The sequence below is a fragment of the Passer montanus genome, unplaced genomic scaffold (assembly GCF_014805655.1).
Source record: "Passer montanus isolate IOZ18808 unplaced genomic scaffold, ASM1480565v1 scaffold57, whole genome shotgun sequence".
Lineage (NCBI taxonomy): Eukaryota > Metazoa > Chordata > Aves > Passeriformes > Passeridae > Passer > Passer montanus.
Genome location: NW_024370705.1, coordinates 2,106,503 through 2,173,915, shown reverse-complemented (window position 1 = coordinate 2,173,915; position 67,413 = coordinate 2,106,503). Strand labels below are relative to the sequence as shown.

General features: G+C 45.8%; 7 protein-coding genes across 13 annotated transcripts in view; all 7 read right to left on the bottom strand.

Annotated features, from left to right (window-relative positions):
• Nucleotides 1-5,246, bottom strand: part of LOC120510324 (glutathione S-transferase theta-1-like) — a 6,941-nt gene extending 1,695 nt beyond the window's left edge. Inside the window, exons 1-3 of the mRNA XM_039726052.1 lie at nt 4,905-5,246; nt 985-1,072; nt 217-367 (exon numbers count right to left, since the gene is read on the bottom strand). Coding sequence (XP_039581986.1) covers nt 217-367; nt 985-1,072; nt 4,905-5,016 — 351 coding nt within the window. The 5' untranslated portion in view covers nt 5,017-5,246. The remainder of the gene's footprint in view (nt 1-216; nt 368-984; nt 1,073-4,904) is intronic.
• A 678-nt stretch (nt 5,247-5,924) lies between these two features.
• Nucleotides 5,925-16,424, bottom strand: DDX51 (DEAD-box helicase 51). 4 transcript variants are annotated; one of them, XM_039726050.1, is made up of 17 exons: nt 16,387-16,424; nt 16,052-16,201; nt 14,269-14,486; nt 13,661-13,902; nt 13,414-13,564; nt 12,649-12,794; nt 12,245-12,316; nt 11,969-12,075; nt 11,319-11,427; nt 10,807-10,952; nt 9,955-10,147; nt 9,231-9,346; nt 9,033-9,149; nt 8,010-8,111; nt 7,686-7,749; nt 7,343-7,477; nt 6,505-6,543 (listed from the first exon to the last, which is right to left on the bottom strand). In XM_039726050.1, the coding sequence occupies exons 1-17, from the start codon at nt 16,407-16,409 to the stop codon at nt 6,517-6,519; spliced, it is 2,118 nt and encodes a 705-aa protein (XP_039581984.1). In that variant the 5' UTR covers nt 16,410-16,424; the 3' UTR covers nt 6,505-6,516. The 4 variants fall into 4 exon arrangements, with proteins under 4 accessions (XP_039581981.1, XP_039581984.1, XP_039581982.1 ...); XM_039726047.1 differs by lacking the exons at nt 6,505-6,543; nt 13,414-13,564; nt 13,661-13,902; nt 14,269-14,486 and adding exons at nt 5,925-6,437; nt 14,997-15,147; nt 15,244-15,485 and having other exon boundaries at nt 15,852-16,201; XM_039726048.1 differs by lacking the exons at nt 13,414-13,564; nt 13,661-13,902; nt 14,269-14,486 and adding exons at nt 14,997-15,147; nt 15,244-15,485 and having other exon boundaries at nt 15,852-16,201.
• Nucleotides 16,425-17,813: 1,389 nt separating this feature from the next.
• LOC120510356 (macrophage migration inhibitory factor) lies at nt 17,814-20,138 on the bottom strand. Its single transcript, XM_039726137.1, has 3 exons — nt 19,906-20,138; nt 18,861-19,033; nt 17,814-18,081 (listed from the first exon to the last, which is right to left on the bottom strand). The coding sequence occupies exons 1-3, from the start codon at nt 20,011-20,013 to the stop codon at nt 18,015-18,017; spliced, it is 348 nt and encodes a 115-aa protein (XP_039582071.1). The 5' UTR covers nt 20,014-20,138; the 3' UTR covers nt 17,814-18,014.
• Nucleotides 20,139-22,422: 2,284 nt separating this feature from the next.
• Nucleotides 22,423-27,683, bottom strand: LOC120510230 (macrophage migration inhibitory factor-like). The gene is made up of 4 exons (XM_039725824.1): nt 27,642-27,683; nt 25,502-25,609; nt 22,933-23,105; nt 22,423-22,489 (listed from the first exon to the last, which is right to left on the bottom strand). The coding sequence occupies exons 1-4, from the start codon at nt 27,681-27,683 to the stop codon at nt 22,423-22,425; spliced, it is 390 nt and encodes a 129-aa protein (XP_039581758.1).
• Nucleotides 27,684-27,865: 182 nt separating this feature from the next.
• On the bottom strand, nt 27,866-35,689 carry LOC120510275 (solute carrier family 2, facilitated glucose transporter member 11-like). Of its 4 annotated transcripts, none has more exons than XM_039725931.1 (12): nt 35,567-35,689; nt 34,589-34,687; nt 33,897-34,057; nt 32,222-32,346; nt 31,835-31,964; nt 31,110-31,258; nt 30,379-30,566; nt 30,128-30,238; nt 29,515-29,616; nt 29,281-29,356; nt 28,493-28,620; nt 27,866-28,166 (listed from the first exon to the last, which is right to left on the bottom strand). In XM_039725931.1, the coding sequence occupies exons 1-12, from the start codon at nt 35,588-35,590 to the stop codon at nt 27,960-27,962; spliced, it is 1,500 nt and encodes a 499-aa protein (XP_039581865.1). In that variant the 5' UTR covers nt 35,591-35,689; the 3' UTR covers nt 27,866-27,959. The 4 variants fall into 4 exon arrangements, 3 of the variants coding, with proteins under 3 accessions (XP_039581865.1, XP_039581868.1, XP_039581866.1); XR_005629446.1 differs by lacking the exon at nt 27,866-28,166 and adding an exon at nt 28,715-28,920 and having other exon boundaries at nt 28,528-28,620; XM_039725934.1 differs by lacking the exons at nt 34,589-34,687; nt 35,567-35,689 and adding an exon at nt 33,084-33,216 and having other exon boundaries at nt 33,897-34,036.
• A 3,002-nt stretch (nt 35,690-38,691) lies between these two features.
• Nucleotides 38,692-50,017, bottom strand: LOC120510274 (solute carrier family 2, facilitated glucose transporter member 11-like). Its single transcript, XM_039725930.1, has 13 exons — nt 50,000-50,017; nt 49,269-49,392; nt 48,576-48,674; nt 47,476-47,636; nt 46,803-46,927; nt 45,261-45,390; nt 44,975-45,123; nt 44,173-44,360; nt 43,043-43,153; nt 42,867-42,968; nt 41,738-41,813; nt 40,619-40,746; nt 38,692-39,931 (listed from the first exon to the last, which is right to left on the bottom strand). The coding sequence occupies exons 2-13, from the start codon at nt 49,290-49,292 to the stop codon at nt 39,725-39,727; spliced, it is 1,500 nt and encodes a 499-aa protein (XP_039581864.1). The 5' UTR covers nt 49,293-49,392; nt 50,000-50,017; the 3' UTR covers nt 38,692-39,724.
• A 5,359-nt stretch (nt 50,018-55,376) lies between these two features.
• LOC120510229 overlaps nt 55,377-67,413 on the bottom strand; it is a 19,350-nt gene continuing 7,313 nt past the window's right edge. The window contains exons 11-23 of the mRNA XM_039725823.1: nt 67,273-67,413; nt 64,326-64,382; nt 63,296-63,394; nt 62,182-62,342; nt 60,751-60,893; nt 60,288-60,417; nt 59,545-59,693; nt 58,993-59,180; nt 57,904-58,014; nt 57,286-57,387; nt 56,926-57,001; nt 56,023-56,150; nt 55,377-55,685 (exon numbers count right to left, since the gene is read on the bottom strand). The exon at nt 67,273-67,413 is cut by the window's right edge and continues 51 nt beyond it. Coding sequence (XP_039581757.1) covers nt 55,479-55,685; nt 56,023-56,150; nt 56,926-57,001; nt 57,286-57,387; nt 57,904-58,014; nt 58,993-59,180; nt 59,545-59,693; nt 60,288-60,417; nt 60,751-60,893; nt 62,182-62,342; nt 63,296-63,394; nt 64,326-64,382; nt 67,273-67,413 — 1,692 coding nt within the window. The 3' untranslated portion in view covers nt 55,377-55,478. The remainder of the gene's footprint in view (nt 55,686-56,022; nt 56,151-56,925; nt 57,002-57,285; nt 57,388-57,903; nt 58,015-58,992; nt 59,181-59,544; nt 59,694-60,287; nt 60,418-60,750; nt 60,894-62,181; nt 62,343-63,295; nt 63,395-64,325; nt 64,383-67,272) is intronic.

Below are 67,413 nucleotides of genomic sequence, written 5' to 3'. Positions count from 1 at the left end.
GTGTCTGGGGGAGCTGCTCCCCCAGCATGTGCCTGCTCTGGACCTTTGCAGCAGCAGGGACCCAGACTACTCCAGTGAGGCTCACTTCAGCAGCCAAGTCAGTTTTGTTGCTATCTCTCACTTGGCTTGTACATTTGCTGAGAAAGGCCCTGCAGACAGGCAGGCCATTTCACCTACAGTTCTTAGCACCTCATTTTTCATATATAATGGTTTTACCTTGCTTAAGAAGAGCTTGCTCCCCTTTGCACGGATGTTGACATGCTGCCAGGACAGGTACTCATCAACCCTTGCCCTTTTCTGCAGGTCGGAGGGGTACCAGTGATCAGGAGTCTTGAACTTCTGCACCAGGTACAGGAGGATTGCAATGCTGCCCAGAGAGCAAGACAGACTGGTGAGCTGATCATCTGAGATTCAAGCACCTCATCCTTTGTTTTCTCCCAAAATTTTTCACTGCTGGACAAGCAGCCACACAAACCCGGGGAGTCAGGTAGAAGGCAGGGCACAGCACAGACAAGAGAGAGTTTGTGCTGCTGCTGCCTGTGGACCACAATCTAATACAAGTAATTGCCCAGCAGGACAGGAGTGGTCTGCTGGTACAGTTTTGAGCAAACAGAAGCTGCAGAATGAGCTTATACCAAATCTGAGCTTCACGCTGCCTGCCCACCCAGCAGTGGTTGCTTTGTGTCACATTTCCTGCACTGGCCCACAGCCCCCAGCTGCAGGCAGAGACAGGACACCTGGACAGCTATTTAAGCTCAGAAACACTGCCCACAAAGCAGCAAAGCAGCTCCAAGCACAGCTTTTTCTACTATTAATGCTGTTCAAGTTGCTTACGTAAGAACTTCTCTTGAAACACAGGTTTGTTATGTGCAAGTGGAACACAGAACAGGAGGGAGACAAGAACCTGCCTGGACTGGAGTGCCAGCAGTTCAACACTGGGACAAACAACTCTGCAGCAGGGGGTTGAGCTTATTTGAGCCTCACCTCTCTGCTAAGGTGAAAGAACCATCCTTCAGAGCAGGCACCTTCATCAGCACATTCACCTTCCGGAACTCCTCTGTCTTGTGCTCCCCTGAGGAGGAAAATGAGGAGTTTTACTTGGCAGGGGTACTCAGGACCTGCTTGTAAACACCTGAGGAGTTTTTGGGGACTGTCTAGCTTGAAGTTCTTGGTTTTGAGTGTACAGATCAAGTCTTGTATCAAGTTTATAAGCAATGAATAAGTGCTGCAGGGTGAGCAGGGGCCAGCCCTGTGGTATCAGCTGATTATTGCCTGCATACCAGACCCACCTATGGACCAAGGGCAGGATGGTTGGGAGTCCTTTCATACCAACAGCACTTGACAGCTGGGGGCTCTATCCACCCCACACTTGTGCCTGGAGCTACCTGTCCTGTACAAACCCAGGGGAGCACCAAGCACCTTGGAGGAAAGGGATCTCACTAACCCTTTCCCCCAAGGAAGGGAGGACACTGAGAAAGCAGACACCTTTTTCTGGAAGATAATGTAATTTATATTCAACTACACTTTCTAAAGTCCACAGATGAACATAAATTCCTGTGATTCCATGTAGAACCATGGGTACTTCTTTACAGATCTTTCAATTAGCTCCTGTGCATCTTGCAATCTTTTGTAAGAGCAAATATGGATGTGAGGTTACTTTTAAGCTACCTTGTAGGTCCTCCCCGTAGAACCATGGGTACTTCTTTACAGATCTTTCAATTAGCTCCTGTGCATCCTGCAATCTTTTCTAAGAGCAAATATGATTTTAGGTCGCTTTTAAGCTACCTTGTAGGTCCTCCCGAAAAGGTAGGCAGAGTGAACCTGACAGGAGAAGGTGCTGTGTTCATCTAAGGTCTCAGTGTACTCCATTCTGCCTGAAAGCAGTCCCAGAAGCCTTGTTCTATGTGACTGGTTTGTGACAGCCTTTTCCACCCGCTCAGTTCAGCCACATGTGGCTGCCTGGAAGCCTCTCTAATGTGTAAATAACCTTGAGCCCCATCCTGCTGTGTGAGCCATCTGAGAACCTGTGTGCCAGAGGAGATGCTCTGGGAACAAAATTAGCTTTTCTGTACTTGGCAAACTTGATTTGTGACTATTCCCCTGTCATTGGCTCACAGCCCACCTCCCCTACCCCTCTCAGAAAGATGAAGTGTGCAGACTCCAGGTCTTCAGCTGTCCTTTGAATGCCAGGTGATCCCCACCCATTCTCACTTCTACCCCTTTCATTGACACCTGCCACACTGGGGGCTGAGAGCTTTTCTGGGACATCCCATTTAAGCCACCAGCTCAGTTGTGAGTCTGTTCCCTCACCTTGTCCTTACAAACTGTGCAGTGTCAGGTGCCAGTGCAGTGAGCCTCCCCCACTGTGGCAGCACCTGCAGAGCTTCCCCATGGCATGGGAGCTGCACCCAAATCACCCATCTTAAATTCACAGGCCAAAAGCAGATTCCCAAGGGGCACAGAGCATTGGGAATCTGTGATTTAATTCCCTTTCCTTCCTCTCTCTCCTCCTATCCTTGCATTTCAGTTGTTCCTTTTTCTTTGGTGCTCTCATTCCTTGACAGTCTCCTCTCCTTTGCTCCAGTGTCTCACCACAACAATTAATTTATTGGGAAAGAAGGGGAAGGACACAAGATGGGCCAGCCCCCAGCTACAAACAGTTGCAAAAATTTTTGCTATGAGACAAGTGGGAGTAAAGCCACAGCAAGGTACAACCAACCCACAGCTCAGGTGCAGGGGAACACCCAAAGACTCAAGCACAACACGTCTGAGGTTTCTTTCAAGTTGGAGTCTCTTTTGTTCCTTCCTCAATTTCAGCTCCAGGAGCCTTCTCATCTTTCATTGTTTTTAAACATTACTTACTGAGGCCTTTTTATGCCCAATGCATTACCTTAATTTCAAATCCATCAGATATCTGAAGAGCTTGAAGGATAGGCTTTACCAGCTTCAATTACAAAGAAAGAAGATACAGATCTTTGGATCTCCTTTGGTGAAAAGACACCTTTGGACGGGCTCCTAACAGTTATCAGTTGGTTTTAACCCAACTAAACCCCCTCCCTTCATTTCTCACTGCTCACATTACTGCCAGCTGCACTGTCTCGCTCCACAGCCTTCTCAAGCTGGTCCTCGACCCCCAAAATAACCAGACTACAAACTACCCGAGCCAGTGGAGCCCCCAGAGGGGAGCCCTACCCCTGCCCTGCCCTGCCTTCACACGGGGACAGCTCAGCAAGCTGGTGCATGACGAGCCTCCCAAGGGGAGTAACCCCTGCCAAGAGGAGAAAGGCTGCTCTCAGCTTCCCAGAGCACACATTTTTCTGAGTTGAATTCCTGAACAAGACCCACACACCTCGGCTGTCCTCGCCCCTACACCAATGTCCCACCTCTGCAGCTTTTTGTTTCCCATCTAAACGGGGAATGCCCCAGATCTGGCACATCCTGAGCGCTTCTCAGAAAAGCCTCTCTGTTTTTCAGAGACCCATTTTCTGCTGGGTGGGGCCGATTTCGAAGCTATCACATGCCTTGGCAGAGTCCTGCTTGCTGCAGAGGAGCACAGGCACTGAAATCAGTACTGCAACTACAGGATTGCACTGCAGAATTAGGTATTGGTTTTGGGTGGGCACCAGGGACCCTCTGCAGCAGGAGGGCCACGCCACCCTCCCTCAGCACCTCACACTGATGGGAACGGTGAGCAACCCCGCGCTTCCACCCGCGGGCTGGAATCCAGCAGCCCCCGGGGGTGGAGAAAGAGCTGGGGAGCAGCGGGACACGCGCAGAGCTGGGGCTGGGACCCTGGGACACCTGCAGAGCTGGGATTGGGACCCTGGGACACCCACAGAACCGGGACTGGGACCCTGGGACACCCCAAGGACCAGGGCTGGGACCCTGGGACACCCACAAAGCTGGGACTGGGACCCTGGGACACCCCAAAGCCTGGGCTGGGACCCTGGGACACCCGCAGAGCCTGGGCTGGGACTCTGGGACACCCCAAGACCCGGGGCTGGGATCCTGGGACACCTGTAGAGCTGGGGCTGGGACTCTGGGACACCCCAAGGACCAGGGCTGGGACCCTGGGACACCCCAAGGTCCAGGGCTGGAACCCTGGGACACCCCAAGGTCCAGGGCTGGAACCCTGGGACACCCCAAGGTCCAGGGCTGGAACCCTGGGACACCCCAAGGACCAGGACTGGGACCCTGGGACACCCCAAGGACCAGGGCTGGGACCCCTGGGACACTCACAAAGCCGGGGCTGGGACCCTGGGACACCCCAAAGCCTGGGCTGGGACTCTGGGACACCTGTAGAGCTGGGGCTGGGACACCCCAAAGCCCGAGCTGGAACCCTGGGACACCCCAAAGCCTGGGCTGGGACCCTGGGACACCCGCAGAGCCTGGGCTGGGACTCTGGGACACCCCAAGACCCGGGGCTGGGATCCTGGGACACCTGTAGAGCTGGGGCTGGGACTCTGGGACACCCCAAGGACCAGGGCTGGGACCCTGGGACACCCCAAGGTCCAGGGCTGGAACCCTGGGACACCCCAAGGTCCAGGGCTGGAACCCTGGGACACCCCAAGGACCAGGACTGGGACCCTGGGACACCCCAAGGACCAGGGCTGGGACCCCTGGGACACTCACAAAGCCGGGGCTGGGACCCTGGGACACCCCAAGGACCAGGACTGGAACCCTGGGACACCCCAAAGCCAGGGCTGGGACCCTGGGTCACCCCAAGGACCAGGGCTGGGACTCTGGGACACCTGTAGAGCTGGGGCTGGGACACCCCAAAGCCAGGGCTGGGACCCTGGGACACCCCAAAGCCAGGGCTGGGACTCTGGGACACCCCAAGGCTCGGGGCTGGGACACCCCGGCACACCCCGGGTCACCCGGCTGCCACCCCCGGCCCCGCTCACCCTTGGCCAGCTGCAGCCGCTTGAACTCGAAGGGGATGTTGTTGCTGCGGGCGAAGATGTAGAGCGCCCGGCAGGGCTGCGAGAGCAGGTCCAGGTACAGCTCCAGCCCCATCCTGCCGCTGTCGCTGCCGCTGTCGCTGCCGGCCCGGCCGGGGCTGATAAAGCCGCCCCGGTCCCGCCGACACCGGGCCCGCCCCGGCCGGGGCGGGGCGGCAGAGCCGGCTCCGGTGCCCGGCGAGCCTCACCCCGGGCACGGCACCCGGGGCAAAGTCTCGCTGGGCTCTGCCACCTCACCCCGGCCGCACACGGGCTTGTGCCGGTGACTGCCCGCAGCGACACAGAAACCACAGCCCGGCTGGGGGATGTGAGGCAGGTCCTGCTTGTGCCCCTGGGAGCTCTCAGCTCTTGCACAAGATTTTCCATTCCTGTGACTCTCCAGCTGCCCAGACACCCGTGCTGTGGAAAAACAGCTGCAGAGCGAGCACTCACAGCAGGAGAACACACACTGCTTCACTGCTGTGGAACAACCTCGTGCTCCTGTCTTCAACCACCATTCCCAAACCCCCTTTCTTCAAGATTCCCAGCTTTCAATAATTTACTGCTAATGCTGGTGTACATTTATTTAGCTTTGCAAAACAATAAGCAGAGCTGGAGCCATTCCTGCTGAAGGAAAAGCAACCCTGGGAGAGTAGTTGCAGGCCACAGCTACCTGGCAGCTCTAAGCCTTCTGCCAGGCCAGCTAAAAATACCATGGCATGTGTCAAATACAGACTTAGGGCTTGCAGTGACACCAGCTGGCTCCAGGACATTCATATTAGACATCAGACATTTCAGTCTGCATTAACATCAATCTACACTTAATAATACCTGCTGTTACCTTTGGTACAGAACATTGGAGGGAAACAACATAGGCAAGAAAAGGACAAGGTACAGGACTGTAAGAGTGAAAAGTCCTTTAAGCAATATCTCCATCCCTCATAAAATACTGTGAGTTGGAAGGGACCCAGAAAGATCATAAAATCCAATTCCTGAGCCCAGAAATCTTTATTCAACAGAGTTTTAAAAATATATACAATATTTATTTAATATTTACTTAGAAGTTGGAGTCACTGCGCATAGAGCAGCTCTTCAAACACATTTCTGCTCAGGCACTGCACAGGTGTTTATGCATCTGCAGACAGACAGAACCATTGTCCCAGGGCAGCAGGGAGGGCCCAGCCCTCACCACTGGAGAGCAGCAGCTCCATCAGGCCACACTCAAGAGCAATTCTACACGTGCCAGCAGGATACAATGCAAAGTCCTCTTCAAGACAACCTGTATCTCAACATTTATCTTTTTTTTTTTTAAAACCAGTAACTGAACCCTGTTCACAGCGTCCTTGAAAGAGGAATAAGGCCTGCAATAGCTGACAGCAGATATGATAAGGCTGAGGAACCAAGCACTGAGGGCCCATGACTCAATGTTGCTGTGCTCCAGCCACATCAGCCATCTCAGCTTCCACTCGCTCAGGCTCGCTTCTGGGCTCGCTCGTTCTGTTCAAAATCAAAGTTGAGAAGGTGATTGGAGATGCCCCCTGATGTCCCACAGCAGGGACTTCATGCTTCCACTCGCTCAGGCTCGCTTCTGGGCTCGCTCGTTCTGTTCAAAATCAAAGTTGAGAAGGTGATTGGAGATGCCCCTGTCCCAGAGTCACACAGCAGGGACTTCAGGGAGGAACAGGACAATTTAATAAACCTTTCTGTCCCAGCTCTCAAACATTCCTAGTCTACAACTCAAAATGATCATTTTTTCAGGGCCAGGTATTTATGAGTTCTCAGGTTAAAGAGCAGAACACTTGCCCAAATCATGCAGCACAAAGTCTATTAAGGATTCCTAGTCCACCCATCTGGCAAGGTAAATGCTACCCTGCTTTTGTCTCAAAGTTCTCAACTTCACACTGGTGTAAAAAAGGGCCTGCACATAGCTGTGCATTAGTCTTATACTCTGTAATGACAAAAGGTTTAATCCTGCATTTTGCTTGCAGTCCTCTGGGTAGCTGTCAAAATCCCAGCTACAGAGGTAAAGAGAAGGTCAGAATAGAAAAACCCACCAAAAATCAGATTTGTTTTGGTTGAAAAAGGCCATTAAGACCATTGAATCCAAGCATTTACCTGACACTGCCAAACCCATCACTAAATCACATCCCCAAGTGCCACATCTGCACATCTTTTAAACCCCTCCAAGAATGCTGCCTAACTTTGACAGAAAACCTTTCTCCCCTCCCCACCCTTTCTGAGTATTCCATAACAATGCACCCACCAATGCTGAATTGGTACTATTTTAGGTGAAGGAAAGGATCCTGGACTCTAACACTTGTGCTAAGCACAAATTGCATTAAAAAAAATCAAACTATCAAACTGCAACTTGCACAGTTTATTTTCTTCCCCATTTCAATTACCTTGACTGTTTTCTCAAGCTTAGAGAGAGCTTCCTCATACTGCTGCACCATTGGCTTCAATGAGTTGCCCTTCACTGGGTGTTTCTTTATATCCTGGATGCCAGCATCCCTCAGCATCCTCAGGAACCGCCTCTCCTGCAAAAACAGCCACTGGAGATGAGACACCCCCCTGCCCATCAGCTACAAAACCAGCACATTTGGGAACATGCTGCTTAGTCAGGAAACAACTGAAGTTTCCAAGCACAAAGCTCAGCTGACTGCAAAAGGTGGGAAGCTGTATGAACTGGATGATCCTTATGCCCCTGCATGCATCCTTATCAAATGAATCCCACAACAGACATACCTGAATTCTAAGGACCAAGCTGAAAGCAACACCTGCTTCTCCTGCACGAGCTGTTCTTCCAACCCTGAAAACAGAGAAAGTAGCTTCAAGTCAGTTTAGCCCCATAGTCACTGCCATTATCAGCTCCAAGATTCTGATGCTGAGATTCTCCACTTTTAAGAAAGTCTGATTCCAAGCAATGCTAGGCTTAATTTTTGCTAGAAAGCTGTTTGCATATTAAAGTAAAAAGAAAAGCTAAAAGCCCTTTTAAGTGCATGTCACCTTTGCTAAATTCTTCAAAACAAACCAAGCTCAGACATCCTCCTCTTGCTGCTGTTGTCTTACCGGTGAATGTAGGTCCTGATGAACTGAGGTGCATCATAGTTTATCACATAATTCACTCCTTTAACATCAATCCCTCGGGCTGTGGCATCTGTGCTGATTAACCTGTTTGTAAATGGATACATACTCATTTTCAGGTGACATCTCAGGCACTACACACACAACTAAACCACCAGTGAACACAGCACAACTCCTGCTATCTCTGTTCAAAGTGGACAGTCAGCCTCTGCCTCTAAGGCTGGCAGCAGCACTGCAAGTCTCTCCTTACTGCCACTGGCCTTGTCAGCTGCCCACACACCTCCAAGCACCACTACAGGCTTGTCACCCTCTGCTGAGCATGAAAAGTTACTGGGTGTTTCCAGGTTCTCCAAGCATGTCAGACACCTCCCAGCTCACACTAATCTTCTAAGGAATCTGAACATTCCATACAAGCACAGAGCACACAAATAGCGAGGTGAGAAATTCCAGTAGTCAAGCATGAATTTATATGCCAGGTTTGGATAAAGAGAACACCCAGAAAATAAGTTTTTACCTTTTCCTCAGAGATATAATCTCTGATATATCTCATATAGCTACCAAAACCACAATGCAAATCACACACATGGGCAGAAGTAGACCTGTATGCCAGTCTGAGCAGGGATTGCTTTGGTAGCAAGCTGTAACACTAAATACAGCTTCAGTACCAACATCCATTTCCACCCTACAAGTACAGATACTCAGCACAAACATTAAACTCCAAATTTACAAACCTGTGTGTTTTGGGCAACTCTATGAACACGCATTTGTATTTATTGCTTGTTATAAAACAACGTGTAGAAATCAGACTGGAGCTAGATTAGAACAGGCTGAGTTACATGAAGGATAAACAATTCAAAGCCACAAGCCCAAGTCTCACATCCCTCCTGCAACAGACTCCTGCATGTTTTACAAGACCCCAAGTAACTGTGTCCCTTGCTCTGTTTAGCTTTTCACACTGCAAACAGCCTGTGCTGGAAAACATACAGGAAACTAGTTTAAGATGCTCACAGTTGTATTTTTCCTTGATCAAACTCCTTCATGGTTCTCCTTCTCTCATTTGGAGTTAACCGAGAAGAAAACTCTGCCACTGTGACTCCACCAAAGGCTTGAACCAGCAGGAACAACCTGCAGGTGGACAAGAGAGAAACTGTCACTCCTTTATCTCTGGAAGATCCCCTGACAGAGAGTGATCTCATTCATGCCTACCTGTGAGAGGCTTCCCTGGAGTTGGTGAAGCACAACACGCGGGTGAATTTCATTTTCAGCATGAAATACAAGAGGAGCAAGGGCTTGGAATTCAGGTCACAAGGCACGTAACATTGCTGCAGTCAACAGGGAAGGAGTTCAGAGAGAGGAATCACTTCTTGCCAAGACTACCTCCCCTGAAACCCACTGCCTGTCCATGACCCACACTGGCCTGGATGTTTTATAGCTGACTAATAGCAGCAAAACCAGAGCCCATCCCATCCCCTTCAGAATAAACAGGCTGGCAGGATACAACACAAGTGGAGACAGGAGACCTGCATTGTTCTAATGCTCTCACACCTCCACAGCAAGTAACAGCATGCACTGCCTTCCTGCCTACAGGCTGGCCTGTGTACACGTGTCTTGAAATGACTGTCAGACATGTGGACAATTGATAGGTGCTACTATATTACTATGACTTCCTAGTTCCACTCCCCATTGCAGCTAAACTTAATTCCACATGAAGACAGATTAATTTAAAAAATAATCAAGTCTTAATCAAATGAACATTAAGTAATGAGAAAACAAATGTCCAAAGGCACAGCTCTCTGGGTCATACATACTCCCAAAGGCACTTTTGCAAGGAAACACAGGGAAGACACACTTGTTTTAGGGTAAAACCACAGTTAGTTCAGAATTAAACAAATCTTCATGTGTAACTTATTCAAAAGAATTCACATCATACCGAGAGCCCCTCTGGGAGTGTGTATTTATTATTAGTATTTTGTTCAGCTTCTGCTCCATCTCTGTTTTTCTCAGAATACACAGATGTGAAGAGACGAGGCTGGAATAAATCCAGCTGCTGCAATTTCTCTGGGTCCTGGGTCAGAGTGGCTGAAAACAGCAGTTTCTGTAAGGGTATCTGAGGAGAGCAGGAACTGAAAGAAACAGCACACAGAAACTGGGCTTTGAGGATGGGGCAAAGGAGTTTCGCCCCTAGTGCCTTCACATGATGTAAGGGAAGCAATCAATGCTTTCTGATGCTCTTTTCCTGCCCTGGGCCTTTCCTGTAGGTTCCTCTCCACCCTTGTTTTATGGTGGAGTTCACAGACAGAACTGATGAGCATTCTCAGTCAAGTCCACAACCCCTGCACAGTCCCTGCAGCCTGGTTACCCCTGTTCTCATTTCAGTCATGTCCTCCCTTGGCCGTTCATCTCAGTTTCTGACACATCTCTGCCACTGCTGTACAAAAACAGCAGCTGCAGATAGTTAATTGCAGGAGCTCTCCTCCAAATCCATTACTCAGCTTTGCCAGAAGGCATTACTATAGTTACTGTGCAAATGGATCACAGATTTGCAATATTTGTGCTTTCTTTTGATGCTCCTTTAGTCTACATAAGGAAAGCCTGGAGAACACAATACTTAGTCTGAAGGACATGCTCTGGCATCAGCTGTTCACTGCCTTTTTTTGGTAGACATTTCTCAGAGGAATGAAGCTTTGGGACTCTGTGTGGCAGTGTACAGTGGAGCAGGGCAGTGACATCCAAGTGCTGGTGTGCACACTATCAGTTCAAAGAAATGCACTCTGCAACTTACCTGGCTGCTGTTAAAGGCCCTGGTTTGGTCCTCTGAAAAAGTGTGCTGGAGCCAGAGTAATTTTCTCCTTGGAATGCAGCTTTGACAATTTGGTTCAGACAGTTCTGGTGCATGTCATCAATCATACGGTCAGCTTCATCCACGATCTGGATTCACAAGGATGAAAACCACCACTTGTTAAATACTGGGAGCTTTTATTTCCCTTTGTATCTGTAACCAGTGAGCCAGAAGGTAAGATAATGGAAGCTTCTAGTCAACAGAATTGCTTTCCTTGCCCATCGTTACTCCAAGTTTGCAAGAGCCTAAGAGAGAAGGGGAAGTGGGTGGATGCTTGGGTGTCACGAGTTGGAATCAAACATCTCATCTTGTGACTGCTCCCTCCACAATCTGGAGTGCAGACAGGCCCACACAACAGCTCCAACAGAGAGGTATTTATGTTGCACACAAGGAGCAAGCAGGAATTAGTGCTGCAGCAGACACTGCACTCAGATGGCAGAGCTGTGGTGACTCACCAGGAAGCGAAGCTGAGCCAGGCTGAAGCCTGGGGTCTGGCTGATGTGATCCGTGAGCCTCCCTGGCGTGGCCACCACAATGTCAGCCAGGCTGCAGTAGCCTGTCACTCTGAAAGGACAAGCAGCCCATCAGCAAGTCGCTCTCTTCACAATAAAGCCTGTACCAGAGACCTTAAGAAGCAGACCTTAAGGTGTTCCTACCACTCAATTAACTGAGGAGTAACAAAATTCACATATGGACTTGACACTGGAGAGCAGGCAGGGGCAGTGGGGGACACAAAACACCAGTCTCCACTCTGCTGCCTTATTTTAAACAGAAAGTGTCACTCTTCATTGCTCTTCAAAAAAGTTTAATTGCAGAAAATCCCCACACAGTCATATGTACCCATGGGCACAAGGTAAACATTTGCATTCTGAGCATTTGCTGGTGAAGAACCCCAAAAATCCAGTGAAACATTACAATCACAAAACAGGAGTAGTAACAAGCACTGTGACAAAGACAGAACCACCAGAGTCCAGCATATAAACCCATTATCCAAAACCATGATAGCATGATGCTGTGCTGCAATAAACCATATCTTGACCCGACCTTAATGACATTAATTAGCATGCAATCTCTATAAACTTTGTCAAAATACCTTTTCACCTACTTTTTCTGGACAAGCATCTCCTGTTCCTTTGCAAAAGATTTCTGGCCAGTAATCAAAACGACCTTCAGCCCTGTCCCGTCAGTGTAGATGTTGAACACTTTACTCACCTGCAAGGAGATGAAGAGGCTTTGTCAGCTGCAGGAAGTGCTTTCCATTAGAGGAACAGCACCCAACCCTCTGGCAGGTCTTCAGCCTGCTCCACAGAACAGCCAAAGCACAGGCTGCAGCAGCCTGTCCCTCAGCCCAGCTCTGCCCAGCCAGGGAGGAGCCACATACCTGTTGTGCCAGCTCTTTGGTGGGCAGAACAACCAGGGCTCGTACGTGGCAAACCACTCGATCCAACAGAACCTGCCAACACAGAGGCCCAGTGAGTCCCTGGCAGAACAGGGGCAGCAGGGTTCTTGGGCCTAACCCAATGAGAGAAGATGGGCTTGACACATTCTCAGTTTTATGTTTCCATTTTTCTCACTCCACCCTCCCAACTCCTCAAGCTGTGCCTGCTGTCTGAGAAAAGGAGTGGGAAGCTGACAAGAAGCTCCCTCAGACAGCTCTGAGCTGAAAATCTGCTGCCTTATGCCCACAAATTCCTTGGCTTTTCGACCTGCTTTGAAGTTCAGGTTCTGCCTGAACAAAACACCACCAGCATTTCCCCAGAGATATTTTCCTGAGGGTGAACTCACCTGTACAATGGGGATGACAAAGGCCAGGGTCTTGCCACTGCCCGTGGGTGCCGAGACACAGATGTCCCTGGGGCGGTACCCGCCGCGGCCCCGCAGGAACCCCCCGGCTGCACTGCCCAGAATGGCAGGGATCACCTCTGCCTGCACTGGCAAAACCAGAAATAAACACCAGCTGTATGCCTCACCGACTCACCAAGAGCGGAAAATGTCAGAGAAAAGCATTACTGAAATGAGAACATGGGTGCTGGCTGCCCAGCACAGCCCTGACAGGCCTCAGGCACAGCCTAAGGTCACCCCCTGTCCCTGTCCTTGCAGCCACCTGCCCTTTCTTCTTATTAAGCATTTATTGTATCTGTTTGCAAAACTGGCAAATTAACAGAAAACAAACAAACTTCTTTTTTTGTTTGGATATTTTTCTGGTGCTGTAATGAGCTCCCACAAAGCTCTGATCAGCAGCAGAGACGGTGGAAAGTACAAAGATAAAGCACAAGCTTCCACAAGGACAAAAAGTGTGAGGACACGAGTAAGACTTCCCTCTTTGGGCAGCTCTGAGCCACCACCCCAAGCTGTATTTATGAGTAGGTAACAGACTTTTCCTCAGCCCAGACAAAGCTTTGAGAAAGAAGGGTTAAATCTCCTACCACCACTTCCATGCACTACACTTTGTCCTGCCTTTTACTTCACTGCCTGCACAGAGCACACAGCACCAGGCTGTGGGAGCTCTCTGAGTCCCTTTAGAAAGAAACAGAATCAAAGTCAAGGCACCTGGGAAAAAGGAGTCAATGCCATTGGTGTGCAGCTTCCTCAGCAGCAGGGGGTGGATGCCTGGCACATCTGTGGCTGCACTCAGGTTGTCCCTGATGCTCTTCTGCACCCGCCGGGGCTCTGCCAGCCACTGGGGCAGGAAGGGCTGCACCTGAGGGCAACGACAATGGGGCAGCACCACATGTGAAACAGACTTTAGGAAGCATTCTTTTGCTGTCCATCACCAAGATTCAGTCAGCCTGGTTACCTTCTGCACTGGCTTTGCTTCGTAGTCCCCGAGAATCATCATGCTGGAGGGTGCAGCCCCTGCCCCCTCCCCTGGGGCTGCCAAGGGCAGCTCCTCCTCTGCAGCTTTATTGCCTTCAGCTTTTCCACTGCTCTCTTTCTTCCCCGCTTCATCTCCTTGTGTTTCCTCGTCTGTCTTCCTCCTTTTATTGGGCTTCTTTTTAAAGTTGTTTCTGCTGTCCTGTTTGATGTCTTCTTCAGAATCTGGAATTTGGGTAGCAGCAATACAGAGCTAGGTCAGAGCACACCACAGGAAAGGGAGCTGGCAATATTGCCACACAGCACTTAAGCAACAACTTGCAAGCTCTTTTTTCCTACAGCCAATGCAGAAGTCAAACATTTCTTTGCTGGTACACACACAAGACTGAGGTGATGTGATGTGCTTCCCTCCTGCCCTCACACTAAACTGACCCTCAGAGTTCACAGTATGGGGCCTTCCCTTGAAAAACAAGGAGATGGAAAGAAAATCAGGTAAATTGGGCAAGGTACTCAGAGGAACTCACGCTCACTTTTCTGTGGGAGCTGCCAACCACGATGAACTGAAACCCTGCAGCCTCACTTTATCCTCACCTGCTTCAGTGCTCTCTCGCTGCACTTTCGATTTTCTCCTATGTGCCTTCTTCTTCTTTGTGGGGCTGCTGCCATCTGCTGCCTCCTCAGTACCAGCCCTTTCCTCCGAAGAGCTGCGGGGCTGTTTTGTCTTTACCTTCTTCTGTCTCTGCGCGCTGGGCTGCTCCTCGCTCTCCCTGCTCCCCTTCCGTTCCCCGGGCTCCCCCCCGGGGCCCTCCCTTCCCGGGGCCGGCGCCTCTCGCTGCTTCTTCTGCTGCCGGGCCCTCGCCTGCCGCTGCAGCCGCTCCAGCAGGACCCGCGCCCGGCCCTGCGCCTCCTCCTCCGCCTCCTGCCCGTCCTGCTCGCCGTACCTGGAACAGCCACACAAACCTCCTCAGGCCGCGCCGCCCGCCCGCGCCCACCGGCGGACACGCACCCCGGCCCGAGGCAGCCCCGGGGCAGGGGCAGGGTCCGGGTACAGCAGGAGAGCGGAGCGGGGAGGGGAGGAAAGCGGGGAGCGAGGAGGAGAGCGGGAGCGGGGCCATGCCCGCCGTACCTGCGGATGCAGAACAGACTTTTCCTCAGCCCAGACAAAGCTTTGAGAAAGAAGGGTTAAATCTCCTACCACCACTTCCATGCACTACACTTTGTCCTGCCTTTTACTTCACTGCCTGCACAGAGCACACAGCACCAGGCTGTGGGAGCTCTCTGAGTCCCTTTAGAAAGAAACAGAATCAAAGTCAAGGCACCTGGGAAAAAGGAGTCAATGCCATTGGTGTGCAGCTTCCTCAGCAGCAGGGGGTGGATGCCTGGCACATCTGTGGCTGCACTCAGGTTGTCCCTGATGCTCTTCTGCACCCGCCGGGGCTCTGCCAGCCACTGGGGCAGGAAGGGCTGCACCTGAGGGCAACGACAATGGGGCAGCACCACATGTGAAACAGACTTTAGGAAGCATTCTTTTGCTGTCCATCACCAAGATTCAGTCAGCCTGGTTACCTTCTGCACTGGCTTTGCTTCGTAGTCCCCGAGAATCATCATGCTGGAGGGTGCAGCCCCTGCCCCCTCCCCTGGGGCTGCCAAGGGCAGCTCCTCCTCTGCAGCTTTATTGCCTTCAGCTTTTCCACTGCTCTCTTTCTTCCCCGCTTCATCTCCTTGTGTTTCCTCGTCTGTCTTCCTCCTTTTATTGGGCTTCTTTTTAAAGTTGTTTCTGCTGTCCTGTTTGATGTCTTCTTCAGAATCTGGAATTTGGGTAGCAGCAATACAGAGCTAGGTCAGAGCACACCACAGGAAAGGGAGCTGGCAATATTGCCACACAGCACTTAAGCAACAACTTGCAAGCTCTTTTTTCCTACAGCCAATGCAGAAGTCAAACATTTCTTTGCTGGTACACACACAAGACTGAGGTGATGTGATGTGCTTCCCTCCTGCCCTCACACTAAACTGACCCTCAGAGTTCACAGTATGGGGCCTTCCCTTGAAAAACAAGGAGATGGAAAGAAAATCAGGTAAATTGGGCAAGGTACTCAGAGGAACTCACGCTCACTTTTCTGTGGGAGCTGCCAACCACGATGAACTGAAACCCTGCAGCCTCACTTTATCCTCACCTGCTTCAGTGCTCTCTCGCTGCACTTTCGATTTTCTCCTATGTGCCTTCTTCTTCTTTGTGGGGCTGCTGCCATCTGCTGCCTCCTCAGTACCAGCCCTTTCCTCCGAAGAGCTGCGGGGCTGTTTTGTCTTTACCTTCTTCTGTCTCTGCGCGCTGGGCTGCTCCTCGCTCTCCCTGCTCCCCTTCCGTTCCCCGGGCTCCCCCCCGGGGCCCTCCCTTCCCGGGGCCGGCGCCTCTCGCTGCTTCTTCTGCTGCCGGGCCCTCGCCTGCCGCTGCAGCCGCTCCAGCAGGACCCGCGCCCGGCCCTGCGCCTCCTCCTCCGCCTCCTGCCCGTCCTGCTCGCCGTACCTGGAACAGCCACACAAACCTCCTCAGGCCGCGCCGCCCGCCCGCGCCCACCGGCGGACACGCACCCCGGCCCGAGGCAGCCCCGGGGCAGGGGCAGGGTCCGGGTACAGCAGGAGAGCGGAGCGGGGAGGGGAGGAAAGCGGGGAGCGAGGAGGAGAGCGGGAGCGGGGCCATGCCCGCCGTACCTGCGGATGCAGAACAGCGCCATGACCACGCCGCGCCGCACGGCGCACACGGATGACGTCAGCGCGCCCCGCGAGGGAAGCCTCCAGCAGGCGCGGGGCGGGAGCGCCCCCTGCCGGCCGGAGGTGGAATTGGGGGGGCGCTGCTCCGCGCGTGCGCGCAGCGGGGCATGAGGGGAGGGCGGGAAAGCGCTGAGGGGGGGACGGGAGCCCCGGGGCGGGACAGGGCACGGCGCCTGTGAGGGACAGAACACAGCCCCTGTGAGGGACGGGGCACGGCGCCTGTGAGGGACGGGCTGGGACAGGGCACAGCCCCTGTGAGGGACAGAACACAGCCCCTGTGAGGGACGGGGCACGGCGCCTGTGAGGGACAGGGCACGGCCCCTGTGAGGGACGGGGCACGGCGCCTGTGAGGGACAGGGCACGGCCCCTGTGAGGGACGGGGCACGGCATCTGTGAGGGACAGAACACAGCCCCTGTGAGGCACGCTGTGAGGGACGGGGCACGGCGGGGGCACGGCATCTGTGAGGGACGGGGCACGGCCCCTGTGAGGGACGGGCTGGGACAGCTCAGCACCTGTGAGGGACAGGGCACAGCACCAGGGAGAAATGGGCTGGAAAAGGGCACAGCACAGCAAGGGATGGGCTGGCAGAGCACAGCATCAGCCTGGGACAGATCATAGCACCAGCGTGTCCTGCACTGAGGCTGTGCCCTTTTCCAGGGCTGGAAAAGGGCACAGCCTCAGTGCAGGACACAGCTCAGCACCTGAGGGACAGGCTGGCAGAGCACAGCATCCATGTGGGACGGGGCACAGCAGCAGCCAGGCACAGGCTGAGCACACTGAAGCTCCCCACAGTGCTGCCGGCCCCTGCAGAGCTCCTGGGCACTGAGGGCCATCCCTGCTGCCTGGAGCGGGCAGCGTAGCAATGTGGGTAACAGCATTTCCCCTCAGCCAGCAAAAGCACTCCTTCAGTGCTCGTCTGGCCACTCACAGGTGGCACAGCCTCAGAGGAAAGCTGCCCTGAAGCAGCAGGTACAGGGCTGGTCCAAGGACTGCAGCAATGGCAGATACAACCCAAAACATACCTTTTTTTTTTCTTTTTTTTTTTGATAAGGTCTTTTTTCCTAAAGCCAAGTGCAGAAGTCAAACATTTCTTTGTTGGTATAGACACAAGACTGAGGCGATGTGAAGTGCTTCCAGCCTGCCCAGAGCAACAAGCTACCCTGAACACACCTAAAGCAAGGTAGAAATCACCGGAGCACTGTGAGAAACCAGCTCCAGGCACCACCACCATAGTGTGAAATACTGTGTCTAAGAAACACGGGCAAACCCAAAACATTCCTTTTGTTTGCTTTAGGATCAGAGTGGCACAGACACGTTAGCAATTGCCCAACTCCATCTGCAACTGCCAAAGCCTACACCACACAGCTTACTTCTAAATCTTTATTTGTTTTCTACACAGAGAAAACAGAGGAATGTTGAAGCAGCAATATTTAAACACACTAGCAAGGAGCCATCAATCTGTGAGAGTGCACAAAGTGCAACACGGGGCCATTTGTGCTGTGGTCTCTGCTACGGGGCAGGGTGAGGGCAGGTCCAGGAACAGCCTCTTCGTTCAGACGGGAGAGCTCTACGCAAAGGTGGAGCCGTTCCAGCCCACGTTGGCAGCGTTCATGTCGAAGTAGTTGATGTAGACCCTGCAGAAGAGGTACAGGAGGAAATAACGACATCATTAACTCATTTATATAAGTTGGGACAACACAATAGGGGACAGTGCTTCCCATTCTTCTGCTTATAAAAACATCAAGCTTCATCTTTACCAAAAATCTGGTGGAGCCTCCGAACAGCCTCAATATTTCTCAGTCCTCAAATTTGTACTTTTATTCTTCTGCAGTCAGGGACTGTCCAGACACCAGACAGATTTAGTTTAGCAAATTTCCGGAGATCAGCCCCTTTTGTTTCTGAGCCTGGCAGTCCCTCACACAGACTGGCAGCCTCGGGAGTTAAGCATGCCCTCAGGCCTGGCTCTGCGTGTCCCTTCAATCCTGATGGCACCAGGCTCTTCCCATCCTTCACAGCTGCACACAGACACTGCTGAGCTCTGCAGGGGGGCTGCTCACAGCCTGCTGCCTTCTGTCTCTCAGCTCCAGCCTCTTACTGCTCCTTGCTCGTGCTTTCAGCCTTGCTTCCCCAGAGGGCAAGACACCACACCTCAGAGGCAAAAGACACACTGGGCAACTTGTCAGTGCTGAGGTGTTTTTCCCTACTCTCAGAGCAGAAAGCAATTGAACAATGAACTCTCCAGGGAGGCAGGCACCGAATTCTTACGTGGATGGACGTGAAAATGCTGCAAGCAATCACTTGGTATTTTCCAGAACACATGGACTTATTCCTGGCATTTTAAATTTTTAAGTAGACTTTTCAAAGCAGTTTCAGAAAGCCAGATCAATACAGTTAAACTGTGTCCCAGCCTTACCTGTCCGCAGATACGTGCAAGTGCTTCGAGATCAGATCACACAGCATCTTGGTGTAAGTCTTGTTCTGCTGCCCTCCTATTTTGCCAATGCTGTAGAGGCTGCAGAGCGCACAGGGGTCAGTGGAGCCCCCGAAGGACATCATCTGGTCAGGTATGATGTGCACAGCTATGTACTGCGGGAGGGAGGGAAACGCTCCGTTACAGGCAGTCTGAACTGCCCTCTCCTGACCAAAATCTGCTTTAGGTACCAACTGCAAACAGAGCAGCTGAACTGGGGCCAGGCAGCTCTTCAGTGCTCCCCAGGCCCGGGGGAGGCTCAGGCCCGGCAGCCCCCACCGGGGGCACGGCCCTGGGGGCTGCGGGGAGCCTCGGCCCGGTTCACAGCTTTAGGAACGCGGTTATGTGTGCACAAAGCCGCCGGCGAGGCGGGCACTCCAGCCCGCCACAGCCGCGCCACCGCGCGGGGCGGAGCGAGATAAAGCCCCGAGAACTGTGCCTGCGTGCCGGGGCGCACATCCCCAAATCTCGGACCTGCCCGAGAGCCGGGCAGCGATTCGGTCTTATCGGGCTCCGGCTCCTGGTGCTGCGGTCTGGCCCAGGAGGGGCCGTGTGAGCTGCCCGGAGCGCTCGGTCTATCCGAGCCTCTGCCCGGGCGCGTCCGTGCACTGCGCAGCTCCGCTGCCCAGCCGCGACCGCCGGCACAGGCGCAGCACATCCCCGGCTACGTGAGCGCCGCGCTCCTGCAGGCCCGGCTGCTGCTCCAGGCAGGGGCCGGCCATCGGGAGGCTCGGCGCCGCGGGGTGGAACGGGCACCGGCTCCTTCCTCCGGAGCAGCGGGGCCGCCGCCGCGCTGTGCCGCAGCTGCTCCTCGGCGGCCGCGGCCCGCCCGCTCGCGGGCCCGAGGGAGCGGCGATGCCCCCTGGAGCCCGGGGGAGCGGCGATGCCCCCTGGAGCCCGGGGGAGCGGCGATGCCCCCGGGCCGCTCGGCCGCCGCCCCTCCCGCCGGGCCCGCCGCGCACGTGCTCGCCCCGCTCCCCGCCCTCACCTGCGCGGGCTTGCCAGTGGCCTTGGCCAGCTGCTGGGTGAGGTCGCCCAGCAGGCTGTCGGGCACGGCGTCCTTGCAGACATTGGTGTAGATGGCGAACATGGGCATGGTGGCGGCGGTGGGGGCGGCGGGGCCGGCGACAGAAGCCTAAGCGAACGGCGGGACCGGCACAGTGCAGCGCGGAGGCGTCAGCGGCGCTTTTAGCGCTCGGGGCCGCCCCGCACGCAAAGCGGCCCCGCCCGGCAGGGAGGGGAGGGAGCGGGGCGGGGACACACGCTCACGCCGGCTCCACGGTCTGCGCCCCTCTGCCGTGTGCCGACCCCTCCCGCGGCCGGCTCTCGACCGGGGGTCTGCCCCGCTCCGCCGTTATTGCTTGGCTTTGTTACTGCCACTGAACATTTTTGGAGGGCTTGTTGCAGGCTGCTTCCTGGAGCGGGGTTCTGGAGCGCTCCTTCCGGGCGCTCTGGGCAGCTCCTGCATAACCTGACACCAGGGCATGTGATGGTACCGCTGCGGCACTCCCACTGGTTTCTGCGGGATCAGGGCCAGAGAGGGATGTAGGCCCCAGCCCGGCAGTTGCAAAAAGGGGTACTTGCCCCGACTCCGCGAATTTTTTTCTTTTGCAAAATAAAGTAACATTTGTAGCGGTTTTGCTTTAACTGTGTGTAACGGCTTTAGCTCGGTGTAAGCAGAAACGTCTGCCTTGCTGCCATATAAATTATTCTCTAATGTATTTCAGTCAAATTAAAAATTGCTTATTGCTCCTCAGCCTCCCCATTTTCACATCATATTTTTCTACTGGAAAGAGGCAGAAGTGAATTTTGGTTTGTTTAGGCATGAACTGGTGTGTGCCTGTCGGAGGTGAGAGGCGGCAGAGCCGAGCCGAACGCTGCTCTGTGTGATGCCATGCACGTAGGCTGCCAGGGCACGGCTCCCCGCCCTGCCTCTTGCCTGCCCCGACGGCGGCAGCGCTGCTCTGCTCACCAAATGACTCACAGGAAGGCTAAAGAGGATCAGGCCCGGAGCCCTCTCCGCCCAGACACTGCACACACAGCGATCGTGCGCTGTGCTGCTAGAAAGCTTGCCCACATGTACATATTACACGTGTGGGCACTCATAGCCCGGAATGAGGAGTGAGGGGTGGTGTCACACGGGAGTGCAGTGGAGTGACACCGGTTATAATGCTGAGAACTGGAGCACTTCATGTTCTAGTGATTAGCAGTGCTTAAGAGCAGCCACTAAAAACTGATTAAGTTTCCTCCCTTTGATATCCTCAGCTTCCTGCCAATGCATAGTTCCACTTATTCCTCTCGCCTAGGTTTGTTTCGTGGAGATGGGGTGGGGATTCTACCTGTGTGGGGAGAAAAGCTTGAGAGCAACATCACCACTGGTGTGCTTGCCCTGTGGCCTGCCAAGCCCACAGGTTATGCTGTCACTCAATGGAGAGATATGTGCAATTACATTCTCTTTTACCTCCCTGACTAAGAAAGAAGCTTTCACCAAAGCAGCTTCCATTTGTTATCCCAACAAAGCATTTTTGTTTGAGGTGCAGGTCTGTATTTAAAGTCTGTGGCTGCAAAGCAAAGCTGTGGTAGGGACACAACGGGATGTTAACAATAGAGTTCAGAACAGGGCTGTGAGAAGGTTTGCTCTTCCAGAAAAAACTCACAATACACTTAACTATAGAATTTCAGGAAACATCTCTACTCAATCTTTTATTTTATTTTGGAAGCAAATTATCTTATCTGACCAAGGGCTTAACTAATAAATATTTGTATGCAAATCTTCCTTTCATAATTAATTCACCACTTCAGTCCCTAGGAATTGCTGTGGCTTGCTGTGCTTCTGCCTCTTTCTGAGCTGTGCTCTAATCTTCGCTGTCACTACAAATTGTTCAGTGGATGAAAAGGGGAGGGCACAGCAGCGAACAGTGGTTTTTTCCACTCACTCCCTCTGCCTGTGCTGAGGCCTGGGAGACTCACAGCACAAGTTTTTCTGTTACTCAGCTAGATATCCCTGTAGTGTTAGGCCTAAAGAGGACCTGGACTACATCTATTTCTTTTAAATAAGAGCTAATCATGTCTTTGCTCCTTTTGAAAGCAGGTCCATGTGCAACATTTGCACATCTACTAACTTAAATATATCTTGAAACCAGGTCAAGATACATTTATCCCTTCTTGAAATTTGGCTCTTGAGCATGGACAGGGCAAAGGCAAAAGGAGCATTCATCTTCATATATGACTAAACCTTTTTTTGAAAGAAAAGCTTTTCTTGAGAGTATTTTGAGAAGGCACCCTCCATCTCAACTTCAGGTCTTCCCAGCATAACAAGAAGGTCTCAGACATAAGATTTCTTCTGCATTTTTATTTAAGCAGCAGACAAGATAAACAGCAGTGAGTAGCAGCAACTGAGATACCAATGCCTTTTGTATTTGGCAGATGCCAGAAGGTGACTGGAACTGCAGCTCTCAAACCACGGTGAGGGCTCAGGAATAAGCGGTGATCACCCCAGGGCACCTCAAGGGAAGGTGCTGTTGTTCCAGCCCACATTGCCAGGACTGATGTCAAAGAAGCTGACGTAGATTCTGGAAGGGAAGACAGGCACTGCTAACAGTGAGAGCAGAGTGCTGCAGGCTGGTCAGGGTGCTCCTGCACCAGGGCACACTGCAGATCTCCCCTGGGGCTTCATCCTTCCCAGGCCTCACACTCCCTTCCTCCTGCCCCTTTTAATGCCCCATCTACTTGTGTTCTGGAGTTCCTAGTGATCAAGTTCTGTCTGTACCAGGTCTTTTGCACGTGATATCTGTGGGTACATACAGTGCCTGACCCTACATCATTTTAACCAAAGAATTCTGCAGCTTCAGCTCCTGCAATGGCTCTTTTCTTTTTAGCTGGGGAGTTGCTCATTTGATGGCATTTGATGTCTTCAATCAGCACATTAATAGAGAGCACCAAAGGACCAGCCTGGGATGAATAGTTTTAACAGGCTGTGGAAAGCCATGTCAGACAAGTTGCTGTATGAGCTCACCTGTCAGATGGTGTTTTCAGTTGTTTGCTCATCAGGTCACAAAGCAATTTGGAGTAGACCTTGTTCTCCTGCTCCCCTAACTTTCCAATGCTGTAGAGAAAGCACATAGCACAAGGGTCTGTGGAGCCACCAAAGGACATCACCTGACCAGGGGAGATCTGTATTGCTAAATACTGTTGGAAGAAGAAAATGAATGTTATTATCTTTGCGGTATTAAGTAAAGTTTTGAAACTCCAGGAAGGCATTTATGTACATAAACTGCAGTGAAAATAAGTGCGTGTTTTTGATATGCAAGGCTTTCATTTGTTGACATCTTACTGTCTAGGTTTGCATTCTACTCCAAGATCCTCACTGCTGTGTCAAAGGTCAGTACAAAGACTCCATAGTTTTCAGGCTTCTTAGTCCAGGTGCTCCAGGAGCTCAGTGACCTGGAGTATCTGCAGCACCTCCTCCGAGCCACCAGGCTCCCCCTGCCTGTGTGGGAAGGTCAGGGGCGAGGGGGAGTGCAATGGTCCTGCTGCTGCATTTCGTTCCAGAGAGATTTTGCACCTCACTGGCTCCTGCTGCAGTCTTCCCTGCTGAGGTAAATGTGAACTGACACAGCAGAGGCCTAAATCAACCTCCACCTCATTAAACAAATACAGCCTAATCCTGCTTTTGTTCTGGATATCAGGAAAAACAGAAGAAAGTATCTATGTTAATATTAATGACCAGCCCTCGATTTTCCCTGCTGCTAATACACAGTGTCAGATCCACACACAGGGGATCTGGGGATCAGTTCCTCTGGCATTCTTCTGCCTTCTGTGCTGTTCTTACCCACGTTCATTAGCAGCGCATCGTTGGAACTCGGCAGCAATTCCCCCTCTTGGTAAAACAAGCCAGCCTGAGTACCAGGAGTTGTCTGGGTAATTAGTCTTGGCCATCATTTACAGTTTGTTTGGGTGTGAGGTGCATCAGACCACAGCAGTACAGGATAAGCCAAGGAGATCCTGCTGAGGTACCACTTGCTTGGCTCTGTTCTCCCCTGTCTGGACACCATGTGCTCTTGACTTTATGCCAAATGTAGGTACATCCATGCCTTTAACTCCTACCCAGGAAGAAGGTTATCACTATTAAAAGAAAAATCAAGTTGAGGCATTAATCAGCATTATTTTCTTCTTAGAGCAGTTTGAAAATATTTGGAACCGTTCTTCAATTAGGAAAAAACCCTATTTGATTAAAAATCCTTATTTTTCCCAATTGCACGGTTTCCTGTGAGAGGAAAGCTTTGCATTCCAGCCCACCCTAATCCTTTCCTTCTTTCTGTGTTATAACTAAGAGAGTCTCCCTTTCCTATTGCCTCCTTTGTCACGAAGAGCTTGTATGTCCTCTTCAGAAAAATCTCTTTGTTATTCCCTGTATATTTGTAAGTCCCATTACATAGCCCTTCCACACAGCTGCACAAACCTGTTCCAGCTGCATGCCAGCCCTGGCCTCTAGCTTTATATTCAGAAGCTGTTATGCAAGACACACCCCTTGCCTCCCCAACAGCAAGTACTTGTTTGCTAGACTGAGAAAAATCGTCTTTTTTAAAGAGGGATAAAACACATCAGTTTTATGTAATATTTTAATGTGTTCAGGTGTCCCAGTGCTTAGAGAAAGGGCTCTGAGGGCTCCCCGGCAAGCCTTTCTGTAGACACCAAAACTTCATTCTTTCCACAGTTTCAAAGCATCACTCCCAAAGCAAAGTAAACATTTTCTGAAAATGGGCAGTGAATATGCACAAAGGGTGCTTAAACAAGCGGCTACAGATCCATAGCCAATTCACTGAAGTTACTGCTGCTACAGCATCTGGGGTACAGCTCATCTTATTAAGTTTACAGCTCTGTAGAGAAGTTTTCTTTTGGTTTTTCATATTCTACAACCTTCAGGAAGAAACTGATACAGTGACTAGTGACCAGTCAGTATTAAGAAAATAACAGCCGTATAAATCCTTATAAGACCCTCAATACCAGTATTTCAGGACTTCACCTCAGTAGCATGCTGCCATATGCTTTGGCAGGTAAAACCCCTCCAGTTTGGTAGTGAAACCAGCAGGCAGCTTTTACTCTGGTATTGTGACTACAAATAGCAGGATGCCACACAGATATTTTTGCCAGATGTCCAAGCAAGCTGAATAAATAATTTTTGTACTTCAGCTGTAACCACTAGGCTACGGGCAGTTTGGTGGCACTTATTCAACAGGACTCAGCAAGGAAGTGGAGGCTGAGGTTTGCTTTTCACTCAGCCAGGTTCTTGAGAGGCATTCACAGGTACCTGTGGACACATCCCACATACATCCAGTGTCTTCACCTACAGACAACTACATGCAATATCATCCTACACAAAGCTAGCTTGAATAATCCAGAGTTTTGAGACCCCAACAAAACTAAATTACAGTGAACAAGTACTTGATATTCTCCCAGAGAGAAGACTGCAAATACTGGTGAGTCCTTAGCTATATTAGTTTATCAAGGCTATCACTCAGAAACAGCTCCTTGCATAGGCATAGCTGGCTAAGGAAGGAAAAAATTTCAGCAAATGGACTTACCTGTGCTGGTTTGCCCAATGCTTTTGATAATTGTTGGGTGAGCTCCCCTACAAAAGATTCTGGAACGTTATCCTTGCTTATATTTGTGTTAACAATGAATTTAGGTGTCTTTGGATCACAAGTAGTTTTTTTTTTCAGCTCACCTTGTTCTCAGCTTTATTTCTAGCTCACCCACCAGCTGGCCCAGCCCACTGTGCCAGTAAGCACCTCAGGAGCCTCTAAACAGTCAGTGGTACCTTCAGCAGGTGCCTTGGGAGGGGTGGGAGTGTCTCAGGAGAGGTGAGGCTGAATGTGCCATCTGCAGGCTGCTAACACAGACACAGTGCACTGGCCTGGGAGGGAACCCAGCCTCTGCACTCTGGAGACCAAAGCACCCAAAATGACCCCTCGTGTTTGGATACAGCCCAGTCATTAAACCAGTGGAAAAGCAAGTGTTTCAGAGACTAGTGTAGGTGGTAATGCACCTCTTCATGCAAGCCTAGTAATTGTTCTTTAAAAACTGGATGAACCGTTCAATTGTGAGGTCTGAAACTCCCTCTGTGGAATGGACCATAACAAAAACCCCAGTGACACAAAAACCCCAGTGTTGTGCAGACCTTTCCTGAGCCATGACTAAGTCACCACAAAGCTGCCTTAAAATCAGTCCTGATTTTCCACTGTGGTGATGGATTCTACATGCTCAGAGAAGGCTTGTTTTCAACTCGCTCCTTTGTTGTGCAAATAGTTCCATAACAGTCATAACTCCTGAGAGATAGGAAATCCACAGGCTTTCTGACATGAGCTGCTTTTATCCAGACTGGAGGGAGCGTGTGGCAAGGCTGGGATCAGTTCTCCCTGCTGCCTAGAACAGCCTGACATGAGAGAAGTGATTTAGAGGCATCATATGGAATTTGGTAGGGCGTGTTCACAGTGAGATGTGTGGGGAGAGCAGTTGAAAATGCTGATGGGGATAAAATAAATGGTTTGACCATTTCTCCATGTTAAAACTGATGGGTGTCTTTGTGTCCAGTAGTTTCTGAGTTAAGAGCTTTTCTACTTCATTTTCTCCAGGCTTTCTATAGCTTGCATTAAATACTTGTAATGGTGTAATTTAAGGAGACACTTTTTAATTGTGAAAACTTCTGTATGAACGTGCTGGAGCTGATTGTGTTCAAGGTCAGGTTGACTGGCCCTGAGCAACCTGACCTAGATGGTGGCATCCCTGCCCATGGCAGGGGGTGGAACTAGATTAAGGTCCCTTCCAACCCAATCCATTCTATGATTGTGTGGAGTATGTTGATTTTAAGTTAGTTCCTTCACTGTAGCACCCTTGCTGTAAAAAGTCAGCAAATAAAAAGTCAGGAGATGAAATTACTGTGTCAGTGTTCATTTACAGCCCACGTTTGTGGATTGTGCTTCCTGGATGCATTCTGAAAATAATGAAAACCCTAAAAAAACCCAGAAATAAGATCCGGTTTACAAAAAGCCTTTTCAGGGTATGTTTCCTAAGCCAAAGTGTTAAAAACAAACACAAGTGACACCTCCATCTGTAAGGAGAGGAGCTGTAGTTTGTAATATTGATTCATATTTTCTTCAGTGGTGAGAGGAAAGCAGGTGGCATGATCCAAACTGTTTAGTTACAAGCCATCCTATACTTGTTACTGGTCACTTGGAAAAACTTAGACTATTTCCAATGAACTTCACAACCTATTTTTACTGCTGGGTACAATAATCAGCCGTTATTCCCAGCTTGCTTACATAGCAAGAAAAACATTTCCAAAACAAACTCTTTCTTCTGTGAAAACATCTGATGTAATTCCCAGAAGTTGATGCACCAGGTTGGAAATCAGTTCCTTAGACAGCAGAGATGCTCTCCAGAGCCTGCTTTATTTTACAGCAGCCATTTTCCTCCTTCTGCATGCAAGAATATCTCAGTTTAGCAGGTCCTTCTCCCGCCTAGAGTTACCAGGGTGTTTTCCACTGAGATTTCAATTACATCTCCAGGACTGTTGTGCAGCAAACTGCACTTTCAATGCCTTTCTCTGCTGTCATGCTGAAACCTGTTTTCTGAATTTGAGGTGTTAATTTTTAGTCTGTATCATCTTGGCCCACCCTAAACCATGTATTTAGCTTTTCCTCTGCATTCCTGTCAGCCAAATACTTCAGACTTCTGTGTTTCCCCAGCCGCATGACTGTTGGTCATTGAGCCTTCTTAATCATTCTTTACCTTGGTTCATCTGAAAATATTTCACTTGTTCTTTTGTATTTCTGATATTCTTCTCTGAGCTGTTTGCCAGCAGGTTCCTGCTTATGAGGTACTTAGTGTTACTCTAGAATAATGACTTTCATATCTATCTTAAAAAAGAAAAAACAAATGAGACGGAAGAGCTTGCAGTCTGTTTTTAATGTTTCCTTTTTAGTTCTATTGCAACATTGTTTCCTGTCTTTTCTAAGAGATGCAAATTTCTTCTCTGAACATTCAGAGCTTGGTGCAAGACAACTGTTCCTTAGGAAAGTTATTTTCAGTGACAGAGGCTTCTTTTTTCCCAAAGTTCAGCTTATTGAATTCTGCTTTTATTTCCATGATTGATTTTCCCTTGGTCTCAGGAAGATACAGGTAGATGAAAATTGCTGATAAAACAAGGATTCCCAAAAAGATAAGGAAGCAGAGGGGTCCAAGGTTATCCTGCAGGCAGAAATGCAAGGAAAATAAGAAACTCATTTCTATTTCCCTGCCCTTTAGTGCAAGCCTGTGTCTTAGAAGTTCAGATTCAAAGGTGTGCTCAATACACAGTCCAGGACAGGTACCAAACCAAGAGTTCCCACAGGCCATGTTTGACCTGAGTCCAATTGCTGCTCCTTGACAAGGCTGGGGAATTTCTGAGCAGGTTTGGTGTTTGGTCAGAGTGCTGAGCTCTGCATGTCATTGCAATTTATTGCTACTATTTTGCCCCTTGTCAGCATTCAGAAATAGATTAGCCTGGAAAGAGGGATCCTCTGAGAGTCACTTACAACAATTACTGGAAAAATCATCCCAAGTACAAAGAGTCCCATCCAGTTGATGCAGCCAACAATCAGAAAGGCTGATGGTCTGTATGACTGGCTGAAGATCTCAACCATCACAGATATGGTGGCTCCAGCTGAAAAAGCAAAGCCAAACACATACCAGGTTTATTTCTGCTGAAGCTCCTCCAGTGGCAGTGGCAGAGGGGACAGACAGGCAGAATAGGTCACCTGTTGGTAGGTGGCCTCTGCTATGAGGGTGAAAGGCTTTGATTCCAGAAATGGAATCCAGCAGTTAATTCAGGTTCCTCTTGTGTGCACTGGAATAATTTTTCTGGTATCGGTGGATCTGTGCAGTGCCATATTGCACTGGTAGTTGTCACTGGTGCAGGGTTTATAAAACCAGCCTCCCTTTTGGCTCCTGTGGACACTTCCACCTGGAGCATATTGGTAGGCAAAAACTTAATTTGTTAAGTTATTGACGATGATTACTGTAATGTACCTGGCAATGCCTAGAATGCTGTTTTTAGCTGATTAATTTAGAAATTGTTTTGAATTTTCTGTCTCATGCCCTCTGGAGAAGATGATACTGTTTAAAATTATTTAGATCATGTGATCAGCAATAAAATTTGAGGTGTCTGCATCCTTTTCCTGTCTTCCACTTGTATGTGTCTGCCCTTCCCTCCTTAATTTCCAGAACTTTTTAGCAGGGCACTAGCCTGTTCTTCCTCTGCCAGTGGTGTTGCCAACCAATTCAACACCAAATTTCCTCCCAGCATAACCAGTGATGTACTCACAGGGTCCAATTCCAAAGAAGACAACGAACAGGAAGATCAAGATAACACTGAAGTAATGCATCCAGAAAAAGCGATGCTAAAAGTGACAAACCAGTGACAGCAAACCATTAGACACAGGACAGAAGAGCAGAGCTCTGTGCTTCCTGCCACTGGCTGAAGGTTTTATACATCTCCTGCGAGTCAGGAGCAGAAAGGGGGGCTGGGGAAGTGGCCAGGAGGCTGCTGCCTCTTTACCTGCAGTGACAGGGTCGTGGTGAGCAGCGCCAGCACAGAGCTCATCAGCAAGTATCCAGCCCAGAGCAGCACCTTCCGCCCAAAGCGGTCTATCAGGGTGCTCTGCAAGGCACAAAACACAGCTCACAAACCCCAGGCCTCACAGGAAATCACTCCTCCTCTCTCCATGTGTTCCGTGCAGAAGATTTGTCTAAATAGTTGGCATAAATCAGTGTCATTTGACAGTCTCTTAGTTCCTAATGAATTTGATTAGTTTTTTCAAAATGAATTCATTATTAATTAAGCTGTGTTTATTAGTCAATCCTAAGTTGTTTTTAGACTGTTCCCTCTTTTGCATGCTGGCATGTGTCAAATTGTCCACACATACGTACACACATCTAATCTAGAACATCAGAAGATTGTTATTTTGCAGAAAAAAGTGAGTCTAAAGACACACACTCATGCAAATAATTTGGGGGAAAAACTTCTTTGTATCCTGCCTGTGGTTTTGCAGAAGCAGGAAGATGTGGCTTAGGTTATGCAAAATTTCCCTGGGCCCACTTATAAGAAAGGAAAGGCACAATTGTTGACCACATTAAATTTTTCCTTCAAACTCAAATCTGAAAAGACTTACACACAGTATGGAGGACAAGCACTCACACAACCCAACTCCCAGGGACACGTATGGGATAAGGTATTCTTCAAACTTGGCTGTGTGGAATACTTCAAAAGAATAGAAGTATATCTGAAAAATGCAAAGAGGAAATGAACCTGTGAAAAAAGGTGTTGCATTTGAGATACAATTCTAACCTGGTTTGATAACATTGACTTTGAGAGGTCTGTAATGCTGCCTCTCTTGTCCTGGAGATGAAGAGAGCACTCAACTGCATTTATCCCACAGAGCTGCAGCGTGGTCATGACAATCACCAAAATGTAGAGCTGCCAGCGCAAGGATCGCTCTTTTATTACTTCAAGGACACGCAAGGTTTTCGTGCTCGCCATTGCACCCTTCTCCTTCATAATGTCATCAATTTCTGCTTGGTGGTCTCCTTCCCCCCAGAGCTTCCTGATGGCTGTAGGGGAGAAGGAGGGAAGTGGATTATCCTACCAGGATAGCTCCTTCAGGGGTGGTTGTATTAAACCCTTTAGGCTGCCTGTCCACTGGAGAAGGTGCTGGTGCTGCTTCTGCCACCTGGTTGCTGCAGGGGCAGTGAGCAATTTGAAGGATTTTGTGTGTCTGGTTCTCAGTATAGAACTGCTTTCTAATGGGGAGTTTACTTAATTGAGAACATAGCAAACATTTGAGTACTTTTTATTTAGCAATACAAAAAAGGACAGCTGCCTGGACCATCTCCTTTAAAGAAATAAAGCAGTGCCCACCAAGGTGGGAAAGGTTAGGTGTGCTGATATACACCTGTGTTTCTTGTCTTCATGGGCTGAGAGAGGCCCAGGTTAACACAGACATTGCCAGGGGCAGCTCAGCTGCTGTCTGTGAAGGTGCCCGTGCTCCATGGCACTGCAGTGTGCAGCACAGCCCTGCCCTGCCTGCCCTTCTGCAGAGGCTCTCCTGTGACACAGCAGATGAAGGAATTAAGTGAGGAAAGCAGACACTCTACCTTTCCTGCAGGCTTCCTCATTACCCTTCTGTATCAGGAGGTAGGATGGTGAATCAGGGAAAAATGGGAGGGTAACCAGTTGAACCAGTGCTGAAAGTCCACTAGATGCTAACAACCATGGCCACAAAGCTTCGCTTCCTAAAATCTCCCTGGAAAGTGTATGCGAAACAAAATTATGCTGAAATAATGGAATGAATGTTCAGGAAGTTTTTCTCAGTGACAAAGATTGCTCAGATTCCATTAAAGGGTTCACTGGCATTAACCCCTGAATTTTAATTTGGCAGATTTCACAAATTTGGCTATTTTTATTTCTGACAATTTATTTTAAAGGAATTATCTGATATTTTGAAAATTTTTCTGAATGTCATTAGAACCCAGTATAATGTCTAGAGAGCTGATGAGACTCATTTGACCACTGCTTGGCCACAAGAGCCAAACATTTGCTAAGACTTTTCATGTAAGTACAATGAATTTTGAAGGGGAAGTCTCCTAGTAGAAAAAGCATAGAAATAAGAAGAAATCAGATTACGAGTAAATAATTGTCTGCCTTCTATATTTAAAACTATATTTCCCTCAAATACAATCAATATTTTTCTTCTGGCATAAGCTAAGGCATGTTTTGGGGAGGAGGAGAGCGTTTCTCAGTCACTGATTAGGTGAGAGGATAAAGTTAGAGAAACATTTCTACTTTTAGTGTAACCTGATAGAAAAATTGGAGAATTTACCGTAGTCCAACAACCTGTCCTGTGAGTTTTCCCAGGGTCAGAAAAACAGCAACAGTGGCGTTGGTAAACCCACGCAACTTCTTGGGTGAAATCTCCCCTACATACTGAGGATGTATATTGAGAGAAAAACCTTGAACATACAAGAGGATAAATAGCAGTTTAAATATTTAGAAAAGCTTAACTTTTTGACCTCCCTCTCTTATATCATTTCCATTCACTCTGCTATTTAGATTACAATTTCTTGCAAAAGAAAAATAGCAGTGAATGGCAACTTTTATTGAGTGCCTGGTTTTATTTTCTTTAAAAACCATTCTTCAAGGATGGCTGTAGAGACAAGCCCGGGAGAGCAGGTCAGGGCCTGCAGCCTTGCAGGCCTTGGTGACATACCTGCACCAACGCCATAGAGAAAGCGCCCAACCAGAACCATCTCGAAGGATTTGGCTGTTTTACTGAGGCCCATGAAAAGTGCAGCTACCAACATGATCAGGTTGGTGAACATTTGGCACTTTTTCCTGAAAAAAAAAAAAAGAAAAAAAGACCTTGAGAATTTAGTATGAAATGAGAACCTCTTGTACTCTTTTGACTACTCTTGCTGTGAGAGGAAGCGTGGTACAGCCGTTCCTACTGTTTTGAGGAATGGCAGAAATAATTTTGACTTATCCTAAGTCAAAATGGTTCTTTTAAATCTTAGGATGTTTTAGATTTGAATTAATAAACATTTTTTAGGTTAGAATTTAGCCAGTTTTTCAGCATTTTCCATAGTACAAGTAGGGAAAAAGATTGAAGGAGTGGCCCAGTTTGTCACCAAGATTTTTAAATGGCTATATATCTTCATAAAATGTCAGGCTGTTCCCCACAAATAGTCTGAGTCCACGGATCCCACTCTAGAATGGCTCATACCAAAGACACTCTTGGCTAAATGGGTGCTCTGAGATGGCAGACAGAGTTTTTTAGAGGCATATTTCATTTCAAAAGTCCCTCTGTGAGAATCGTGGGCTGGTGCATTCACCACCCTGGTGTCTCAGGCTCCAAGTCTTTTACACTCAGATGTTTTGCTGTGACATTTGTTAGACAAGAGCCCCCTTGCCCACATTGAGGACCACAGAGACTCTGTGTTTAGGCTGTGATTCAGCAATTGGGTTGTTAAATAACCCATGGGAGAGGTGCAGGATCCTGTTTCCAGCCTTGGGAGACTCTCAGTGTGTGGGATGAGGCAGTGTCCCACAAGAAATTTCTTGGGGGCACTTACCTGTTAGGAAAGAACACAATTGCAGGCAGGTTAAGATGGTTTGTTGAGACCCAAATGAGGGGCCCCTGGATCAGTGTGTTGTGGAGCAGATCTTTAAGTGGGTCACACCAAGAAGATATGTTTGGCAATTTCTCTGCAAATGAAATTAGTGGTGTTACACACAAGGCACCGAGAACAGACCAGACTGGTGAGGAATCCTTTCTTTGTCCAGTGGCAAAGATAGTTTGGAACTAGCTTTCAGTAAAATGGAATTGTCAAGAACAGAGATGTCTCTTGGACATTTGTTTTGCTGGTTATATCTTTACAGTGAAATTACAAGGAATTTTTTTTCTCCTCTCTCCATTTTATTGCTAGAGTAGATCTGAATATTTAATGTAATGTCACCACCCCAAAATGAGTGCATTTAAATGGAAATCTGACTCTTCTTTGTCACATAAGGATATTTTCCAGGTGTTTGAATAACTGCATATAGTGTGTTACAACACAAGACACACAGCTCTTTTATTGGAGTTTGTAAAGGTTAGGAGATCTTTATAAGAGTGGTAGGGGACCTTGAAGAGAATGTGATCCTATACCACTAGTCCCAGAGGCACTGATCTGGTGATGTGAGGGTGACTGCAGCCCTCACAGAACACAGTTCCCTGGGGAGGGCAGATAAAAAGGACAGAAGGCTGCTTGGAAAAAGTGGATATCCAGGAAACCAAACCAATTGTCTTCAACAGGGCTGCTTCAACCAAAAAGAAGGGACTTATTTGTGCCCCTTGGTGTTCCCCTGCACTTTCTGACTGCTGAGCTGTTACAAGGAGCACTTACTTCCTGTATTTTGTAGTCAGGTAGCCGCAGCAGAGGCTTCCCAGGAATCCTCCTATCCCATAAACAGACACGATGAAGGACCACAGCAGCATGATTGTCTCGGGGTGCAGGGGAGAGCCATGTCGATCTATCCAGGTTTCATTAATAAACTTCCTGATGTGCTGAAAAATAAAACGAGATTTGCCTGGATAATGGGTATAAGACCCCTTCACATTTGGCTGTTGTACTTCAGATCAAGCCTGTGGCTCTCTTATTGGACTTATTTTGGGACTTTTTTAGTAAAACAAGCTCACTGAGATCACACTGCAAGTCTGTATCAGTCAGGATCTGCCTGGCGAGCATCCTGAGAGCTCATTTTGTGTTGTGCCCTCCTTTGGAGACTTGAACACTACATGGAAGAGCTTATTTCAAACAGAAAATGCTACCCAGTTCTTTTAAGGAGGAAAAGTTCTCTACACATGTGATGTTACTGTCAGCCAAAGAAAAGACCTAAGCATATCAGCTGAGCAGCTTATTTCAAACAGAAAATGCTACCCAGTTCTTTTAAGGAGGAAAAGTTCTCTACACGTGATGTTACTGTCAGGCAAAGAAAAGACCTACACATATCAGCTGAGTGCTCAGTAAATTTGGGATTATGGGAGAACAGAGGCTCTCACCTTTGTGTTTTCAGCCTCAGAGGGATGGCTACTTACCACAGAAGGATAGTTGATGACAGAAATATGGAATCCATATGGGAAACTGCCACCAATTCCCAGCACAAAGATCATTTGAAACAGGCCCCGGAACTGAACCTGCAAAGCAAAAATAAAATCTCCATCAGCTTCTCACTTCTCTAGTTTTGTGCAAGGCCAGAGACTTTGCAGCCACACTGGTCCTTCCACTTTGTTCACTTTGGATCCTTTGAATTTAAACATTTTTCAAAATCCCTCTAATCTGCTGCCAAAGCACAACCTTCAGCCACAGTGCCAGAGCAAATGGGTGTAAGGTGATAATCCATCACTCTGCTTGCAAGGAGGAAAAGGAGTTTGGAAAGGTGTTCTGATAGTGCAACTCTCACTGTGCACCTGCAACAGCTGACAGTTGGCTGGATAAAGGTGTCACACCTGGGCATGGGGAAGAGAGAATCATGGACAGCAACAAATATACACCAAACCATAATGTATGATGACACATATCACTTCTTCCCTTTTAAAGATTATGGAAACTCTTGATGGATTATATTAATTATCTTTTGATGAAGTGAAGAAAGTAATTTATTTAAAAGTTTATGTCATGATTTCTTAGCCTTTTGCTATATTCATTATTTTGGAAAGTAATCAGAGTGCTTAATATTTAGTATTGTTTTCATTAATTTAGAAGACAAAGTAAAGTACCATAGCAGTGGAAGAGCCAGAGCTGTTTTTAAATTTTCATTTCATTTCATTTCATTTCATTTCATTTCATTTCATTTCATTTCATTTCATTATTTCATTTTATCTTGTTACATAGAAAAGACAGTGGAACAGGATCTTCATGGCCCCAAGCCCCATTGCTCTTTGTGATGTTTAAACACAGAAAGGAAAGATGGTCTCTGTAACAAAGGAATTTAAAATCTTTAAAGAACTTGAATCTCTAGTATTGTGTTCTCTCTGTCTTTTGTAAGGCCTGAGGAGGTGTGAGCAGGTACTCACCAGGTTGGAGAGGAAGGCAGCCATCTCCTGTGAATGAGCTGGTCCCTGCTGCTCGCTGCTGGTACCTGCAAGGAGCCAAACGCTCACATGATCCAACAGCAGTGGCAGTGAACTAGTCCCATGTTACTGAAGTTAAATTTTACTTCAGAGGGTTTTGAGTTAATTACACGTATTCCAGCTGTCGTACAAAGTTTAGGATTGCTGGATTAAATATTTCAACCAATGGTTATGTGTAGCCCCAGCGAAGAGGATGGTGTCCCTTGCAGGACCTGTGTGCTTCATGAACTCTGTCTTCTGCTGGGGCACAGGGGACTGAGAAAACAATCTTAAACAGGATTCCCATCATCATAACCTGCTCAGTTTTCAATATAAGTGAGAAACTTAGAGACAGAGTTCTCTGTTGGGAATCTTAGATGGGGCTTGGGCAGTGAACTCCAGGACTTTGACATGTGACAGGAAAGAGCTGTCCTCTCTCCAGGTGACGGCAACTGGAGCACATCGTGACTTAATCATTACTGGAAGGAACTGAACTACTCCATGATTGGGAAATGGGGTGCAAACTTAACAATTCTACAGTGGTACATCAGGCTTGACCAGCCAAGTATTCAGTAGATGATTTTTCTTTGCTAGTAGAGAGAAAGATTCATCATGCACACTGAGAAAACAATCTTAAACAGGATTCCCATCATCATAACCTGCTCAGTTTTCAATATAAGTGAGAAACTTAGAGACAGAGTTCTCTGTTGGGAATCTTAGATGGGGCTTGGGCAGTGAACTCCAGGACTTTGACATGTGACAGGAAAGAGCTGTCCTCTCTCCAGGTGACGGCAACTGAAGCACATCGTGACTTAATCATTACTGGAAGGAACTGAACTACTCCATGATTGGGAAATGGGGTGCAAACTTAACAATTCTACAGTGGTACATCAGGCTTGACCAGCCAAGTATTCAGTAGATGATTTTTCTTTGCTAGTAGAAAGATTCATCATGCATAGTTTTGTCTGGCATTTCCACTAGGCAGTGTACTTATTTCTGTGTCTGCTATGAAAAATAAGGTTGTTTGAGGCTGTTTTGGAACCTCCACAGCTGGATTGATGTCTGTTTCTTCTGAGAGAAAATTCTCAGGCTTTAACTTCAGTTATTTCACAATTAAGAGGGTCTTGAGTGTGTTCAGCTGGTAAATGGCTTAGTTATAACTTGACATTTACACTTCTCCTTCAGTTGAAGGAGACGGTGAATAAATCATAAATGGCATAGTTGATGCCAGCAGTCATATTTACTAGAAAATATTTCATATGCAGAGCATATTCCTGGATTCCCTTGCTAATGTTTGAAATGTAGTGTTTGGCACCACCCAGCCATTTCTCCTGCCACTCTCGGGCCTCATCATGGCCTTGACTTTGCTGTTGATTTGTGCTGCTAGTTCATGGAGGGATTTTTTTTCAGTGGAGGTTCTCCAGAAGATAAGCTGTTGTTAGAGTGCAAATGACACTGTTCTTTTGATGCTAAGAATTAATTTCCTTTTCTATAAAATTACACAAAGTTGAAAAACATGGTGTGCATCTGACTAAGGGACAAAATTCCATGTTGGCTGCTGGTATCTGCCTTGCTCAGATGATATTGGGGGGACACACAAACAGGCAATAACGTGTAGACTTCAGCACGGGGCACTCCTCCTCAAATGCAGCCTGCATTTGCACATATTTTCTAATGTTTTACTTCACCCACTTCTACTTTGTGTATTTATACATATTAGAACTTACACTTTTTGCTCTCAGACTTTAAATTAGAATTCCTGCTTTGGGTAGGTTGAATCTCATAACTCTCTTCCTGTGTAATGTCTTTTGCATTTATGGTGATTAGTGACTGTACTTCTTGTGTGCTGTTACTGCTTAGACTGTTCTGAGACCCCATGTATTAGATGTGCAGTTCCATAATATCTTACAGATATCCTTTAGATTTGTGCTCAGGACAGTAAATCTCACAGCATCAGGTCATTTAGCCATTTATCTATGTGTGACACACACATCCAAAGCTTTGCTGAGCCTTCCTTAATACAGATCCATATTTTTTTGGGTCCAGCTGACAGAAGTTCATAAATACATTTTAGAAGTTTTTATATCTGCCTTAATTAGTTTTGGAGACATATCTTACCTATCAGGTGATTCTCTGGAAGATGATGTGCATGCAGTGTTCCTGAATTACTGTCCCCTTTGTCCCTGTGCCCTCGCAGTATATTTGAGCCATCCCTTTTGCTGTTTCATCCCCTGACCTCCCTGTCCCCGTGACACAGCTCCTGCTCCACTGAGCACAGGCCAAGGCTGACCTGTGCTCCCCATGGCTGTTCCACCTCATTGTCACAGCAATGTTCCATAGGGCATGGCTGGCAGCCTGAGGAGCATCCTGTGGGGAAGGCTTTCCTACACGGCACCTAATGAATAACTGAGCTAGAGGAGTGACTCACTGGGCAGTCTGGCAGCAATGCCACACACTGCCACTCTGCTCTTGTTTCCCCAGGTTTCAGGGAGTGTTGTCATGGAATGGTGTTTCCAGAAGGGCTGATAGAGAAGAGAGAATTCTGTTTTGCAAAAAGTTGATATTTCTTATCTATATTGGTAGCTGTGTCCAGATGACTGGTAGTTTTTAATCATATTACATGTATATGGAACACTACAATATTATTGAGTTTTCTGACTTTAGGACACTTCATGTTTTGTAGATACATAATTCTATTTATGTAGTTATATTTAATGAGATGTCTGAAGTGTCAGTCAGTACTAAAGACAGGAATAATGAAAAACCCTAATCATGGAAGGTTAGGCACACCAACAACTTTTCTAGTCAACTCCCTCTGAGGAGATCATGATGTGGGGAAAGAAATGTTTGTGGAGGCCAGAAGTTTTATTACAAGGCAATCTGCCATTTTTATTATGGTTACCATTTGCAATTAAAAATAAACAGCAGTTAAGATGAACAATTGAATTTTCAATTTGAATAACCTTATTTGAGTTGAAGTAAATATGCCAGTCAAAGCAAAAGCAGAGGTAAAAGCATTAATTTTACTGTGCAAGTCTAGAGTTTGGATTTAAATTGTATAGTGTGCCTCACAGTAAGCCATTTTTTGGTTTTTTTGTTCATTTTGTTCATGTTCTTCCTCATAGTATTGCTTTCCTTCTACAACCATGGGAGCCTCTCATTAATAGAGGGAAACACACAGAATGTTAGACACCTTATAAAGAAAAGAAATGTCCCATGGGTCTGTATATTTAAAAAAAAAAGTTTCTGATTCAATCCATTCCAGTCTGAGGCAGCTCTTCTGCAATAAGCAGGTTCCAGGTAGGCAAAAGTCACAGGAAGAAAATAGCACTTCAGCTGCTGTGGGGTTCACAGTCCTTGAGATATCTGTGGAAATTCTTCTCCTGGAGGAAGAGCTGCAGGCTTGAGATGACAGCAGTGATGGGCAGGAGAGCACAGAGTATCTAAAATGACTCTGGTGCTTGGGGTTTATGGTGGCTGGACTCTCTCCATCAGTCCTTTTAGCTCGATTGCTGCTGAAAGACAATCTGAAATGGTTGGAGCCTGTCAAACGAGACACTACACAAGGACAGCATGGCACTGTGCATGGGAACCTGGCAAGGTTTGGTCATTCAGTTGAATCTAGAGAAACAAAGAATTTGTCTCCTATTCCACTAAATTTTTTCTTTAATCTGTTGTGGATTGAACACTAGCCAGAGACAGCAAGCCAAGAACTTCACTGTTCCCATTTCAGTGCTGTAAAAACATACTCAAAAATCATAGAGAGAGAGGATCACAGGTCTTTCCTTTCTCTGTGGTCAGCAGAGTGTTTATAAATTCTACATGTGTAGTTTCAGTGTGTATTAGTTGCTCTGTTAAGAAGAGATTTACACACCAGCACGTTAAGCCAAAATGCTCATGATTCACACAAGTCTATCCTGTTAATATCAGCCCTTATCACTTTCCAGAGCTGCCCAGAGTGGAGTGCTTGAGAAAGAAGCTGGTTTGGCAAAATGGGAACGTTGTAAGTGACAGATAGGAAAGCTGACAGTCCATTTGGAGCAACTTGTTAGTCAGAAAATGGCAAATGTCTTTTTTTTTTCCTACTTTTTTTACAAAAACCTTATTCTCCCTTATGGTCAGTCAAAGCCTGGTGCAGAAGGTGTAATCCTCTGTGACATGATTTGGAGTTGCTGGAATATGCTTGTTTTTAAAGTTTAGCTTATCGAATTCTTCTGTGATTTCCATGATTGATTTCCCTTTTGTTTCTGGAAGGAACAGGTGGATAATCATCCCTGAAGTGAAAAGTACCACCATAAAGATGAGGAAGCAGAAGTGCTTCAGTCTTTCCTGCAGGGAAGAACAAAGTGAGAAAGAAAACAGGATTAGCTTATCTTTGCTTTAGTCACTTTCTTGGCACGCTTTTTGTATTTGAGTCCCATAATGCCTTAAGTTTTAGCTTTTACATTTTTCAGGTCCTGCAGCGTATTTGTGTATAACTCTGAACTGATACAGAGTGTTAGTTAGCTCTCTTCACATTTTGGGCAGACAGAACAATCATTCCAGACCTGAGAACCAAGGCCACCAACACAGCCTCAGACCCTGAAAAGTTTAAACAAAAGGGAATGGGGTAGAGGGAACCAGGGGAACTGGTGACTGCATTACCTGAAGCTATAATTGGAAAATTAACCTCTGATATGCAAATAGACCAAACTTAAATCAGTCTGAGAAACTCGTGACCAATGTCCACCTTGGGTGTAGCCTCTGTGAGACTTTTGCACTGCCCAAGGTGTGTCCTTTGAAGGCCTTTAAGAAATACCTTTTTAGCTCTGTCTAGCCTCTGCTCCAGGTATCACCCGAAGTATTTTGAATTTGATAAGGATTTGTTCGTATTTTGATCTTTGACAAATATTTCAGACTGAATGAGTCTCTCGGGTGGATCAGGGCCCTTTGGTTGCAGCAGAGGTCACGGGAGCGCGGTGCCAGGAGCCCCGCAGGCTGAGGCAGCCGTGCCCCCTGCCAGAGCAGGGCACTCACCACGATGAACGGGAACGTGGTGCCAATCACAAACACCCCCAGCCAGTTCAGAACGGCGCTGATCACGAAGGCAGGGGGTCTGCAGGACAGCTTGAAAATTTCAACCCTGGTGGAAACCGTGGCACCACCTGGAAGGAAAGAAGAGCAAGAATTGGTTCTTGTTTGATGAGTTTGGCATCCACGCTTGGATTGGGTGTTACTGTTACACAGTCAGAGAATTGATGCTGCTAGAAGGGACTGCCATGAGTGCCAGAATTGTGCAGTGGCATTGAGTATTCTGCTCTTTGCTACAAAAGAAAATGTTTGTGGCTTCTAATAAACTGCTAGGCATCCGTTCATGAAAGTGGTAAAATACTCAAATAAATTTAATAAACTGCTAGGCATCTGTTTATGAAAGTAGTAAAATACTCAAATAAATTCTTGGGGACATCCAATAATTAAATAGTTGACACTTGAGAAAGCCCCTCATCATCTCATGAAAGAAGATGTACCAGGATAGAATGACAATTATTACTGATAAAATGAATTTTCAGTGTGATTCTGCTAGATTATCAATGAGTGATCTTCCCAGATTTATTTCCTGGGCATTTCAGTCATGTTTTGAAGTCACAGGATTTCAACTGTTTTGAGTTAGGAAAATAATTCAACCCTGCCATATGGGAAGGCAAATATTAAAAAAATTATTAGCCTTTATAAAATAAAATTTAATGAGTAGCAGGCAATAAAGACTAGGAAAAAAATTATTCCAAAGTAGGTCTTCTGCACTGCTGTCTATGTGGGATAAGATGTAATGTTATACAACACGAAATTTAAAAGAACTCTTGCTTTTCTTATCTTTTTTTTTTCCCCCTAGCATTTAAAAGAATCTTTTACCCATCTGCTTTTGCTCTATTTTTGCTGTATTTTTCCAGTGTGCTCCTTTTCTCTTTTTAGCAAAACTCAAACCTGATGGTATTGAATGTTATGAATAATTGGACCCACAGGGTTTAAATGACTGCAAGATTATGTTAAATGAATTTACTTATGCTAAATATTATGCAATATAAGGCAGTATTTTCCTAACCCTATTAATAAGCTCACATGATTCAATTCCTTTATTTGCTTTGATTGAGAACTTACCTGGCCCAACAGCAAAGACAACTGTAAACAGGATAATGAGAACAAGGCTGCAGTATGGCATCCAGAAGTACCAGTCCTGGGGAAAAAAGCCATAACAAACTTCTTGTTAAAAACTGTTAACGGCCCTGGGTGAGGAATGCTCCTGCTTTCCCAACACTGCCACCTCCAGAAAGAAATACTCAGTGTGTGGGAGCTGAGAGCTGGGAGTGCTTTGCTCTGTGGATGGGGCAGCTGAGATCTTTGTTAGGTGAGCAGACAGGTCTGCCAGGGCAGAGCAGCTGCAAATCTACAGAGGCTTCCATTAAATCAAGTCTGAAGAGTTCTTTTGCACCCTGTTCTTTCTTTTTGACCTCATAGTTCTTGCTCTGGTCCTTAGAGAAATGAGAAGGACAAACCACACCTTTCTTAACTTTTGTTAAGTTATGGATTTAAAAACTGGTACTGAAAAGCAATTTTTATAGATCTTAATCAAGGAGAAATGAGACTCGATACTTTAGGAAAAAATGATTTCTCTCTCCTATGTTTGAGAGCTTTCATGAATGAAACAAAACCAGAAGTCTGCTGCCACCTTGCTTCCAGGTCAGTTTTGCAGTGTATCTACAGAGTAGCTCTGGATGAGTGCTGGTAACACAGTACTGGTACCTGGTACCTGGTACCACAGGTGATGAGCTTCTGAAGGAGCTACAGCAATGACACAGAGGTATCACTGTCTGAGAAGTGAGCTGGTCTCCAGTCTGTGGACAGAGAGTGCCTTCCCACAATTATCTGCAGCAAAGTTCAGTTTCAAACTAACTGATGCCAAAGGTCTGGGGTTTTGCTGTTGCTTGTTAAAACCAGCATGAATAGAGAGGGCCATTTTCCTACAACTGGTCTGTGCTGGCTGGTGTTTGGTGTTTGACTCTGATGAAGTCAGGAACCAGTCTCCCAGTGCTTTATACATTCCTTGCTGAGGTCATGGGATCATGAAAGGAAGGCAGGAGTACAAGAAACTACTGGCTAAGAGAGAGTTTAAGCCTACATATAGACAAGCTTGATCTAAGCCTCACTTTCTCAGTAATGTGGTCCTGCCTGACCTTTAGATCAGAAATAGAATGGACAGAGCAATCGGCTGTGAGCAGAATTTCCTTACCTGCAGGGACAGAGTCACGGTGATAGCAGCTAGCAGTGAACCCATGATCCAGTAGCCTCCTCTTAGGAGCACTTTCCTGCCCAGCCTCTCAATGATGGAGCTCTGAAGGACAGAAATCACATCAGGGTCAGTGCTGGACAGCAAAGTGTGCTCCACTCCCCAATAATGTGACTTACACAGACTACAGCAGCTACGAGTTCAGAGAGTCCAATAGAGAGGGTCATATAGGAGGCCATTTTTTCATCAAAGCCAGCTGCCTGGAGGACTTCAAAAGTATAAAAATAAATCTGGAAAAAAAAATCAAACAGTAAGAGAAGGAAAGAATTGATTTCTTATCCAAACTTGTGTGACACTGCCCTAGATATCAGCTGCTAATCAGGGAGTATGCAGCTCAGCTTTGGAGTGAGCTGGAATTCTGTACTCGTTTTGGTAGTATTCACTCTATCAGCAGACAAAAATATTATAAAGCATTATATAATTAATTCATTAATGAATTTAATAAAAGATAAAATGCTGGGATAATTGGATCTCCAGCTACTAAATGCAATTAGGTTTGCAAAATCCTGATTTAGGTGTTTTCAGAAACAGCCAAGTACATCTTGTTTTCAGAGCCCATCCAAAAATATCATTGTAGGATAGTCCCAAGAAAGAAGAGCATGGCTTATGGAGTCATGAGTGGGCAAACAAACATCTTTTCAAGTATCTCTGCTAGTGTTTGGAGATATGCTGAGGTGATAAAGATTCCAGTTTAAGCTGTGTTAGATTCAGCTGGGTATTTCCTTTACAGATGCTGCTGCATCATGGTGTTAGAGGTAGGAGGGTCGTGCAGAGTCCTCAGAAGGACTGCAGAAAAGCACTGCTGTGAGGAAGAGCAGAGCTGCAGAAGCTGCAGAACAGGGAGCATGCTTGTGCTTAGCTTTAAGGGCACAGTGAGCAGCCTGCCATCCCAATATCTCAGGGTGCTAAGAGCCAGGGGATAAATAGCAGCAGCTGCAGTGAGCAGTCACATAAAACTACAGATTTTGCCAGTAGAGAGTGGGCTCATTCCTAAGAGTGAGCTCTGAGCTCTGCAATGGCTCCCAAAGGTGCTGCTCAGTGAGCCTGACTACGGAGACAGGTAACTCCAGCAAGGATGAGAGCTGCCCAGAGGGATGTCACACAGAGAGCCCAGCCAAGCTGTGTGGCTGCTGCTGTCCTGTAGAAGGGCTGGCAGACAGCAAGGTTTGGGCTGAGAAACCTGAGAAAAATGGAGGGAGCTCCTGTGAGCTGTGATATCTCGGGACTTCAAGGGGGAAATGCACTCAACTGCATTGATGCCACATAGCTGAATTGTGGCGGTCAGAGTAACTATCATGTACAGCTGCCAACGGAAAGCTGGTTCTTTCACTAGTTCCAGGACACTCAAGATCTTGGTGTTTTTCATTGTTGCTTTCTCTTTCATGATGTCATCAATCTCTGCTTGGTGTTGGCCTTCACCCCAAAGCTGCCTTATGGCTGTGAAGAAGGAGAGCGAGACCTGCCATGTTAATTCATCTCTGTTGGTTGCCTAAGAAGGTTTCTGAGCAGGGGGTACAAGTGTCTGGCAGCCCAGTGTGTGGGCTGGGGCTGTGCTGAGAGGCAGAGATGTCTTGCAGGGTGTTCCAGAGCCCTGATCCCCTCCTGCTCAGTGGGACCTGCTGCGACAGAGGGACCTAGTGGGGTGTACAAGGGCTCCCTCCCTGCCCATGGGGCCACTGCTCTGCCTTCCTCCTTCTCTCAGGGTGTGAGCAGGGTACACAGCCAATAACCAGAGCTGAGGGGTGCCAGTGGAGTCCCGCAGTGCAAACAGCTATTTTTCATTTATTATTTAGCATTAATCATCAGACTGACAGTGCAGGTGGTGTCAGACAAATGTGAAAGGTTTTGTAACACAGAGCTGTAGAGGGAAGTAGTTTTGTGCTCTGTGTGGGGACTACAACAATAATGGACTTAGCAGGAATTCACAGAGCCATGTGGGAAATGAGCAGGGAGAAACTTTGTCCTACTTATTTCTTTCTATATAGGTAAAGCAAGCATCACAAAATGATTCTAAGTCAAGTAAGGAACAGGAACCTGAAGCCCTCAGTTACCTTTTTTGCAGCCTTCCTGGTCTCCTTTCTGCATGAGGAGATAGGGTGGGGACTCTGGGAAGAAGGGAAGTGCGACCAGCTGGACCAGTGCTGGGAGGCCACAGGAGGCCATCAGCACGGGCCACAGCGACTGGCTGCCCAGCAGCTCCCTGGCAGGAGAAAATGGGGGTTAGAGTTCATTGCATCTGCTTCCAGGAGAGAAAGGAGGCGATGGAAAAGCAGAGGGAGAAGCAAAAAGTGAAAGGGATACAGAAATTAATTGTATGGGTAATCAATTGCATTATACCTTTGTCCTGAAATTTGCCCTATGGCTTTTCCCAACGTCCAAAAGAAAGAGGATGTAGAGTTTGCAAATCCACGGAGCTTCCTAGGGGAAATTTCTCCAACATATTGGTGATGTAGAGGAACACAAAGACCTTGAGGTGAAGAGGAATTATGGGAGAGAAGAAAGAAGACATGACCATTGGAAATCCAGTTATATCCACTGGATGTAAAGAATTAACTATTACAGAATACAGCTGTTTCTGGCACATTCCTCAACTCGCATACAAGACTTTCAGTACTACATTTTTTAACTCTTTCTACAAAAGTGTTTGTCCTCTTTGCAGAGTGCAGTTTCCTGATCATAAGAAATGTACAGTTTTCTCTTTGAAGTGTAGGTGTAGCCTCATCATAAGATCTCCAGTGAGCCTTAGCATGTTTTAAAGGACACCAGGTATGCAAGTGCTGAATAATTAAACATTTTTATCAGTATTTAATGATGCTTGTAGTTAACCCACATAACCTTTTCTGACAGAATGCTTTTGAAGAGCTGTATGGTAGACTCCTGGCAAAATATCACATATAGTGCTACAGTCAGTGTTGATTTGTATGTGATTTAGGTGGAGACATGAGTATTTCTTTTCTGCTATCCAGCAATAATTTTTATGATTTCAGGCAGAGTTGATGTTTCCAGCCATATTTATTGACTCAAACATGCTAAATACTAAAAGAATACTAAAGAAGCTTTTTCATGATATGGTGGTCACACCTCTTTTATTTGTTTCAAATGCAACATGTTCTTCTCTTGGCTGTATGTGATGGCAAAGCAATCTCTTTTGAGTGCAGTCTCTTTAACAAAAATCAGGTTTTTGAATGGGGTATGATGTAGATTCTAGAACAGAGCAAGGCCCCTGTTGGTGAGCTGTTCTCAAAATACAACCATAGCTCTTCAACACATCTCTTTGTCAGAGAAGCAATGTACAAAATCTGGTTATTTGAAAAATAAGCATTAACCTCTAAGTTAACTCTTTAATAAGTTAAAAGAAGCATCCCTGTGAATATGCAAACAATAGAAAGGCAAGTTTTGTGTAGGGAAAAATACAAAAAATACTGATAGCAGCACAGGATGTTTTTACTGCCTGTAGTTTACTTGTCAGGAGTAATTTTGCTTTATTAAGCCCAGATCTTTGTGCTAACCAAGGACTTGCTACTTGGAACACTCCTCCTTATGAAAATACTAACTTCAAACTGTATACCTTTCAGTACTGCTAGCTAAATTTAAGAAAATATTATGCATATTTTTCCTTCAGAAAACCCCTTGTTTCATGAGGTATCAAAATATTTCTGACATCTCTGAATATTCATACACTTGGCAAAGCTGAATTTCATTTGGTATCAGTGAAATTGATAATAATTATGCTTTTTATTGCAGAGCGTTATAGAAAATCTTCTTACAAATGGTCACTGACTTCAACATTTTGTTTTCTTAGTGGAGGCTTATTATTGACTTTGAAAAAAGATGTAAAATTTTGTGAGATTCAGCTGACCTGTGGGAGAAGTCACTCACCTGCACTTACTCCACACATGAAGCGTCCAATTAGAATCATCTCAAAGGACTGGGATATTTTACTGCAGCCCATGATGGATGCTGCCACTATCATCAGCACGTTGTTGCACAAGAGACATTTCTTTCTGTAAGTGCAAGAAAATGAAAAGAATTTTTGTGGCTCAGAAGGGAAATGGCACTTAATGCCATGCAGGAAGTTGGCTGAAGTTGTCTTGATGGTTTTTTGAAAAGACACATATGTGGTCCAGGACAAAATAAGCACTGGGTACTTTGGACTCATGGTGTGCCTTGGCATGTAGCTGCACCTGGGAGTTTGGGAACAATTCTGGGGTGTGTAGCAGATAAAATTCTGAAAGCACTTCTGCACCTGAACATCCACTGTGAAACACATTATTGCAGCACCAAAAACGACCTGAATGCTTCTGTGTTTTGAGTAGCACTTTCCAGAACCCATTCTGACTTCAGCCAGGTGCTGCCCTTCCCCACTGCTGAGATTAACCCAGCTGAGGAGCTGTGGCTGCTGTGCCAGGCTGGCAGCACAGTCCATGCCACAGGACAAGGGCAGGAAGCCTGGACCAGAGCTAAGCTGGCTACAGCCTGTCTCATTTAAAACCTCAACTATCATTTCCTTAAGCTCAGATTCAAGTGACAACCTGTCTTCGAACATACATACTTGCCAAATTTGACAGTGAGGTATCTGCTTCCTGAAGAGCCCAAGAGCCCTCCTATCCCAAAGATGGACACGGTGATAGACCACAGCAGCAGGAGGTTATCCTGCTGGATGGGGTAGCCATAGCGCTCCAGCCACGTTTCATTGATGAAAGCCTTAACATGCTGAGACAGAAAAAATAAAATCATTAGCAATACCTGTGACAGAAGTGCAGGTATTTTATCATATTTGCAAAATAATTTTGTTGCTTCAGCTGGAGGTTTTAGAAGTGCGTATCAGCTAAGGCATAGTATAATAGGGTGTGCTATGCTCATTTTAGCAATACCTGTGACAGAAGTGCAGGTATTTTATCATATTTGCAAAATAATTTTGTTGCTTCAGCTGGAGGTACTATTTCACATAGGCTTTAGAAGTGTGTATCAGCTAAGGCATAGTACAATAGGGTGTTCTATGCTCATCCTGCCATTAAAAGTTCAATCTTTGGGATTTTTATCCTTGAAATCAGGAAGCACGGCATGGACTGGTACTAAAGAATAGTGTAAACAGTACTACAAAGTCCTGCAAATGAGTTATGGGTTTTCTCTCAACATACCTGCCAAGAATACCACATTACACAGTGCCCATTCAGTGCAATTCTTAAATACTTTTCACTCAGAACTTAGTGCTCTGAAGCCAGAAAATCATGTTTTTCCAGTAAAATAATGATGTCTTCCCTCTAGATTTCATTGCCCTTAATGGAAGTTTTTCCTGTGATCAGTGGAGAGAAGCAGACATTCTCCTAGAGCATGGCTCACATGGTCTATTTTTCTGTGAGGATGGATAACCATAAAAATATCAACTGAAACCATTGAAGAAGGCACATGTGCTGTAAGATGTTAGGGGAGACAGATGCCACCCCAGTTAGTGTGTGTCTTCTGAGGGACACTTCTATTAACAACTCTCTTTCCTTCTGTTTGCAACACTGCTCCTCATGATAGCATAGCACAGCAAATGGGAAATGAGAGGGGAATATCAACTGATCAAACCCTTTGTGAATGCCAGAGCAGCAGCCTCAGGCATTCAGTCATCTCATTAACCACAGTGCCAGGTGCATCTTTGCCTACCTGAGACATGTAGGTGATGGTGGAAATTTGAAAGCCAATTTGGAATGTGCCACCAATCCCCAGGACAGTGATCATTCGAAAGAGCCCCTGGTACTGAACCTGCAGAGGTAGAACAAAATCTTCTTAAGGTTGTACCCACATCAGGCTGTTCTCAAAATCTGTCTTTCATTCTCCAGAAACATCTCATTTGTTCAGGGGATTTTCAGGTAGGAATGTTCCCTCTGCTTGTCCTGCTGTGAGTTGTACATCCTCCTGTGATTTCCCTACATCAACTCAAAGAAGTGCAGCTTCCACAAATATCCTTGTCAGGGCACCAGGGCTTCTAGCATCCAGTCCTGTTCCCTGCCTCTCAAAACCTCTGTTGCCATGTTCTGCACTAAATAATTAAATATATTTTTAAAAACACTTTTTTTTTCACCAGGTAAGCAAAGCAAATTATGTTTGTAGAAAAGCAAATATTTTCCAGTCCAGGAAAACATTTAAGACATGCAAACATATTGATAAAAATATGGTAAAGATGAATGGCAGAGTTTATGAAGTGCCATAATATCTCAAAATAGTGGGCAGAACCACTTCCAAGATGCTTATAGTGAACAGGAGCCTTGTTCTTACTAAGATACCAATTTTGTTTTCTTTGAAGCCCCAGTAGCACAGAAAAATGTCCCAGATGTAAATAGCCCACGAAGCACTTACCAGGTTTGAAAGGAAACCAGTCATCTCTGCCTGAGGGCTGGCTGTCCAGCTTGTGGTGTGTCTTTGTCATCACAGGCTTGTGTCTCTCTGTCTCCTGCCTGCTGCTGCAGCACTGGGCATTTGGCTTCAGGGATCAGAGTTAAATTTTGACTATTTCATCTTCACTCACTTATATTTACTTCGACTGGCCAAAGTTAACACTGCCAGATTAAATATTTCAGGAAATAATTACATCTAGTCCAGTCTCCAGGGGGAAGGTTTCAAAGCAGAGAAAATTTGCATCTGGGGACCAGTGAGGGCATTGGAAAGGGAAACAAGAAGAGTTCAGGCAAAACAATCCAAATAGGCTTCCAGGAGCAGTAAAATGCTTTACTTCTATAATATACACTAGTGTGTATATCTGCCATTATCTACAGAAAACAAAAAGCAGCTGGTCTAAGGTTTAGCTACTGTTATTTATTAATAAGTAAAGTATGTGGTGTTCTGTTTCAGATTCTTTGAAATGTAAATATTGTAATTAGAAGAAAAATAGGCAAATTTCAGAGGCTGATTTTGCTAATTTTGTTCTGGCCTTATGAATCAGCTAGATTGTGCTGAGGAAGGGTATTTGTTGTCTGGTGTTTATGGGGATGTTGACCAGGTGTGGTGAAAAAGTAGTAAGAGTCATGAAAGTTATCAAAAATGTAAATATGCCCTAATGAATTGGGATAGGATCATCAGGATCTTCCTACCTCAGGTTTCACTTTTGACACAGAATGGCTCCAAAATCAGTGTTGCAGGCAGTGAAAAATCACCTTTGATTCCCAGAGGCTCCTTTCTTTTGAGGTAAAGCTCCAGCTGTAGTTCTGTGTAGCTTCCACTGGAGCCAGCACTGGGAAAAACAGCTTGGTTTGCCTGGGGCTTTCCTGCGTGGCTGATGCCCTGTGCTTTCCCTGTATGGCTGATGCCCTGTGCTTTTCCTGTGTGATTGATGCCCTGTGCTTTTCCTGTGTGATTGGTGCCCTGTGCTTTTCCTGTGTGGTTGGTGCCCTGTGCTTTTCCTGTGTGGTTGGTGCCCTCTGCTTTCCCTGTGTGGCTGATGCCCTCTGCTTTTCCTGTGTGGTTGATGCCCTCTGCTTTTCCTGCGTGGCTGGTGCCCTCTGCTTTTCCTGTGTGGTTGATGCCCTGCTCTGTGTGATTGGTGCCCTGTGCTTTTCCTGTGTGGCTGATGCCCTGTGCTTTTCCTGCATGGCTGATGCCCTGTGCTTTTCCTGTGTGTTTGGTGCCCTGTGCTTTTCCTGTGTGATTGGTGCCCTGTGCTTTTTTGCCTTCAAAGTCTTTGCTCATTCTCCTCATGCCAGGGGCCTGTCCTGGTGGGGGCAAATGGGGAAATGAGATTATACTGAGGTCCTCAGTAAATGCTCAAGCTCACCCTCAGCAGTATTTTCAGTTTATAAAACAGAGAAGGTAATTATTTACAGAGGGGTTCACTGCAAATCCTGTGAGTCTAAATAAATGAGAAAAAAGTGCATGTTAATATTAAAACCTTAGTAACTTGTGTAACTCCAACTATTGTCTGTATAACTGCATAGCAAATGCTGTTTATCCTGGCTGGCAGGAGTGTTTAGAATGATTTGGCATTTTTTGTATTTTCTCTTGAACACTGACATTGTAACTACTTGCATATCTCTTGGCTACTGTTTCAAAATGTCAATGCTTCCTTTTCATTATGTATTTTTTCTCAAATTGTAGTGAGGTGTAAGGAGGCTGCCATAAGGATTCACCCCTTGAAAATCATTACTGAGGGCCTCAAATAGCAGCAAATCCCACCAGCTCACAGTGAAATTTCTCTTACATTTTGAGGGATTTCTGGTGATTCTGAGCCATGGTACTATTTCACCTTATTACAATTTTAGAGAAATTAATTATAGGAGCTTACTTCCCGGATTTTTGTGAAATCCACGAATTTGACCATTTCTGTTGGAAATGTCACCTAAATTCTTGAAAAAGCTGCTACACTGGCAGTTGTGCATGATTTCATGTTTAAAGAATTATTACTGAATTAAGGAGATCTTGGAATTATTTTTTAATAGAGCTTTGTAAGAAATACTTGCTGCAAAATGGACAAACACATGAACCCCACCTCCATGAGGTGTGTCAAACAGTTTTGTGTAAAGAGCTGAAAATCAGCCTTGGTTCTAAGCCAGCTTGAGCCACACTGGACTCATTGTGGATGGCTGAAGCCATCTGCAGTTTACTTTCACACCTACAGAAACTCAGTGGCTTCTTTTAGATTTGATTTGAATTTGTTACAATCCAAAACTCAAAATGAAATTCTGAATAACAAAATCATGGGCACTGGAACTAAAGATGTTTAGGTACAAAACACGTTCTAAGTGAAATCTAAGAGTTTAACATAGCATACATTTTATATTATAATGACTTGTTGATTGCTGACTGATCTTACATTTCCAAGGTCATATGAGAGTGACTCTCATTTGTGAAGATTTCACTTGTGTCTGTGAAAAAATAGTGGTATCTTTTCTCATAATAGAAAACAATAATTTGCTTTTGTCTTGCAGTCTGCAAGCATCAAGGTCTTTTATGACCTCATATATGGTCTTTCTGCTGACCACTTGGTTTAGGTGGTACTTCCTCAAGGGAAGTATTTCCTGTAAAGGAATGAGGTCTCCTAAAATCTAATATGCCAAATTCATCATTATTTTCATTAAAAAGTTTTCCTTTGTTTCTGGAATGAAGAGGAAGATGAATATGTTGAGCTGATGAGGATCTCAGCAAAGATAAGGAAGAAGAAAGAGATGAGGATTTCCTGCAAATAAATCAGAGAAAGAAAATTTTATTTTATTTTCTTGCTCCTCCTTTTACAGCATTTTGAACAAGATGACAAAATGATAGCAGTGAAGGCAAAGTTTAACTTCATGAAATCCAGTTTGTTTGGTTACTGTGACATGATATGCTCCAATCTTTAGGTGTGAAACAGCAATTGAAATAAAATTGTTAAAATTTTCTTCTTTCCTGAAGTCAAGATAGGGAGGGTAAGTAGTCAAAGTAATTTGAGATGTCTCTTGCAGATGTATGAGAGAAGGGCCTTGGGATAGGATTAAAACAACTCACAAACATTCATATTGGCAGGTTAATTATCAGTTCTCTGGTTTATCAGTAACTGCCAGAGATGCAGCAATAGTGAGCACTTGGGAGAGCAGGGCTCCTGAGGTCTGGCTCTTTGGATTGGTGTGGGTTGGGAGGATGAATGCAGGAGATGGAAAGGCCACGGAGCAGAGGAGGAGCCCAGCAAAGCAGCCTGGCTTCTGGCAGGAGGCACTGGAGCTGTAGCAGAGCAGCCACTTCTCAGGAAGGGACAGAGGGATCCAAGGCAGCTTTTTAAACCAGCCTTGGTGCTGTGTGACAGCGATGAACAGTCCCTCTGCAGTGCTCCAGCTGAGAGCAGCTCCTGCTGAAGGACCAGCAAAGAGTGAAATCAGGGAGAAGGAGCTGAGGCAGGAAAGTGGAAGTTACTGCAGTTACTGCAGAACACACCACTGATCTGGTACAGTGCCAGTGGTGAGCACTGACCCCAAGGGGTGTTTTTCCATCTGTCTATTGACTTAGCAACTCTATAGCTTTAATGTGTGCCCAGCACAGTTCAGAGGTTCTGCCACCTGCAATTGCATTTCACTGTGGAACCTGGGCAGACTGGGGAAGAACAGCAGGGAAGAAGAGAAATGTTACATTTGGAATTCATTTGGCCTCATGCTGTCCTTGTCTCTCACGGGAGACACAGGCATTAGAAATTCCCCTGGATAACACTGCAAGCTGCACTGTCAGAGAGGGCACAGGGAACAGGGCATGGCAGCAACATCTGCTGAGTGGAGACACTGATGTGTTTGTTACCTGAGCAGTGTGCTCAGAGGCAGCTACAGGCAAGCTCTTATCCTTTTTTCTGCAAAGAGGAGTGGGGGGAAATACCTGGGAATGAAAAGCCAATGGAAAAAAATTGCAATTGGATTTGGGAAGCACCCCTTACATTTTGACCCCACTATCAATGGCTCCTGAAGATGCTGTATCTGCTTTTTTTGTCATGGAGGAAGATTTGTTCATGGAGGTTTGAAAGGGAGTTGTGAGGGATCCACCAGTTCCCAACACAAGGAACATTACAACCAACCACTGGTACTGAACATGCAAGGAACAGTTCAAGCTCATCATAGAAGAAGCTGTGATATCATAGCCCTTGCATTTCTAGGATATTGGCTTGTTTGATGATGCTTGAACCATCTCAGCAGAACATACAAAGCACAAATGCAAAAAAAATTAGCCAGGTAAAGGTCCTGGATTTTCAGTTTTGCTGTTTTTCTTCACATTAACTAAGAAAACCATTCATAAAACCTTTCTTTTCAAATGTACCATTTCATAACATTATCAGGCTACCAGCTAGGAGAGTATCCTGATATGATCACACTTGGACATGAAAGCAAGCAGGCAAAAATGATACAGAAATACCTCACCATCTAAGAAGTACAGGAATTTAATTTCTAATTTTTTAAATGTTTTTCTAACCAGCTGGAACTTCCTTCAAAGTTTCCATGATGATTTAGTCCAGAACATTAAGTCTGTGTCTTTTGATTTTTTAATATTAAAAATTAGCTCTAATTTTAAAGGCTTATCCCCTGCCTACCCTATTATTTTGAAAGAAGTTTTCTAAGTATGTAATGCATTATCTTTAGGAATGGCAATTGCAACAGGGAACCTCTCAGTTCTTCTGAAAGTTAGTGCTGCCAGCTGCCAGCTGCAGTACTCACCACTTCTGGAGGGAGTTTGTCCATCTGCATCAGGCGTGTGGCTGATCCCAGGCAGACAGAGCTCTGTCAGACTGAGGAAGTGTTTTCTCCCATGCCTCTTCTGCACCTTCAGCTTAAGTAGCCATCCTACTCTGAGGCTGAGGTTAATGTTTACTTCGTATGATTTCTGTTGATTTATGCTTTTGTAGCAATTGGACAATGCTTAAAATGGGTGGATTAAATATTTCAGTCCCTCAACAGGAGAGGGCCCTCTGAATGGGAGCATTCACCATCATGAGCGCTCTCTGTTTTGATACAGGGACTGATAAAGGGAGTGAATCTAAAATCTAAATCGGGTTTCAGTTGCTGGAACACACACTGGCACTTTGATATCAGAGCTTCTTCTGTGGTTGTTCCTTGAGAAGCAGTGAGTATATTATTTGAAATTTTTAAATACAAAACTCCCTAAAACTAAACACTAATTCAGACCTCAGCACAATAACAATAAACAAGAATGGGTAAACTACAGAAAGAAAGGACTTATGGTCCTGCTAAAGAGGAGGCATGAAATACCTTGGCAGCAAAAGGAAAAACAATTGATCATCCTATACAGATTTTGGGGAGGGAGGTGATTGGACACTGCCGTGTCCAGCAGGGCTGGCAGCCCTTGAGCAGCACAGTGCAGGGGTGCTGAGGAGCACAGCACTGAGGTGTAGGATTGTGGAGGTGTGCAGCAGCAAAGTGCAGGCTGTCCTAGAGCAGCACACAGCCTGCAGATACTGGATATCACAACTTCTCAATTTTTTGAGCAGTTTCTTGTTATAAAATGGGCTGAATTTTCAAGCTGTCTACTTTCTCAAAATCTTACTCTCTGTCTCTCTCCAGGGCTCTTTTCTTGCAGCTCTCAGCACCGTGTGTGTATTTGTTAACCCTTGTGCCATCCATGAGGCACCAGAATACATTATAAGAACTTCCTCCTGATTTTGTACAACTCATCTGCATGGAGAGTGCAGCCAGTTTGCTCTAGAGGACACAAGTGAGAGTTCTTCTCTACCAAATGCCTGGGGACCAGGGCTGATCCCTGACAGTCAGAGACAATTGGGACATGCAGTTACTTAATGGCACCTCAAGGAAATAGATGTTATTCTACCTGGTATTTGAATTCTACCTGGTATTTGTTCTGATGCAATCTCCACAATCAACACTAAGTCCTTTACAGTGTGATAGCATAAAGAAATGACATGAAATTGTTTGCAAGAACTATGGCTATGTTTAATCCTGTCTTCATCCTGCTCTTAATCCTGAGCAGAACTTTCTTATCAAGTAAGAAACATAGACACAAATCTTGCTGCTTTAATGTGATAGCAATGGAGAAAAACTTGAAATACAATTGACATGTTATGCCAGAACAGTGGAAATTACTTATGGCGGCATATCAGAGCTTGGTGCAAAACGTTTTTTCTTCAGCAGCATACATCTCCACAGCCTGATGACGTTTCCTCTTAAACCGGCAGCTTTTGAATTTTTCTGTGATTTCAGAGGTTGACTTCCCTTTTGTTTCTGGGAGGAACAGGTAGATAAGAACCACTGAAATGACCAGGACAACAACAAAGATGAGGAAGCAAAAAGGACCAAGAAGCATCTGGAGATAAAAAAATAGAACAAGATGAGTGATTTCCTTGGCAACACTTGCACCTATAGATTCTTGAAACTTGTTGATTTGTTCCTGTGAAATAAGGAACAGGCTCATTTTACAGAAATAATATTTATTTATCTTTTCAATCTGTTCTTGGGGCAGCAAGTGGTTTCTGAAGTACTTGGAAATGTTTTATATAAATGGTCTCCATATGCCATAGCAACAAGAGATTCACAGTTTTGATCGTCTACAAGTCATTTCATCCTACTCCCTGTCCAGATCAGCCTAGGAATCCAGATTAAATTGACAGAGCCAAAGAGAAGATTTGAATCCAATTACATACTACAGCAAAGGGGAAAACCATTCCAGTGAAGGTGAGGCCCAGCCAAATGACGATTCCACCAATTACAAAAGCAGAGGCCCTTGTTGACAGGGTGAAGATTTCGTTCATGACAGCCACAACAGCTCCAGCTGAGGGAAAAAAAAACAGCACAAAAAAGTGACAGAAACATTGCTGTAATTGAGCACTTCCCATAGAAGATACCTCAGCTCTGCTACTGTGGGAATTCTGTGATGTTCTCAAGACATTCATGGCTGTCAGGTACAACCCTTACAACACAAAAGACTGACATTTGAGTTTAGAGACTTTAGTAACTACTGGTAGTGTTTAGTCAGAGAACTTCCAGAGTAAATCCTGGTCTTAGGTGAGTGAGATTCTACTGGAGAGCTGCAATTTTGGGTCTGGTGTTACCGATGTAGGTGACTAAGGGTGATATTAAGAGAGGACAAGAAAAGACAGAGCAGTGCTAACAGGCAGGTTATGCATGCTGTCAGGTGTCAGTCTTTCACAGAGTAGGATTTTACAGGTAAGCTGAGAAAACTCTGTTATTTTAGAAAAGCCTACCTCTGCCCTTTGGCAGAGATCATCCATCTGAACCCGTAGGCACTGAATAGTATTCACACTGCAAAACAAATCTTCATTAATTGATTAACAAAAAATTATTTGGTTTGAACCTGTAACCCAGGGAGAGAGAACAGGGTCCTGATTCATCTGGGTGTAAATGATTTCTTAAAGAAATTGTTTCTTGGGTAATTAATTCATCAAAAATTGAGATTCCCTCAATGTCAGTCTCAACTAAGCTGTTGATTTTCAAAGATAAACTCAGACATTCTAGTTCTATACATTCATGGCCTGTACTTATCCTTGTGTTCCAAGCTTTCCTGATGCTTTTATTGTGGTGCTCACCTGGTCCTAGTCCATAAGCAATGATGAACAGAAAGATGAGAATAACACTGCAGTACCGCAGCCAGAGGAACTGATCCTAGACAAAGGCAAAGGGAGGGAAGAGAACAAAAATCAATTTTTTAGCTGTAACACAGCTGATCCAAGCACAGGAGCAGCAATATTTGTGAAAAAACCCATGATGCTGAGCTGTGTAATAGATCTCTCTAGACCTCTTATCTTTCCTTACTGAACCAGAGGCAGCTGGTGGTGTCACATCTAGAGAAGACATCCAGACCTGCTGGTTTGGACAGGAGAGCAAAGGCTGCTGTCCTGCACACAGAATTCTGATGCAGGCCCACTCGTGCAGAGACATTTTCTTACACTCAGCAGGAGGCTCGTTTCAAGCAACACCAGGATCAGTGCCATCAGCAAATAACCCCCACACAGGAGCAATCGGCGTCCAAACCGATCGATTATGGAGCTCTGAGGAATAGAAACAGATATTGCCTGTCACTGGAGGCAGGGCAAAATCCACCTGTGAGCCACCCGACAAATCAAGCATTCCCCTTGAGTTCTTTTTACTTCAGAGAACACAAATCTTATGGGTACCAACTTTGTTATTTTATTGAATTCCTTCTACACTCTCTGATACGATGAATTACCATCACTGCCCAGCATTGCAGCTGCTTCTTAAACACTGTAATTGATGGAAGCATGATACAGCTCCATTTGAATGTATAGATATACACAAATATGTGGAAATGAGTACACATATTTATGTTTGAATGACACTTTGTAAGGGATTCTTATAAGAAATTAAGATGAATGAAGATGGGATGAAACTCATGAAAGTTGGGACAAGATTTGCAGTGGATGGTAACAACCACTTTACAGATTTATGCAGCACCACAGAAAAATTCTTTGGTTCATAACGAGAAGATTCATTTGCTTCAAGGAAGAGTACTTTAATTCTTAAAACCCCAGGAAGCTCTGACTTACACAGAATATGATAGAGATGAGTTCAGAGATTGAAACTCCTAGAGACACATATGGGATTATGCTTTCCTGGAGGTTGGCTGTTTCAAAAATTTCTGAGGTGTAAAAGGTGATCTGGGAAATAAGAAAAATTAAGCACAGTTAATAGATGTGATATGTGTTCATCCAGGATCACTTAGAACTAGATATGTCCTCACTGCAAAACCAGAAATACATTACTGGGCCTTAGTGGAGGTAATATAACTGCTCCAGATGTGAGAAATCAAAAGGTTAATGGCAATCAAGGAAACAGATTTGTAAAGGGGAAAAAAAAGAAAGGAAAAAAAAAGTAGTTGAAAGGACGTATTACCTGTAAGACATGGGAAAAAGGTGGTGTTTTGGCAAAAAGGAAAAGGAAAGGGACAAGACAAGAGAAAGAAAAGCAAATCTCAGTTTTAGCACACCAGACATTGTCAAGCAAACAGTTGATTCTGATCTTTTCCAGTTGCTAAACAGAAGCTGCTCATCTGCAGCATCCCTGAGGGAATGGGCACCATTTCCCTGCCAGCAGAGTGCAGAGGGAATCCCATAGCTGGCAGCTGGAATGAACCACCTCCAGCACAGCTGAACCAGGGCTTATGGAGAGACCCCCAGAGAAGTGAGAACATGAAGGGGATGACCCAGCTTGGCTGCACTGGGCTCAGCCAGCTTTGTGTGCAAACTGCTGAAAGGATGTTGCTTCATGGATCAATGTCCTTTCTCAAATGAAATGAAACTGGATGGCAATAGCTGGCCATCTGCTACTGCAGAAGTCAAAGAAAGAGGTGCTGGCTTGCTGTAATTAGGACACTTATAACCCTTTCCTCTACAGATTCCTTGGTTGTCCCACCAGGGGAGTGAAGGCACAGTGCCCTTGCAGGAACTTAGGCTGAGCTGGAGCTCTCATATTCCCACCTGAGGAGCTCCCTGAAAGGTATGAACAATCCTGGGGATGACACCACGGGTTCTGTGTGAGGAAGAATAATGCAGACCCAGAGGAAAGGGACAAGTTGGCATTGTGGTAATTTGGAGACTTAATAGCAGATCCAAGCATGGAAATAGGGCATACTCAACTGCACTCAGGCCACAGAGCTGCAGGCTCAGCAAAAGGAGGAGCATGGTACACAGCTGTGGGTGCACAGAACGTTCTCTCAGCACCTCTAGGACATTCATGATTTTGGTGCCTTTTGTTATAGCCTTTTCCTTCATCAAGTCATCAAATTCTGTGTGATAATTCCCTTCTCCCCAGAGTTGCTTCATGGCTACAGAAGAGACAGAATGAAGTATACTCCTCCATCATTTGATCCACTCATAATTCTGTGGTTTTCAACTTTTAATGACACTAAACATTTGCACTTGAGTTCATGCTTTGATTCATCAGTTACTGAGCAAAGGACTGGAAGGAACATCACTTACTGGAACATGGTGAAACTGCCCTGGAAAATGCTGTAGCAGTTAGGGGTAGATCTTAAATAGCTCTGATGACTCTGCTTGGTCTGGAGGACTTTAATCATGCAATTATCAAGAAATCTGTGGCTGGCTAATAGAAAAGCCAATTCCTGCTGTTAGATTCGCTTTCCCAAGAGCTATGATCTAACAAACTAAGGATCGAAAGTTTTATTTTACCTTTCAAGCAACCAGCTTTGTCTTCTTTTTGCAGCAAGAGATAGGGTGGGGACTCAGGAAAGAATGGCAAAAAGATCAGTTGAATCAATGCCACCAGCCCAGAGAAGGACAATAGCACATTCCACATGTCTTCAGTTCCTAAAAGTTCTCTATGAAAGCATGTTAGAATCTATTTATAGTCCAGGAAAAATACAGTTTATAACTAAATAGGTATTTTCTAAATTCTTGGCTAGCTAAAGAGACACAAAATATATACAGTCATTGAAAAGTTCAATTGAAATAGATGATTAGGTTAGTGACAGGAAAATAGACTATACTTTATTTCTTCTGCAAGACTGACATTTTTCTTAGCCTTCTAATATCTGAAGGTCAAAATATTCCCACACCAGCTCTCTGAACCAACACTGCAACTCTGCATAAAATTATCAAGAAATTAGCAAAACTTTTAGATCTCACAAGTTTACTAAGAATGCTTATATACAATCTTTTCTTATTAACTGCACCTTCGGAGACTGAGTCATCCCAAGTCTCCCAAGAGAAAGGCCTTTCTGTCCCCAGGGAATGAACATGGAAACCTCAGTGACTTGTATGGGGTAGATGCCTTCTCTTTGACTGCTGTGGTTAAGCAAAATAAAACCCCACTCTTGGTGTATGTCTCATTCTAGGACAGGGAGAACACCACTTCCCTGCTATATACAAGAAAAATAAATATAAAACAGGCAGAGAAGGAGTAACACAGGCACCTTAATCCAAGAATTCGTGCTACAGTTTTTCCTAGTGCAAGAAACACTGTGGAGGTCACGTTTATAAGTCCACGCAGCTTCTTAGGTGAGATCTCTCCAGCATACTGAACATGGGCATTCATATGTATTCCTAAAGGGAGAAGACAGGAGAGTGCTAAAGCTGTGCAAAGAGAGACAGGGTCCCTTTTCAGTTCCCCTTCAGCTCTGTCCTCTCTCTTCTGAACCCTCTCCCATATATCCTCTGCAATAATGAAAATGTACCTTTTATTTCAATCAAGGTGTTTAGCTAATCCATCAGATCTCTCTGCCAGAGCTCTTGAAGGCAAAGGACAGCTCATCTTCCCTTATCCCAGCCTGTTCCTTGTTCCACTGGCTTCCAGCACATTCCTGGGTACTCCCAGCAGGAGGAATTCTGTACCCACCCCAAAGAAGTCCCACTAACATGTGCCAGGGGGAGTCCTACCAGCAGCCATGCCCTCGAGGAAGCGCCCGGCCAGGATCATCTCAAAGGCCTTGGCTCTCCTGCTGGAGGCCGTGAGCAGCGCTGCTGTTATCAGCACCACGTCGTTGAGCAGCAGGCTTTTCTTCCTGCACAGCGAGCAAAACCTGGGTATGATCCATGTTTTACTTTTTCTTCCTTGACTGATGTTTGACTCTTCTCCTCTGGATTACATGTTTAAACCCATTGCTTATAGGACAACCAAATCTGGTTATAAAAAGGCATGATCAAGGTTATCAAATTCAGGCAACCCTGAAGAAGGGGAGAGAATGATGAGGAGGACTCCATCTTATCAGAAGGTTAATTAATTGCTTTATTTACTATATTACACTATATTGCATGACATCTAAATTGAATCTGCCAAGTACTCATCTCTGCACACAGCTGCACTCCACTGCACTCATCTCATTACTCTCTTGTGACTGTCCTGGCACACACACACACGCTTGGCCCTGACAGGCCAAGGAAACAAAACACCATCACTTTGGGTAAACAATCTCCACACTGCATTCTACTTTGGCACAACACAGGCACGGCAAATGATAAGAATTGGTTTTCCTTTCTCTGAGGTTCAGAGAATGTGAATCCCAGAAATATTATTGGGAAGACTGCCTTGCTTTTCTCTATGAATGTGATGACATGATGAAAGGCATGATCAAGGTTATCAAATTCAGGCAACCCTGAAGAAGGGGAGAGAATGATGAGGAGGACTCCATCTTATCAGAAGGTTAATTAATTACTTTATTATACTATATTACACTATATTACATGACATCTAAATTGAATCTGCCAAGTACTCATCTCTGCACACAACTGCACTCCACTGCACTCATCTCGTTACTCTCTTGTGACTGTCCTGACACACACACACGCTTGGCCCTGACAGGCCAAGGAAACAAAACACCATCACTTTGGGTAAACAATCTCCACACTGCATTCTACTTTGGCACAACACAGGCACGGCAAATGATAAGAATTGGTTTTCCTTTCTCTGAGGTTCAGAGAATGTGAATCCCAGAAATATTCTTGGGAAGACTGCCTTGCTTTTCTCTATGAATGTGATGACATGATGTCTTTGCAGAGGAGTGCAAAGGGAGAAGCTACATTCCTCTTACTCGCTGTGTGAGCAAACCATGAGGCTGAAGGAAACTCCTGCAGGGTAAAATGTCAGCAAAACTACAGGAATTGTATGTCAACAAAAGCTGTGACAACGGAATCAGAAATATCTGCATGTTTTTGTCTCTCCAAAGCACTCTGGTTTCGTTTTACATGCTGAGTAAATTCTGCGGCAGCAGGGGGCAGTGAAATTCTGGTATCCCTTCTTTTAGTTGACTAATATTTAATAGCTTCCCCTGTTACAGCCCTGGGTAGCGAGGTGCTGGGAAATGTACTTACTTTCCAAATTTTGCAGTCAGGTAGCCACTCCACAGACACCCTATCATGCCACCCATGCAGTACACAGACACGACGAGGGACCACAGCAGCATCAGCGTCTCCTGAGGCAGCACAGAACCGTATCGCTCCAGCCAAGTTTCATTGATAAACTTCTGAATGTACTGGGACAAAAAAGAGATTTTTGTTCCACCAAGGCACTAATCATAATGTTCTTCATAATGTTTGCAATTTTTAAAAATTAGGTTAATAGTTGTGATTAAAAGCGTGACTATAGGACATTTGTTTGCAAATAAGGATTGCTATTTCCTCTCATACAGCCTAATAGTGTACAAGCATCTTTCAAAAATTAATTATACTCTTTAGTGTGTTGAATCCTATCTCTCCTACACTAAAAATTAGGGCCTTATATTCTTTATAGTAAAATGCATGTCTTGTGGCCAGTAATGGATATAAAGAGAAAAGGGCCGAGCTGAAGGCTGACTCCATCAGCTATTTTTGGGTTTTTTTCCTCCATGGCATACACTTGAAGGAGGTATCTCAGTATGTTGTTTCCACAAACTTCTGTGGGAAGTTGTCTTTGGAGCACAGCTCCTTGCAGTCATGCACACTTTGACAGTGACAGCATGGCATTGGAGGAAACAGCTCCAATGAAAAATTTCCTCTCATACAGCCTAATAGTGTACAAGCATCTTTCAAAAATTAATTATACTCTTTAGTGTGTTGAATCCTATCTCTCCTACACTAAAAATTAGGGCCTTATATTCTTTATAGTAAAATGCATGTCTTGTGGCCAGTAATGGATATAAAGAGAAAAGGGCCGAGCTGAAGGCTGACTCCATCAGCTATTTTTGGGTTTTTTTCCTCCATGGCATACACTTGAAGGAGGTATCTCAGTATGTTGTTTCCACAAACTTCTGTGGGAAGTTGTCTTTGGAGCACAGCTCCTTGCAGTCATGCACACTTTGACAGTGACAGCATGGCATTGGAGGAGACAGCTGGGAATAAACTGACACAACAACACCTAAAAGCTTTTGTCAGTCATCTGTAAAGTGCAAGGGCCAGGACCACGAGGAACAGTTAGAGATGGGATTTTCTTTTCTCCAGCTTTGCCTACCGGAGAAGTGTAATTGATGACAGACATTTGGAAACCAGAGAGGTGGGTTCCACCAATTCCCAGCACCACAATCATCAGCAGCAGCCTCCGGTATTGAACCTGCCAAGGAGGAGAGAACACATCCTCAGCTCCTGATACCAGCACACCTTTCAGACCACGAGATAATTTACAGCACCTTGCATCTTCACACTTCTATGACTAAGAAACCTTTAACATGCAAAAACCCATCTTGAATTTCACAATAATCAAGAAAAATTAATTTGTTAAATCGTTAAAATACACATCTGCACATTCTGCTGTGTTCCTCTCCTAGTTATTAGCAATATGACTAGCAATATGAAAAGATACATTCTCTAATTCTGTTAGTTCTGCTAACCACAGAAAACAAAAATCATGAAAGCCTTGTTGAGATCATTTGTGTTTACCTTTGTACTAGAAAGAAGCTACAGATTTCTTGAATCCCTTTTTGCTTTCACCTTTGCCTCCTCAGGGATAGTGTTCACCATTGTCCAGAGACGACTCAAGTCTGTCCCCTCAAAACTTTTTTTTTACATTTCACTTTTTATCAACCCTGTATGAAATGACATTTTAGAGGCCCTATCTGAATGACTCCTATTGGAAATGCTGTGTTTCCATGATGTACACTGAATTTCAGAGCATTTCTCACAAATGTTTTCAGGCATTTAGTCAGGTCACATTTTAAACTCATGAGTATCCTCCATTGTCCTTGAGAGCACAGAGCAGTGGAGTGGGGGAGTTTTTTCTGTTTTGTGTTTTTCACTAATACTGTGTTCTCTTTCTCCCCCCAAATTCCCATCTTTCCTGGTTTCCCAGGTCCTCTTTTAAACCTCTCACTATTTTGCATTTCTAATGTATTTTTTGCAGATGCCATTTAGTCAGTCATTGCTCAACCAGTGTTGTCCCAAGCTCTGTTGCTCACTTTTATTACAAGAAGTATTCCCTTTGCTGCAATCTTAGACCATGCTGCTGTTAGTGACCAGGGCTAGAACACAAGAATTTGGATACTCACCAGGTCTGAGAGGAAACCAGCCATTTCCCCTTGAAACCCTGCCCGCTCTGAGAGCCCCTGTCAAGTCTGCCAGATGAGAGAGATGGGTTCCACACTGAGATTGTAAGAGTTTGGGATCACAGCACAGAAGTTAAATTCTAACTGTGTGGCTTTTAGCAAATTGTGTCCTCCCCTGACACTGGCCAGGGCCTCTTCTTGCTGGTTTAATTATTCTAAGACCCAGATATGACAAGCTGATTACAACATTGGTAAATGTTTATCCTTCTTGGATTGGGAGCACCGGCCCTTACTCACACTGCTACAACCCCTGAGTGTTCCTGTTGTGTCAGGAGTCAGACAGTGCCACAATCTTCCCTTCAGTGGAACAGAGCCCCTCTTCACCTCTCTGAGAAGCAGATTGGGCAGGGCAGGTTTTCTTCTCCTCCAGTCCACAACAGGCCTTTAGATTTGTAGCTCAGCCATGATGCCTCTTCTTGCCTGCTAGAAGATTGACAGTTGCCTGAACAATTACCCAGACACAGGAAACAAATATTGGAATATTGGCATTTTGTGTCCCTTGCTAACAACCAGTTCTTTACAGAGGCTCAGAGCTTTTCCAGAACCACTCAGAGGCCTCTCTGCAGCAGTGGAATTGATCCACTATGTGCCAGAGCACGATGCCATCTCAGTGGGCAAGGAGCTGATGAGCCTGGAGAACCAGAGGGGAAAGGAGGATTTTTCTTTGAGCTCAGGATGGAAGGAAGGACACACATGGCAGCTCTGGACCTTCCTGGAGAGGTTTCCAAACACTGTCTGTGACCAGTTTTTAACATCTGGTTGATCAAACAGTCCCTGCAGAGCCCTGTTGCTCTTCCTTCTCTTGTCTTTGTCCCTCCTAGAATGCTCCTACTGGTGTCTCATTTTCATCTGGCCTCACACCATTGTTAGTGCTCTACAATGGAAAAAGCAAGCCTTAAATGCAGATAGAGGTAAAAAAGCAAGGCTTAAATGGAAAAAACAAGCCTTAAATGCAGACAGAGGTAAAAACCAAGCCTTAAATACAAGTAGAGGTTTTATTTCTTTTCCTAAAGAAGAGGACCAGGTGCATCCCTTCGCCTAGAATTTTAACAACACATGAAATGTGTTTTTCCAGACCCAGTATAGAGCTTACCCAGTACCCTGGACTTGGAGGGATTTTTGTGTTCAGAGATACCCTGTGTTGCACTTGTGTGACCCTGGCTCCATCCTGGATCCTGGAACTGCAGATTCACAAGTACTTCTTCAACCTTTATTCCCAATCCATGATAGTTTATGGCAGTGTTAATGATTTACTACACTTTCCCTCTTGTGGACAGCCTTTAGTAGCAGGAGAGAAGTAAGGCAGGTTGAACACAATCGTGTTGTAGAAAGACATGTGTAAGGAAATGAGTTTTTAATGTCTTGCAAGACAATAAAAACTTCCTCATTGGAAACCAGTAAGTTTCAGAAAGGACCAAACCAAATAAGGACCTTCAAAATAATCAGTTACCTAATATTTTCTTTTCAAAACACTTCCATTGCTTCTTTTTTTTTTTTCCTGCATTTTAGACCAGAAGAAGGAATGTATGTTGGTTATTAAAGTGGCACTGTGCAATCAGTGATCTCAAGCCCTGAAACAATAAACTTTATCTAGTTTTTTTGGTAGTGTGATGATTGTCATGGGAGGGATGGCTGTGTTGGGAAAGTTCCCTGCTCCTGGCATTAGCTTGTGGCACTGCCACAAATACTGCTAGAGAATGATGTGAAGATAAAATAGCAGGAGCCTTAGGGCTGTGAAAGAAACTGTTGCTCAATATTCAGATCCTTTTGCAGAATGTATTGTGCAGCATCTGCATTAGTTGGTGGTGAAGATCTCCTGTCCAGAACAAGACAGACACAGCATTCCTTGAGCCCAACAATACCGCCCCAGAACGTGGGGCCTCCTCTGTCCCTGACTCTTCAGTCAATAAAAATCAATCCAGGCACAATCAGAAGGATGTGTTTTCCTAGTCACTGCTTTTTATTTCCTTATCAGAAAACTTTAAAGTATAAAGAAGACAAAAAAAATGTCATGTCATATAGCAATGAACACAGATGTGAAGCCGTTTTTACCAGGTTTTATAATGAAAATGTGAAGTATTCAGAGACCTGGAAAGAGAAGCAAACAGTCCCACACATGGATTAAATTCCCTCTTCTCTGGCTCACCAGCACCAGTCACTCTCAGGGCTCAATCCCACAGAAACCCAGCGTTCTCCAGGCTGAAGGGACACTGCACAGTCACTGCCAATGGAGAAGGAGAATCTGCACTCTGGATTTGCCCACTCATGGTTTCCTGCTGCTCTGCTTTCTTTGCTCATTGCTTTCTTTCAGTGCTGACATATCCCTGTTGTTCCCAACAGAATAATGTCCAAGACTGTAAACGTGGGGGAACATTGCATGTTGAGTCTGCCTGCTGCTGGCAAGGCACTCTTCTTTCACTGGATTAAAGAGCTAAATGCTTCTTTTCCTGTGAAATGAAGCTTCTGCTCTGGGAAAACTCTTTGGCACTGACTTGTTAATAGGAGCAGATAATTTCAGTGTCATAGCTCTGTCGTCTTTGCAAGTTTGCTGTACCTCTGGACCTTCCAGAATCACTTCTGCCAACCGTGGCACCTGGTTTTGCCAAGAAAACAGCAGATCCTGTGTTTTCAGTTTATAACTGCAAGCTTGCAGGGACTGACAAAGATCTTATTTTCTCTACAAACTGTGTTTAATTTTTTTCTGCAGAGGAATTAATTCAGCTCATATTTCAGGAGCTGGAGAGAACCACCAAATTCATACTGCACCCTGTACTGAAGGTGATTTTTTGGTGGATCTATAGATTCTCTCTTGCTTAGTGAGACTCCTGGGCACTACAGTAATAAAAGAGCAAAATATGAAGTGGAGGGTTTGTTCTTAAAGCCTAGTAACAGTCACCACTGAGCAGTTACTCTGCTGTAGGGCTGCCTGCCCCTTCTTTCCACGGTAGTTCAGGCGGTTGAAGTCCTCCTTGACCTGCAGCATGGTCTTTCCTTTGGTCTCTGGCAGCACCAGGAGTACAAAAATAGCCAT

Excerpts from the sequence above, each read along its gene's own strand:
- LOC120510230 (XM_039725824.1), bottom strand. The coding sequence starts at position 27,683 with ATGACCAACAGTCATGCGGCTGGGGAAACACAGAAGTCTGAA. Across the intron at positions 25,610-27,641 it reads GGGAAACACAGAAGTCTGAA|ACACCTAAATTCATTGTTAA; the intron begins GTATTTGGCTGA and ends TGTGATCCAAAG. Across the intron at positions 23,106-25,501 it reads CATTGGGCAAACCAGCACAG|TATTTAGCAATACAGATCTC; the intron begins GTAAGTCCATTT and ends TTCTTCCAACAG.
- LOC120510356 (XM_039726137.1), bottom strand. The coding sequence starts at position 20,013 with ATGCCCATGTTCGCCATCTACACCAATGTCTGCAAGGACGCCGTGCCC. Across the intron at positions 19,034-19,905 it reads CCACTGGCAAGCCCGCGCAG|TACATAGCTGTGCACATCAT; the intron begins GTGAGGGCGGGG and ends TCCCTCCCGCAG. Across the intron at positions 18,082-18,860 it reads TTGCACGTATCTGCGGACAG|GGTCTACATCAACTACTTCG; the intron begins GTAAGGCTGGGA and ends CCTCTTCTGCAG.
- DDX51 (XM_039726050.1), bottom strand. The coding sequence starts at position 16,409 with ATGGCGCTGTTCTGCATCCGCAG. Across the intron at positions 10,148-10,806 it reads GGGCCTTTAACAGCAGCCAG|TTCCTGCTCTCCTCAGATAC; the intron begins GTAAGTTGCAGA and ends TGTTTCTTTCAG. Across the intron at positions 9,150-9,230 it reads TCCAGGGAAGCCTCTCACAG|GTTGTTCCTGCTGGTTCAAG; the intron begins GTAGGCATGAAT and ends GTCCACCTGCAG.
- LOC120510275 (XM_039725931.1), bottom strand. The coding sequence starts at position 35,590 with ATGGCTGCCTTCCTCTCCAACCTG. Across the intron at positions 29,617-30,127 it reads GCTTGTCCTCCATACTGTGT|AGCACCCTGATAGACCGCTT; the intron begins GTAAGTCTTTTC and ends TGTGCCTTGCAG. Across the intron at positions 29,357-29,514 it reads CCACGACCCTGTCACTGCAG|CATCGCTTTTTCTGGATGCA; the intron begins GTAAAGAGGCAG and ends TGTCACTTTTAG.
- LOC120510274 (XM_039725930.1), bottom strand. The coding sequence starts at position 49,292 with ATGACTGGTTTCCTTTCAAACCTG. Across the intron at positions 48,675-49,268 it reads CTGGTTTCCTTTCAAACCTG|GTTCAGTACCAGGGGCTCTT; the intron begins GTAAGTGCTTCG and ends CTACCTCTGCAG. Across the intron at positions 45,124-45,260 it reads GGGCAAATTTCAGGACAAAG|GGAGCTGCTGGGCAGCCAGT; the intron begins GTATAATGCAAT and ends TTCTCCTGCCAG.